Below are 71,171 nucleotides of genomic sequence, written 5' to 3'. Positions count from 1 at the left end.
TTTGTATTGTGTTGAATTAAGTGTGATCAGCTCGTTTGGGCTCCTTCTTTTCTGCATTTCTTTTCTGAATCAATGATATCTGTTGCTATTAGAAAAAAGAGAGTAAATATTGGATTTTCAAGCATGGACCTAACAAGGATGTGCCAGCCATTTTGGTGCAACTGGGTATCATAGTGTGGACATACACTTGGGATCGTAAGCTCTAAAATAACATTATAATTTGGTTTTGACAGATTAAATGTTACATGCAACAACTATTACGTGGACTTGATCACTGTCATAGTCACAATATTCTACATCGAGATATTAAGGGTTCAAATCTTTTAATTGACAATAGCGGGATCTTGAAGATAGCGGACTTTGGCTTGGCAAGTTTTTTTGATCCTGATCGAAGGCACCCACTGACTAGTCGTGTAGTTACGCTGTGGTATCGGCCACCGGAGCTTTTACTTGGAGCTACTGACTATGGCGTTGCGGTGGATTTATGGAGTACTGGTTGCATACTTGCAGAATTATACGCAGGCAAGCCTATCATGCCTGGAAGAACAGAGGTACCTTTCATGCATCTTTTATTTTTCTTACTTTCATGCATCTTTTATTTTTCTTCTAAATACCTTAAATAGGTGGTTTGTAGTTATTAATTTCTGATTCCAAACATGCTTCTGTACCATTACAAGGTTTGGTTTCAAAACTCCACCCGATAAATTGCAAGGATGGGTTTTTGCAATGGTTCAAATCCTTTCAACTGTTAACCTCGGGGGAAATGCTGAAATGTTTCTTACTGTATTATTCTGTTCCGGAGTAGGCTATAAGACTTGTGTTGCCTAATTACTAGACAATACTTATTTCCTTTGCTTTTTGTTTTTTTTTCCTCTGTGTCAGTTAATAATTTCTTTTTCCTTCTGTGATGACTGATAATTAGCATTGGCAGTTGTTTCTGTTGCTTACTTATATTGGATGGTGGATGAATGTGTATTTTCCAACCTACTAGGTGGAACAGTTGCATAAAATTTTCAAGCTTTGTGGCTCACCATCTGAGGATTATTGGAGAAAATCAAAATTGCCACATGCAACCATTTTCAAACCACAGCAACCTTACAGACGGTGTGTTGGAGAGACATTCAAAGACTTCCCTGCATCAGCTTTAGGGCTTATGGAAGCTCTTCTTTCCATTGATCCGGCAGATCGTGGTACTGCATCTTCTGCCCTAAAGAGTGAGGTATGTGGTTTTTGTAAATTGAAGGTCAAAAACTGTTTGCAGATAATCTTTCTGTTGAACATTATGAATGATATTGTTGCTGTTGAACATTGTGTAAATTGAGCCGTATAAGGTACCTTCAAATGTAATTAGAGATTTTATATAGTTGGGATGGTATTGCGATATACCACCTTTGCGAATGTGGTTGAGAAAATTGTAAAACACCAACACACAAACAGAAGTTTTTTTTAACCATAATTGTAGATCACTGTGTGCATTTGCATTTTGACCTTGCCCAAAGAGCATATGGCCTTAAGGCCTTGAAAATGTCATCCACACCCTTAGGAAGGCCTGAAGATGTCATCTTCTCACTACAGAGTACATGGTTGCACAATGGGGAACTTAAATGTCCACATAAACTAATGGAACTGTTAGCACATTGAATGGAAGTGGTCCTACTAAAATATATTGCCACACTGTTTAAAGTGTAAATCTATGAACATCTCATTTCATAAAACAGTTGGGATTTTATCATGATTTATGCAAGGCAGTAATTACAACTTTATGTACCTCGTGGAGTCATGGTCATGTTTTCATCTTCATGTCTTCATGATGGATAAGTTCATAAAAACATTATAGTTAGACTTCGAGAAAGGCTTTCCTTTTACTGACTACTTTGTTTCTTATTTTGTCTCTTTCTGTTTGCTTTGTATGGAAAAATAGAAGGGGTGGTGTGATGTAGGCAAATTGATAACTAGGTATGAATAAAACTTCATGGAATGATGTGTGCCACTTAATAAGAATTAAAACGATCCCCAAATGAATTAGAAGAGATACTATCTAGGTGAAGTGATAACTATCACTAACGTTTAAGGGGATGATGGAGGTCCCTTGATAAGAAATGAAACGAGCCCCAAGGGAATGTATTCTTGAAGGAACTCCATGAGGTAATAGTTGGCTACTCTGCTTTATGTTGGAAGTCTAGTGATGTAGTAATGTCAATTCCGTTTTTTGTTTTTATAGAAGTCCAGTGATGTTGTAATGTCAATTCTTAAACTTGATAAGAGACCAAAAGGAATGCAGTAAGTCTAGTCATGCTTCAGGGGATGATGGAGGACCCTTTATTTTGTTTTTTTTGAATGACGATGGAGGTCCCTTGATAAGAATTGAAACCACCCCCAAAGGAATGTATCTTGATGGAACTCCATGACGTAGTAGTTGGCTACTCTGCTATCATTGGAAGTCTAGTGATGTGGTAATGTCAATTCTTAAACCTTTTTGAGTCTAATGAATTTAAATGGATGGGCCATCTTGGAAGAACAAAAAAGTTGTTGCTTGGTAGTAATTTGAAGTTTCTGGGCAAAAGGATTTAGCACCATAGCAGATGGTATGGGTCTGTAAAAGAAAGAACTCTTAGTGGGTATCATCATGAATAGGTACGGAACATACATCAGACCAAAAACCTAGCACATAGTGAACAGATCACATGATAGATGTACTGGTTTAATGTTTAAAATCTAAAGGACAAATCACAGTATAGATGCACCGGTTCCATGCTTGAAATCTGAAGGTGAGGTCTTATGGAGTACACTAAAGTGGGGCCTTTGATGTAGCGGCATAGATCTGAAGTGCCACAAGTGGTAAGTTTTGAGGGATCGTGACAAATAAAATGGAATTGTCTCCCCTTTATATAGGACCACAGGGTTACAGATAGTACTAAAACGTTGGATGACTAACCGTAACATGCTCAAGTCAAGAAAGCAAAGAACATGGATTAAATGGGGCTGAGTTAAAACATATAACTGAACACAAATACGCAAGTTGTACTCGTACCTTTGATCTCTTATGCGTCTACCTGGTGTGCAACTTGCTTGCTGAAAAACAAATTTGCTTACCGTGTTTGCTTCTTCCATCTTTATTCTTTTTTGACATTTAACAAGTCTGAATCAGATGATTTTTTCCAGTTTACGATCCCAATCCAAATGTGGAAATGTTTTTCAATTTTTTGCCAGTTGGGACAAATGTCTTCATGTATTGAAGGGGATCTTTAAATTACTAGAGGGTCAACTCATTCATCCACCCCTCTGTGGCTTGGGTTTCATTGGGTGGAACTTTATGTGCACTGAACACACATTCTTTGTCACGTAGATTTGCAAATGATGATATGGAAGAGATGAAACACACCCCCCCACCCCCACTTTAAGGGATGCTTTTTTTTTTGGCAAGGCATAAGGGATGCTTTACCCTTAGGGGAATTTTGTATCCCTTTTCTTATACCTATTAAGTATCTTTATGAATCCCCACATGCTACTTTCTTGGAGTTATCAATGCCTTGAACATCTCAGTTAGTTTTATTTATGCATCATTTATGATTCTCTCATGGATATATTCTCATTGTGCTTTTTGGCCGTGGTTTATAATCTTCTGAACCAATTTTTTCCTTTTGTTTTTCTGTCACTGCTGCTGTTGTGATTCTTCTGTGGGAAAACAATTGAATAATTGTTTTATTCTTTCAGTTCTTTACTACAAAACCACTTGCTTGTGATCCTTCAATCTTGCCCAAGTATCCTCCAAGCAAAGAGTTCGATGCGAAAATAAGAGACGAGGAAGCTAGAAGGTACACCATAAATCAATTGCTTCTCCATTCATATTTTAAGATCAATTAAGAAATACATTCAGTTTATTCTGTAAAAACAAATTGTCTCACTTTCTAATACCATGATTATTTATACAGCACTTGCGGGCTATGTCTATTTATACAATTACATTCACATTTATTCTAGGGAGCTGATAAATCTGCCCCTTTTGATTCTGCGGACACCCCATGAGATACTTTTTACCGGCCACAAGCAGTTTTTTCTCCCCTTTGCCCCTCTCTTCACTTACATTTTATACATGTGGGCCACAGTGAATAATTCGCCCAATCAACTTGTCGCTTCTCTCTCTCTCTCTCTCTCTCTCTCTCAACCTTTTGAGTTTCTCTAGACCACCTCAGATCTCCTGGGTCAGGACGGAATCCTCCGCCAAGTTTGGCGGTTATTGAACTCCGTGGCGTCCCTGTTTTCAGCCATTTTTCAGGTCATCGGTTATTGACACCTTCACCCTGTTCTAAGCCATTTCTCAGGGCATCATGAATACGGACATTCAAAATGGAGAAAATCCTCGATCACATAATGATGCTGCTAATGAGTTAGCTCACAGTGGTGTTTATAAGGTTGGGTTGTGGATTATGGTGGTGGTGGGATTATGGTGATGGTTGTGGTGGTGGTGAAAGCTAGGGCTGGACAGAGGGTTTGGATGGAGTGGGCCCCATGGGCTAGGGTTTCGCCCTGGAGTTGCATTCGGACCTTTATCTGATCAAAAGGGTGGGTCGTGGATCCAGCAACAATGGAAGCGATGTGGGTTGTGGATCTGGTAACAATGGAAGCAATGCCTCCCTTGACGACTCCTTTAAGACCCATGTTGATTTTCTTCTGGGTTTTGGGAGGAAAGGGTTTTCGATTGAAGAAGGAATAGAATTTGGTGTTTTGCCTTTTCTTTTGTGGAGACTGAAAGGAAAAAATCTAAGAGAAAAAAGACGAGTTGGAATTTCTTCTAATCTATATGTGAATTGCAGAGGAGGAAATGGTGGGAGATTTCTTTGCTGCCTTTCATATGGCATGGAGAGAGAGAGAGAGAGAGAGAGAGAGAGAGAGAGAGAGAGAGAGAGAGAGAGAGAGAGAGAGAGAGAGGCACATGTATAAAACACAAATTGAGGAAAGAGAGTAAAGAGAGGAGGAAAAGAAGAGAGAGAGGAAAAAAACTGTTTGCTGCCTGTGACTTGTGACGTAGGGGTGTCGGCAGAATCAAAAGGGGCAGATATATTGGCTCCCTTATTTTTTGGCCTTAACTTCGCATTTATGTCTCATACCATTGTGATGTTATCATGACCCTACTGTATACAATGCCTGTGCTGTTATCACAGACTTTTGGTCATAACCGCTGCGTTCTACCAATATAATATTATAATGTGCTTCTCGTTTTTGCTACATAACTGCCCAAAGGTATCCCAGGACAAAAGTCACTGTCCACCGAAGCATCACTAGATGTTCATTTAGATCAGAAACAGTTGCTGAGGATATATAGGCATTCCCGTTCTCCGCACAGATATGGAGCGGTTCTTTCTAGAAATTCGAACTAATCTCTGCATATTGAAGTTTGGGATGTCATTATTATCTGTAACAGCCTCTCGACTCATTCCCTAGTTGCACTAAACTGGAGTGGACAATTTGCCCCAGTGGACAAATTCTCTTCACTCACATTTTATACATGTGGGCCCCAGTGGACAATTTGCCCAATCAACTTGTCGCTTCTCTCTCTCTCTCTCTCTCTCTGAGAGAGAGAGAGAGAGAGAGAGAGAGTACAGTGGGTCCCACATGCATAAAACATAAATTTAAGGAAGAGAGTAAAGAGAGAAGGAAAAAGAGAAAAAAAAACCATTTGCCGCCCATGGCGTGTGTCGTAGGTGTGTTGGCAGAATAAAAAAGGGCAGATATATTGGCTCCCTTATTTTTGGTCATAGCTTCACATTTATGTCTTATACCATTTTGATGTTATCATGACCCTGCTGTATACAATGCTTGTGCTGTATTATGGATTATGTTTAAGGCATAAGTGTGACCCATAAATTCACACAGACTATTGGTCATAACTGCTGCGTTTTACCATTGTAATATTATAATGTGCTGCTCTTTTTTGCTACATAATTGCCCAAAGGCATCCCAGGACAAAAGTCACAGTCCACCGAAGCATCACTAGAAGTTCATTTAGATCAGAAACAATTGCTGAGGATATACAGGCATTCCCGTTCTCCACACAAATATGGAACGGTTCTTTCTAGAAATTTGAAGAACTAATCTCTGCATGTTGAAGTTTGAGATGTCATTATTATCTGTTACAGCCTCTCGACTCATTCCCTAGTTGCACTAAGCTGGAGTGGGGAGGGATCCTTCTGAAATAACTCAGAACAAGGAGCGTCTCATAAATGTCTACGTAAAATGGTATTAAAAATTTAATATAATGTTTCTGTATTTTATAAGATTAAAAACTTGGGATGTGCTTATTTACAAGAGTTTTCCAAGAATGAAAACAACTACAAATGGTCGTACATACTGAAGCAAACTGATCTAAGGTTTTGGTCCTATCCCTGCTTTGGAGTGTCGATAATAATTATTGGGTCTTTGTTCACATGGAGTGAATCAATGGCTCATATTGGCAATGGATGGCGGGATGTGCACTTGACATGTATCACCTGATCTGTAGGCTGAAAGATAGGGTGTACTAATACAGTTTGTTCTCATTGATGATTTCTGTTGATTTTTCCTTACTAAATAAATCTGAAGTTTTGGCATATTTACTCAAATTCAAGAATTTTGTGTGGAATGAGCTGAGTATTAAATATTTTCAACGAGATGGTGGTGGTGATTTTATCTGCACCCAAGCAAGTCTCTGATAAGAATGTCACTGTTCATGGGACTTTTAACCCTACTATACCCTCATAAGATCATCTAACTGGAAGATAATTATCGTCATATTATTCTATTTTATTTTTTCATAGAGCATTCCTCAAAAGCCCATAATCCAATCCTTAAGCTGCATGCCACACTTTATGCTTACATATCGAGGGCCCCACCTGTGAAAAGGTCTTCTTGGGTCGTTTTTGTACGCCTCATGTTGAGGCTATCCGTCATGCACTTTTGCTACTTTTAAATACTCTTCTGATTACACAACGAGTGAACAATTTTGTGTTTTTAATTAGCAACAGCAACTCTTGCACATTAGCTTTTGTGGATTAAGCTTTTTTTTTTAAACATATGTGGATTAAACTCTTTTATGCAGTAATGGTTATTCACTATGGATATTTGTAGACATCCACTTGTGGATGGATTTATTTTTTGAATGTTTATCCTTGTCTTTGATTTCATACCTTAAACTGACAATATCCGTATGACATGATTCATGTTGGCGTTACTCACAGGCAAGGTGGCACAGGAGGCAAGGTGCAGAGATTTGATCAAGAAATGAAAGGACGAAGAGAATCTAGAGCACTTCCAGCACCTGATGCCAATGCCGAGTTACCCTTGTCATTGCAGGTAATATACTTGTCTATATAACCTCGACATACCTTTTATTTGCTTTACTTCCAGTGACTTCCTCATCACTTGTAATGGGTTCTTCATCAATGAATGGTATTTCATCATTGTAGTCATCAAGCCTGACATTGTCTTCCTGTACAAGTGTTGCAATCTTCCGTTGTGTCTAGTCAGATTATTTGTAACATGGTTCACCATACTTAAAGCACTTGAAAGAAGAGTTAGAAGAAGGGTTAGGTTGTGCAACCACTGGGGTTTAATGGTTTTATTAGAACAATTCTATAGATGCTCTATAAATTTGGTTGAAATATTATCGAGGTGCTTTTAATGTTCTTTTCCCCCTTTTTTTTTCTGTTATCGCTGTACATGTTTGACAAACCAGTTGAGGAGTGATGTTTTGGTGTACGCAGTACTCACTTGGTCATTAGGTTTCAGAGTCGTACTGTAGCTAGCCTGTTATAAAATAAATAACAATAGGTCAATATGAAAAGTGACTACTCCACGCTCAGTTTAATGAATTAATTTAACTACTTTGTGATCAGTTTAAAAGATTTGCAATGAACTTTCAATTTTTATTTTAATTTCTGTTTACGTTTTAATATCAATATAAAATTGTTGTTTTAGATCCATACTCCGTAAATGTTTGTAATTCCTTGTCCGTAATTTCCCATTCTAATTACAGAAAAGACAAGGTCAGCCCAATTCCAAGAGCCGTAGTGAGAAGTTCAATCCGCATCAGGAGGAAGTTGCTTCTGGATTTCCAATTGACCCTCCTAGGCAAGTCCAGCCCCTAGAAGAAGCAAATGAAGATACTCAAATGCATTTCCGAAACAGGGCTTCTCATTCGGGCCCACTAGTTCACCGGAGTGCATGGGCAAAGGTTCGGAAAAATGAGGATGATGCCCCAAAGGTTTCGGCTGGGCCTGATTTATCAGCCTTGTCCGGGTTAGTAGCCGCGAGGAGGAATGTATCATCTGATGATCGCAGAGAAAAATTTGGGCCTTCCCAAGCAGAAGTCACAAACCCAGTTGGTAGGTTGCAGGAATCTTCTGGTGAGGAGGCCTCAGGGCACACCAGGAAGCATGATCAATTGTCTCTTCAGAAGGAAGATGGAAGGATTGGCAACAAGGATCCAGTTTTGGTGAGTGATTTTCATTGTGAGTTTATATCAGCGTTTACTCATCTTTTCAAAATGCATGGAAATGGTAATCTTGGAAATAAAAATTGTTTTTTATAATTAATTGATGCTCATTAGGAGAGAATTATAGTCAATAATTCCTATTGAATCTATGCATACGTAATATATGGATGTATATCTCCTACTACAGTGCATCGAAATGCTTGTGTTGCATGTGAAAACCTAAACACTTCTATGTTTATATAAAAAAACTTGTTACTGTGGGAAGTTTAAAAAAAGTAAAGGCGGGTTCCAGTGGCTTGGCGATCCACATGTCAAAAATCTTTTGCATCGAACAATCCTAACGCTCAGACTTGTGGAGATTTTTGAACTGTATGCCGTCTTACTTTCTGAGCTATCATTAACAGACCACAAGTTCAAGGGTTACAATAGTCATAGTATAGCCTATCCATGGTGGGGACCAACAAGTAAACGGTTTATACCATTGAACTGTATAATTTCTCTATTAATATAAGCATCCATTTCAGCTGAGGACTGGTTTAATTGCCCTTGGGACGCCTCCCTTGTCTCCAACTGGCTGAAGCAGTTGGGACCCGTGAAAATCACAATGGGTCCCTTGGTATGAGCAACATGGAAGCAGTTGCCCTCTTTGTTTTCACCCATGAATGATGTGGTTTTCTGCTCAGTTTGGTGTGTATAAATAAGCATTCATTATAATTTATTTGTTTTTGTCTGCATGGTAAAAAACGCCTCTTTGTTATCAGATAATTTGTATTCTCCTTGTACCAAGAACAACCCTTTCTTGTGCTTTTAATTTTTATGAACGCATGAACTTGTTTTACAAGGTTTTATTGGATGACCGGTTTGTATTATATTTGTTTTCTTTAAATATCCTAACTAGATGAGTTTGTGTTATAATTTCACAGCAGGGTTATGGGTCTAGGGGCAACAAGATCCACTATTCAGGGCCGCTCATTCGTCCGTCGGGCAACATTGATCAGATGCTCAAGGATCATGATCGTCAAATCCAAGAAGTCGTTCGGCGAGCACGGCTAGACAAGGCAAAAATTAGGAAAATTCAGGCGGAAGGGTACCAAATTAAGCCCAAGCCTTATGATTCTGGCATTGTTCCGATATTGGCCTCCAGACGTGAAGCTGAATAGAGACAAGATAGAGGATGAAGGCTAGCATTTCATGAGAAGAAAATTGCACAGAAAATGTGGAGTGGTGGTGGTTCCTCTGTGAATTATGTAGAAGGCATGTAAAAATTGAGGGATCTGTAGTGCCTATTTGTTACATGGGTGGGGGTGAAATGATGAATTAAATGGGTGAAATGTGGCCATTTGAGTTGATTAACTAAACTTATTGAGGACTCTCTTTGCTTCTCATTTCATTCTTATTGAAATATCAGCTGACGCATCGAATATCAGAAAGGGTAGTATCTCTTGGCAAATTCATATTTTGTTTTAATTTTTTTGAGGGGAAGATACTCCCCAATATAAGGGCACCACATTGGGCTTAATATGTCAGTCTTTTCAGAAAAATCTTTGTCTGGAAGTACTCGAAAGAACAGCACCGAATATGAGAAATAGATGTACTTGAATGGGATCCCATGTTGAATCCCCTGAAGTTTTTAGAGTGGAAGGTTGTTTAGCTTTGGTGCTGCTTGTTATTGTATGGTTTCCTCTAGTTTCTGTTCTTTTACTGTGTTAGGTACCTAACCAATACGCTAAAAGATGGAAAACATTAGGTTAAGCCCTTAAAACACTTGGGATTATGCTCTAGGCATTGCCCTTTTTCACAGAGGGCCCCTTTCTTGACTCAAACTCAAGACGATGTTGGCTATGATACCAAATGTTGAGTAAACTCAAGGCCTGGTGTTGGGTATGATGCCAAAAGCCCCATAAATTATGGAACATTTTAGGTAGGTAGGGGAGTGAATGGACCATCCAAATCCAAACTTAAACAGACAAGAAGTTAGACACATTAAATCATGATCCATGGACACATTTCGGGACCCTATCATAAGATTTGAAATGATTTCTGATCAGATCCAGATAAACCAACAAAAGGCTGGAGTGTCCTAAATCCAAATTTCTCTGTGGATCGTTAATGGATCTAAACGATAAGAAATTTGAATGGATGGTGATTGGATCTCATCCGATGTGGAACCATTAACACCGCTAATTGACTAATTGTATGCCCTTAAGAGGCATTGGACTCAAAATACCCCCAATTTATTCTGGCTTGTGGCACGTCAAAATCGGATAAAACACCTACTAAACCCTTACTTTTAAGCCTTATTTCAAGGAAAGAGGTAAACGTGACATTCGTTTCAGAACTCTCCTAATTTTATATTAGTCATTAACCTATAAAGAGTGATCATCATTAACCTATAATACTAGTGTCTGCTCATGCAAATATTATATATGCATATTTTAATACATATCAATATTTTAGATCTGGTCGGAACTTTGAGATAAATCGGCGATTAAAAAAATGACTTCCAGTTCTAGGGTTTCTATTTACCCGAGAAAAATGGCGGTAGCTCATCTAGTTCGGAAGCGTATAGATTCAGTTTCAGTCTCGGAAACAAGAATAGATGTTGGAGATCAGCGAGATCTGATTTGCAAGCTGAAATCGAGTCCTCAGAAGCTGAAATTATCCATCTTTTCTCGTTTCTGAAAAGCAATTTCAGATCTGAAATCTAGGTTTTTTGTTATGAAAGAAGCTCAAAAGCTATCGATATCTACGAAGAAAAGCGATGAAGAGTTTGAAAAGCTCTGAATCTGAAAATCTAAAGTTTAGACATTTGATTGGAAGAAGATGATAGATGATAGATCAATATCTGAAGAATGGAAAACAATTAAAGCAGATTTAAGAAAATTTCTAATCGGTAATGCTCTTAAACTCTCTTTACTGGTATAGAAGAAACGGAAAAGGGCTAGTTTTTTTTTTTTTGCTGGTATAGGAATAGAATACTAGGGTTTACTGTCTGTAACCTATTTTTTTAATCTGAATTTTTTATTCCGTTTGGGAAACCTAGTCCACAAGTTCTTTGAATTACTCTTTTGCCTCGCAGAGAAACAAGAGGATCTGTTTCAGCCACGTACGTCAACGTCAACAGAATAAAGCGGGAAAGGGCAGGGCGAAGATAACGAAGAAGTGGACGAGAACTTGAAAAGAAAAGGAAAAAAAAGAAACCCTAGTAAAATGCTAAGAGAACAGTGAGAATTATGCTCTTTTCTAACAGTCAATAAATGGGCTCCTATTATGCAACGTCTTTTTGATCGGATCCGTTGGCCAGACCGGCGAGATAAGTCCGGTCAATTTCCATATTTAGAAAATTCTAATTGGATGATCCTAGGTCGTCGATTCCTCAATCTGGAAACAAAATCTGAACCGTTGATTTTCCAATATGCATGGGACCCTAGAATATACGGTTACGATTGATGCTGACTGTTAAGCCTTATATATATATATATAAACGGCTCGTTTTCTTCTTCAAAGAAGATTTTTCTTATTTGAAAAATAAAAGAGTTTATGCGGCGGAGGTGTTTTTGAAAGCTGAGGGAAAAAGCCGAAGGCAATTAAAGTTCGAATGTATGGTTGAGCTCTTCAGGTTTTTGAGCAGCAGATCATCGTCTTCCTTGTTGCTATTTTGGGTATCTCTCTCACCTTATAATTTCTCTTAAAAAAGCTTTACTGTACAAAGTTATTGGGTCTCTCGTACATTTTTCTTGAAATTTCTTCATTCTACTGCCAAAATTTGTTTCTTTGTAAATTGGGTTTTTTGGGGAGGGGCTGTTCTGGTGTGTTTATGTTAGTTGTGTTGAGAAAAGCAAGCTCAGTGTTCTTATATGAAGAGGAGGAAATCCTTTATGAATGTAGGAGTTCTACGCAGTGCTTTATTCTACCATTGCTGCAGGGTTTGTTCTAGTAATTGGGTGTTTGGTAAGTCCTTGGTTAAGGTCTCGCGGTGGGTTTTGTTAGAGGAGATGAGTATGTTGTGGTTGTTGTAGAGATGGAAGCATTTGGTTCCTTTATTTAGATTCTTGTTGTGTGTGCGCTATGATAAATAGTTAGGAATGGAGAGTTCGGAAGAATCAGGTTGGGAGAAGGGTGGTAGTTCGAGAGGACTTAATGCGTGTATCATCTCGAGTGGAAGCCTCGGCGTCTTAAGAGACGCATCAAATGACACTGGGTGCATACCCACAGGTAAGGAGAAAGATGGGGTGTTATCTTGTACTGATAATTTCGACAACCAAATAGGTTCTTCTGGGGTTTGTGACAATGAAGAGGCTGGCCCTGACCCTCCTGTCATGGAACCTGGTGATATTAGCTTCAGGCAATGGTTGGACAAACCGGAGCGATCCGTTGACCTCTTGGAGTGTTTGCACATATTTAGACAGATCGTAGAAACCATAAACCTAGCACATGGACAGGGAATTGTTGTCCATAATGTGCGCCCTTCCTGCTTCATCATGTCCTCTTTCAACCACATCTCCTTCATAGAGTCGGCTTCATGTTCTAGTTCGAGTTCTGATTCGTTCACGGATGGCCTGAACGACCAAACCTCCTCACCATTTCCACCCAACATACCTCAGCATACAAGCACGTCCCGAAGTGAAGACTCCCCGCTGGAGGTATCCCCAACCGGTCCTTCCAAGAGGGCATCGGAAGCTAGTTGCTTGCGGTCAAGTTCAGCTTCTGTAGCACACCTATCATCCATAGAAGGCATAGGAGAGAGAAAAATAGAGGATAGTAGCAATGTGGAAGAAGTCGATAGAAAGAATAAAACCTTCCCATTAAAAGAGATAATGGTTATGGAGGTTAATTGGTATACAAGTCCAGAAGAAGTTGATGGTTCTCCAAGTTCATTTTCTTCAGATATTTATCGTCTGGGGATTCTTCTTTTTGAGGTTTGTAACGAAATCAAACTTCTAGCTTTCGCAAGTCTTCTAAGTTGGATTGTAAGTTGTGTGAGCATTTGTTATTTCCCATTATTGTGTTTTCCTTGTGACCAGCTATTCTGCACATTTAGCTCTACGGAAGAAAAGCTCAGAACCATGTCCAACCTACGGCATCGGGTTTTACCTCCTCAGTTGTTATTGAAGTGGCCAAAGGAAGCTTCATTTTGCCTGTGGTTGTTGCACCCTCAGCCAACCACTCGACCAAAAATGAGGTGAGTTCGCTTTATGCTGAAACACAGCTGCATCTAAACATCATTGATCTACTTTAGGTATTTCCTGTGTTACTTTTATGCACGGTAATTTAGTGATTTCCCTGCCATTTCCCTCTTCAATTATTTAGAGATTGAAATTTGCAGAGGACATTTTGTACTTTGAGAGTTTGCCAATAGTCTCTATAGACACGAATGACATCGATTGTAGTTTCATTTTTGCGTAAAATTAAGAATATGTTTTTCCTAGTAAATTGGTACTGTGCTGGCTATCCACAGTTACTGGCTTGCAACTGAGCTGATAGCTGTGGTCTTAGTCATGAGTTGATAGGGATTAGGGAGAACTTGTGCTTTCGAGCAAAAAAAAAGTGCCTTGTAATTTACACTTAAGGTGACCAAATTTCTTGAGTAAGAATTGATTATTAGTACGCATTTTATGCTGATCACTGATGTTCTAGTCTCACTTTATGGTGATCACTTGATGTTTTAGTGTAAAAACTGCAACTAATCTGTCAGTGGCCTATGATACTGTCACGCCCCCGACCCGGTTCACGTGACAGGTGCCGTACGCTTGCAAGGCGGAGCCTCATAAGCGTGCAAGGCCTCTCAACTAATCATCTCAGACACCAATGATAGCATGCATAAAGATACATCCAAAAAATGACAGTAGCTCACTTATATCCTAATTCAGAAAGTCCCGCAAGTCCACGGTGGATCCCTCGCCACGACCAATCTCGGAGCCGAAGAGAGTGGTTGTTTGCGATAGAGAGATCGGAGGGAGAACTTCGGGTTTACTTTGCCTAAAATGTGTGAAAAGCGATTTATGGGCAAAAAGGTTGTAGCTTCCTCTCTTCAAAGCTTAGGGTTTGAGTTTCTGTTTTTTCTAAAATAGTAAAACACAACTCTCGGATGAATATATGTATACAAGATAGAGAAGGACTTTTTTATCATTTTTCTAAAAGCAAGAGAATCCCACCGACTAAACTCATGTTCCGCCACACTTGTTGTTTCCGGAAGTGTGTGGTGGTCATGTGAGTAAGGCCAGGTGGGGTTTGGGTATTACAGATACTGGGATACTTGTAGAGGCCCAACATATCGTGTCTGACACAACACGATGTTGATACTCTTACTAGATACTTTTGTTGGTCAACATAATTGTCATATTTCAAACATGTTGCTCCCTTCAATGGTTCTATTTCAAACATGTTGCTCCCTTCAAATTAACCATTGTGTTTTTTGCTTGTTAGTGTTACACATTTGCAATTATAATCTTGACTCTTGAGCAAGTGAGTCTTAACTATTTTAAAAATTTCACGTCATATCTCCGTTTCCCAGGTCTGTGATCGTATCGGTCTTTTGGCATAATACTCGGTGATATCGCCCTTTGCTTTGCTCTGTGTATGCATGCAGCGTGCCTGCCATTGAGCAATGGAACAAAAGTTTGAGGACTGACGTGATTTGTGTTATAGATGTGCACCATGTTGTATCTACAAATCAGTGTATTATTGTTGGAGGTTGCCGTGATTTTCATTTTCTATATTATCCCATAGAGGTTTAATTCAGAAAATGAAACATACAGTTTAAAAGAGTCCTATGATTCTAGATTGAGTAATCTATGCACATGTTGAATTTTTATTTCTATCGGACAGGATTTATATTAGCTTGCTTTTACAAATGTATCCATTTTCTTTAGTCATCTCCTATATTTAAAATTTCAAATGGGTCAGAATGCCAATTCAGAAGCCTGACGATGAATACAGTTTTTGTTTTTTTAAATTCTAATCCAGTTTTCAGTTGTCGTGATAAAAGAACTATAGGAACTGTCTTCACAACTTTACCCTTCTTTTATGTCTATTTTAAGATGTTTACTGAGGGCCTCTATTTTATGTTTGATGAATTGATCATTCATTAACATCAACTTACCCACGTCTTCAAATTCTTATTCTTGGAAATGTTAACCAGATTGACACCAATTTACATTTTGCATTTTGTTAGAATCTCGTATTTGATGCCTGGGAGAATTTTTGGACCCTGATTTTTTTTTCTTTGGGTATGATATTTTATAGTGAGATACTACAAAGTGAGTTCCTCAATGAGCCAAAGGATAATTTGGAGGAGCGTGAAGCAGCAATAAAGCTACGAGAGGAAATAGAAGAGCAGGAGTTGCTGCTGGAGTTCCTTTTGCAGATGAAACATAAAAAACAAGAAATCGCTGATAAATTGCATGATACAATATGTTGTTTGAATTCTGATATTGAAGAAGTTCTGAAACAACAATTGATTCTCAGAAAAAAAGGAAGCCCTTACTTAGAACTAACCAAGGATGAGTATTCTTCAATGGAAAAGGTAGATCAACTGTCAGTGTTTGCTGCACAACAAGATGATTCAACCAGCTTGGGTTCCCGAAAGCGTTTCCGACCAGAGCTTTGGGTGCACAGAGAAGAGGAATCTAATGAGCATTTAGCTGAGAGTCAAAGATCGGAGAGCCGATCAGAAAATCAGGAAAAAACTATTCTGACCAAAAGTTCTCGATTGATGAAAAACTTCAAGAAATTGGAGTTGGCTTATTTTTCGACAAGATGCCGGTTGATCAAGCCGACAGTTAAACTGTTCAATAGAAGTTCTGCAGTTGGTAGTGTTGGCAGAGGGTCAATTACAAAAACTGAAGGAAGTTCAGTTGATAATTGGGCTTCTAAGGAGAGCCAAAGCGAGGGGCGAAGAATTGGCTGGATAAATCCATTCCTTGAGGGTTTGTGTAAGTATCTGTCTTTCAGCAAGTTAAAAGTTCGTGCAGACCTAAAGCAAGGCGATCTACTAAATCCGTCGAACTTAGTATGCTCATTGAGTTTTGACCGCGACAAGGAATTTTTTGCTACTGCTGGTGTAAATAGGAAAATTAAAATTTTTGAATGTGACACGATTTTGAATGAAGAACGTGACATTCATTATCCTGTGACTGAGATGGCGAGTAGATCAAAATTTAGCAGTATTTGTTGGAATAGTTATATCAAAAGCCAGATTGCTTCAAGTGACTTTGAAGGTGTTGTACAGGTATGCTAGCTTTTTATTTCCATTCTTTTTTTTAGTGTCTCTCTGACATGTATGTTAATTGGGTGGCTCGTTTTTCAATGTTTAGGTGTGGGATGTTACAAGAGGCCAAGTTTTTTCTGAAATGAGGGAGCATGAGAGCCGTGTATGGTCCGTTGACTTTTCAATGGCGGATCCAACAAAGTTGGTGAGCGGAAGTGATGATGGTGCTGTTAAGCTATGGAATATCAATCAGGCAATTCTATTCTTACACTTGGTGGATGTCAGCTTTGAAAACTAAATGTACTGCAGTCATCTAATTGCCATTACATGTTGACTTCAAGTGGATGTATAATGAGTTATTTCTCTTACATGGGCTGTTACTGCAGGGAGGAAGTGTTGGTACTATCAGAACAAATGCCAATGTTTGTTGTGTTCAGTTCCCTCCTGATTCCTCTCGATCACTTGCAATTGGCTCGGCAGATCATAAGATCTATTGCTATGATCTCCGTAACACAAGAATACCTTGGTGTACATTAGTTGGTCACACTAAGACTGTCAGCTATGTCAAGTTTGTAGATTCAACAACTCTCGTCTCCGCATCCACCGACAGCTCACTTAGACTTTGGGATTTGACAATGAATACATCGAGGGTACTTGAGAGTCCTATTCAGACATTCACAGGGCACACAAATGTAAAGGTGAAACCTCTCACCATATTAAATTATGCTGCTTGGGGCTTATTAGTTTCATATTTCAGATCCAAAGTCTTTGTCAATTTACCATCATAACTCTGTTCTGTTTCTGTAATGATTTGGTTATAGCTCCAAGTTCATATGCTTCTATTATGGATATTTTAGTATATGACATTGTGGGGAGTGTGGGATTGATACATCTCCTACTGCATATCTTCTTTTTACTGCTCTGGTGATAGGTTACAAAGTTTGTTAACTCTTATGTAATTGTTTTTTGGGTTGCTTTTGGCCATTGGATCTCGGTTTGGGTGGTTGAAAATAAAAATCTGTCTTTTAGTTTCATTGTATCTGAACTGTTTGTAATGGTTCTCTATAAAATGAATGATTGAACAATTATAGTAGAATCCCAATAGTTTTGTTTGTTCTGTCATGTTTGAAATCAGAACAAACGCAAGTTAATATAATGGTAGTGAGTTTGAGTAGCTGGTCGAATGTACATGCAGGGAATGCAAAGACGATCAAGAGTGCAAATATGCCCATAAAAATAATAATATTGCAAATATGAGAACAAAAGAATAATGGTTCAATTTTTTGTGAGGGCATTCAGCTCCAGGCTAGGCATTCCTTCCTTTGTAGTGGAGGCTTATGTGCTTGCTTGGGTATCTCTTCTATTGGGCAAGTGGAGCTAATCATAGGAATGTGATGGACAAAATAGCCAGGACTTTTTCTTGTCTTTATGCACGCCAAAAGACACCTAGAATTCCATTCTCTAGCAGCAAACAGCTGTAGCTTGTGCTTTGCATTCCGCAAACATACTATCTCACCCCCATTCCACGAATCTATTAACAGCTTACCCTCCTATTTCTTTGAGCCTCCTCATCTCTATCTGGTATCACTAGCAGAAGCACTTGTGTGGGGCATGCGTTCATCAGCAGTTTTCCTTATGCTTTTTAAAATTTGTGTTTTGATGGAACCGACATTATTTCTTGCTTCAGAACATAGTTGGTCGTTCGCATTTCATTATCATTGGATAATACTAATACACATGTTAAAATAGCATAAAATAGTATAATATTTTCACCTGTACTACTGCAGCAAATACATATCAAAGGTGAAGAAGTAACTTGGAGAATGCATATAAACTATCTGAAACTGTTTGATATCTGGAAACCAATTCAGATTCTGAGAGGCTTCAATATTTCCTTATAAGTATTTTTTATTATCATCTAACTTAACAATTCTATGCCCCCAAATTGTCGTTTTCCTTTATTGTTGCTATTTCCTAGTGCTCTGGAGTCCTAGAAAGTCTCCATCTTAATTAGAAATTTTGAAAATATGAAACTAATTGTCTCTTTTTCTAAAATGGGGTGGTTTGCTAAATAATATTTGCATTTTGAGCCCCTTACTAGTCTTAAAAATGTTTGAGTAGTTTTCCAAAAATAAAGATTATTGAATCCTATAGTAGCACTATCGGCAACACTACAATCTTTGAATTTTATGTTAGTTGAATAAGAAATCTAGGCGCAACGGAAGAGGCCTTGGAAACGATGTAAAACAAAAAATTTCCTTTTTCTTTATCCTAGAATCCCAGAATTACTAGATTATCATTGATCAACAAATAAAAATTCAGGATGTCTACAATGTAATAATTGGTTGTCTGCTGACGTGGATTCCTTGCCCCCTCTTTATGACTTTTAAACCAAATTCTTCCCAAAACAAGGAATTTTGGTTGATTTTTCTAGGGAATGATGCTTTCTCTTTCTCTATATTAGTAATGGCACCCCTACTTATTATCCTACTCTCCGAGTATATCCTGTGCAACCAAACTGATGCAGTTGCAACACACCCGCATCACAAACAATAACACTATTTCCCAAGGTGATTCCAGACAAATCAAAATGCTTGTCTCCTCCCTTTTGACTTCTTATTCCACAACTCTTCGAGCCACCCCCGCGCAACCAAACATACCCTAAGTGATCTTGAACCGGGGACCGCTCTAAGAAAAACCAAAGCCATAGGTAGGCCCACAGACCAATATGACCCCTCAGGTCAAAGGACATATAAAGGGTCCTAATTGATAGAATAGCCATATCCATATCCTTGTCCACTGGCTATTTTGGAAATGATCCTGTTTAGTGCTTAGGGTCCACAACCCCAGTGTCCGAGATAAGCCACCCCAATGCATATATGAAAGCAGGTCTGATGCTGGTTGTATACAGGAAGAGATGTTCAGTCTCAACCCCAACCACAAACTTCTAGGTCTGCAAAGTAGCAGGAGGTCACATCTCCCCGCCCCTTAGGATCTGTGAATCCATGGGCATAACACTTCCTACAATGCTACCTAAGGATAAACGTGTGTTAATAAGCACATCGCACACTCATGTATAATACCCAATAGATGTCATGAAATATTTTATTAATGAAAGAAGGTTCGTTACATCAAACACGGGCTTTTAAGGCATACACTATTTTATTCTCACCAAGTTTTGATGCAGGGATGATAAGAATGTGTGGTACCATTTGGCATTGAAAAGGGTAAAACCAACTCGTGCGCAAAGCTATGCATGCTGTTCTAATTTTGATTGAGAAACGTACATGAATCACACCGATTTTGCCTGTTGCTATAGACACAATAATAAGGGAATATATATGGAAGCTTTTTTGCATCGGAGGCTATTCACATGCAAGCGTGTTCTGATAATTGGGGATTGGGCCTCTAGCTCAATGGTCAAGGCCTTGTTCTTCATCCTGGAGGTCGGAGGTGTTAGAGAAATAATTCTGTATCTGTTGGAAAGAAAAAAGCAGTAACCAGTTTGCTTCAAGGCGCGAAATCGCTTTCCTTAAGACAGATTTTGCCCCCACTAGAAGTGTGCAATGGGGATCCGCGAACTGCCTCCAAGATACAATGAAGCCAGTAGGAATGTCCTACTAATTTGACGACGCTATGCACAAGCGGAGTCAAATCCGAAATGCCCTTAGAATCTTACAAGCCTGAGAGAATCAGTCTAATTTCTGTTACTGCAGTATAACAGTAATTAGATAAACAATAAGAAAATAGTTTAGTAAAACGAATTTTGGTGGGAGCAAGAAAGAGAGTATAATGCACTGGAAGTATTAAGAATTTGTCCAGAAATGGGTAAATTCGATTATGTCTTGAAATGGCTGGGTTCTGCAACTTTTATAGAGCCTCTGGTGACTTTTCAGTGTGAAAAGCACCCCTGTATAGAGTCTTTCCAGATCGGTTTGAATTCTGGCCGTTAGATCGCGCCCATACGCGATTCAACGAACCAGATCAATCCTAGAGAGACTGTTGGGATATTTAAATTCCCGTCCTCCCATCTAACCGTTAGATGATCCATCTATGGTACAGATCGCACCCCTTAGATCTTTGACCGTTGGGGAAGGGACACAACCCAATGGATCGCACCCACTGACCGTTGGAGCACTGGGCCCGCTGGGCCGACTGTTGTGCTCGAATCAAAGCCCAACCCAATCGAACTATTCGACACTGGGTTTGGGCTTGATGGGCCTATGAACTATTCGGCCCACCCACTAGACCGATCCACAATCGTCTAGATCCAACGGTCCAGATCAAATCTGAAAAAATTAAAGGCTCCAATCGCTCCTCGCTACGATGCGGCGTGTGAAGTGCAAAGTGCGCCAATAAAGCGCCCTATAGCCCATTGCCCACGCCGCGCGTGCGCGTGCGCGGACGGTGCGTTGCACCGTCCCGCGGTTCGACCCACGGCTAAGACCCCATGTGCACATAAACAAATAAGAAGAAAGAGTGAAGCTTTATAAGCTCAACTCTTTCTTTCTTACGAGTCGGTACGGGACTATCTTTTCCCTCTACTTTACACTCTTCTCTTTCTCTTGCAAAAAGTAACTATTTCCAAAGAAAAGTTTTTCCTTTTCCAAAACACACTTAAAGAAAATATTTTTCAAAAATTGTTTTGACAAAAAAAAACACTTGATTTTGAAAAATCTTTAACAATCCCCCACCATTTTCAAAATCCAAAAAGGTTTTCTCATCAGGCTTGGAATTTTTATGCATAAGTAAAGGTATCTTTCGATTTGAACCTTTACTTAGTGAAAACACATCAAAGTTAACCAGAATTGCATAGTAGACATGTCTTTGAACTAGCGATTCTATTTGGTTAACCGGACACATCTCACACATAAGAATTTATTTCTTTAGGCAATTTCTAAAAAACCGACACATGAATTGGCCTTGTGTCTATATCTTGGTTTCATGAGTGCTCTAGAAAACTAGCCAGGTCTCATAGGAAGCGGCACCACTCCCACACTCACATAGGTAGACTTATCAAGAGTGCCCCTGTAACTATAACACTCCAACACTTTGTTATAAGTCTATTAAGAGCTCAAATGCTCATCCTTTCCCTTTTATACATTACAGGTACCAAGCACTTTACCTTGGGATGGAAATATAATATATATTATAGTGCTTGCAATCACTCCATATGATGTACTTTGACTCATTGAACTCAAGACTTGATATTTATTCAAGTGTTGAGTCGAGGTTCCATCATTGGTGACTATTTGGTAATGGCTTTAACCCCATCCCTAATGATGTTTTACACACCATATCTCTCGCAAGAGCTTTAGTAAATGGATTAGCCAAATTTTGGCTTGATCTCACAAAATCAATAGTTACTACTCCATTAGTAAGTAACTCTCTCACAGTACTGTGTCTAAGTCCTATATGCCTGGACTTACCATTATAAACATGATTATATGCCCTTGATAGTGTGGCCTGACTATCACAGTGGACATAAATCGATGGCATAGGATTAGGCCATAACGGAATTTCTAATAACAAATTCCGAAGCCATTCCGCCTCTTTACAACATGCTGCCAGAGCTATAAACTCTGCTTCCATAGTGGATGTTGAAATGCATGTTTGTTTCTTAGAGGCCCAGGAGACTGCTCCCCCACCAAGGGTGAAAATCCACCCACTGTTTGATGTATGATCTATACGCTCAGTTATCCAACTAGCGTCAGTGTATCCTTCTATTACAGTTGGTTACCCACCATAACATAAACCATAGTCTATAGTTTTCTTTAAATATTTTAATACTCTATAGACTGCATTCCAATGAGAGAAATTTGGATTACTGGTGAACCTACTAAGCTTACCCACAGCAAATGCTATGTCTGGCCTAGTACAGGTCATAGCATACATAAGGCTACCAATCACACTAGCATACCCTAGTTGAGAAATAGTCCTTCCAGAATTAAGATATAACTTCCCACTAGGATCAAAAGGAGTTGAAGCAGGTGAACAATCAAAATGATTAAACTTTTTAAGAACTTTTTCAATATAATGTGACTGGGTTAGAATCAAACTACTGTTATGTCTTATGATTCTTATACCCAAGATCACATCTGCTTCACCCATATCTTTCATATCAAAGTTTTGAGATAAAAATAATTTAGTACTTTGAATACATTTAAAATCTGTACTAAATATTAACATATCATCAACATATAAACATATAATAACACCACTACCACCTTTAAAGTTACTATATACACATTTATCTGACTCATGAATTCTATAACCATTAGAGACTAACACCTTATCAAATCTTTCATGCCATTGCTTAGGAGCTTGCTTTAGGCCATATAAAGATTTGACTAATTTACAGACTTTATGCTCTTGACCAGGTAAAATGAAACCTTCAGGTTGTTCCATATACACTTCTTCATCAAGTTCACCATTTAAGAATGCTGTTTTAACATCCATTTGGTGAATGTGAAGTTTGTATATGGAAGCAAGAGCAATCAAGACTCTAATGGTAGAAATCCTAGCAACGGGTGCATATGTATCAAAATAATCAATTCCGGGTTTTTGAGTAAACCCTTTGGCAACTAACCTAGCTTTAAACTTTTCTATAGTTCCATCTACTTTGATATTCTTTTTGAAGATCCACTTACACCCAATAGGTTTAGATCCAGGTGGTAGATCAACTAAATACCAAGTCTTATTACCCATAATAGAATCCATTTCGTCATTAATTGCTTCTTTCCAAAAAGCGACATCTTGTGACTTTATGGCTTCCGTATAGGTTTGAGGGTCACTTTCTACATTTAAATCTAACATTATAGAAGATTTGAGTTTTTCTCTTGTCCCTTCTACTAGGTAAGTAATAAAGTCAGGACCAAAACTCTTTTCACTTCTATCTCTTTTACTTCTTCTTATTTCACTAGGTTCACCATCTTTTGATTGTGGTTCTAAAGAAAGTTCCATAGAAGTACTAGGCTGAACTTCTTTTGGAATTGAAGTGAACCTATTCTCATAGAAGAAGGCATCTCTAGATTCAATTATTGTATTAATTTGTAGAAAATCATTAGGTTCTATAACTAGAAACCTATATGCCTTACTATGGCTAGCATATCCTAAAAAAATACACTCTATACCCTTCTCACCTAATTTTCTTAATTTAGGTTTAGGAACTTTAACAATGGCCCTACAACCCCAAACTTTAAGATAATTCAAGTTTGGTTTTCTTTTCTTCCATAGCTCATAAGGGGTTACATTATTCTTTTTACTTGGTACCATATTCAATATGTAACAAGCAGTAAGTAATGCTTCACCCCAAAAACTTTTATTCAAACCAGAATTAACAAGCATAGCATTAACCATTTCTGTTAAAGTTCTATTTTTTTTTTCTGCTACACCATTTTGCTGTGGTGTATAAGGGGCAGAAGTTTCATGAACAATGCCCACTGATTCACAGAAAAGAGAGAAATGGTATTCACCACCCCTATCAGATCTAAGGCATTTAATGCATGTTTCACATTGGTTTTCTACTTCTGTTTTATAAACCGTAAACTTTTCCAACACTTCATCTTTATGACTAAGTAAATATACATAGCAAAATTTAGTAAAATCATCTATAAAAGTAACAAAATACTTTTTACCTCCCTTGGTAGGAACACTATGTATATCGCATACATCGCTATGTACAAGGTCTAACAGATTAGAAGTTCTATCTACTGAGGGAAATGGTTTAGTTATTAATTTAGTTTGCATACATATTTTGCATTTATCTACTAAATCAATTTCACATTTTGGAATTAAATCTAACTTAATCATATCATGCATTTTCCTAGTATTAACATGTCCTAAACGATTATGCCATAAAGATAAAGAGTCAACAACATAAGCAAATACATTCACTTTATTGATATTGAGTTTAAACATCCCTTCATACATATATCCCTTTCCAACAAAGGTACCCCCCTTAGAAAGAATGAATTTGTCAGATTCAAATACAAGCTTGAAGCCATTCTTGTTAAGAATGCTTCCAGAAACTAAATTCTTTCGCACTTCAGGTACATGAAAGGCATCAGTAAGAGTGAGGCACTTGCCGGATGTAAATTCCAGTTCTACTTTGCCTCTTCCTTTGACTTCTGCCGTCGACGAATTGCCCATGTAAAGGACACTTCCATCTTCAACCGTTTCATAGGTCGAAAACAGATTCCTGTCTTTGCAGACATGCCTCGTCGCACCCGAGTCAATCCACCAATCATTGCCATCTTCAAGAATATTTGCTTCTGAAATCATGGCCATAAACTTGTTGTTGTATGTTGGTGTTCCCGACTTCTTATCTTTAAGAAGTCGACATTCACTCTTGTAGTGGCCTGGTTTGCCACAATTGAAACAAGCACCCTTCCTTTTCCTATTCTTATTATTCTTCTTGTCAGGGTGTTTGTTTCTCTTCCGATTGCCTTTCCCTTGTTGGTTTGGTTTATTGACATTTTCCACCAAGTGTATCTTAGAGGAAGAATTCTCATGATCTTCTTTATGATCTCTAATCCTTGACTCTTCCTCAATCCTGAGGCATAGAGCCAAGTCATCAAGAGAAATCTCCTCTTTCTTGTGTTTAAGACTTTTTCTAAATTCTTTCCAACTTGGCGGAAGTTTGTCAATAATCGACGGAATTATAAAGGAATCATCAAGTAAAATGCCTTGCAAATGAATTTGACTCACCATGTGTTGGATTTCATGCAGTTGATCAATAACAGGTCTATCATCTACCATGCGATAATTCAGGAAACGACTCACAGAGAATTTTTTGCTGCTAGCATCCTCCGCCATGTACTTCGCTTCGAGTGCGTTCCAAATTTCACTTGCCGATCCCATTCCCTGATATATGTCGAACAAAGTATCCGACATAGCATTGGGGATGTGTCCTTTGCAGATGTAATCATCTTGTTCCCATTTCATTCTTGCACGAGCCTGCGCTAATGTCTCATTTTCAACTGTTGTCGGCCTTGGGGATGTGAGAACTCGAACAACTTTGAGCGACGTAAGGATGAAGTGCAACTTCATCTGCCATCGCTTGAAATTCCCTTTGTCAAATCGCTCAAGTTTGACAAAGTCTTGGGACATTTGACGGATTGAGTACAACGCCATTGAAGCAAAGAATAAAATCTGTCTTAAGATTGTTAGAGAAATAATTCTGTATCTGTTGGAAAGAAAAAAGCAGTAACCAGTTTGCTTCAAGGCGCGAAATCGCTTTCCTTAAGACAGATTTCGCCCCCACTAGAAGTGTGCAAAGGGGATCCGCGAACTGCCTCCAAGATACAATGAAGCCAGTAGGAATGTCCTACTAATTTGACGACGCTATGCACAAGCGGAGTCAAATCCGAAATACCCTTAGAATCTTACAAGCCTGAGAGAATCAGTCTAATTTCTGTTACTGCAGTATAACAGTAATTAGATAAACAATAAGAAAATAGTTTAGTAAAACGAATTTTGGTGGGAGCAAGAAAGAGAGTATAATGCACTGGAAGTATTAAGAATTTGTCCAGAAATGGGTAAATTCGATTCTGTCTTGAAATGGCTGGGTTCTGCAACTTTTATAGAGCCCCTGGTGACTTTTCAGTGTGAAAAGCACCCCTGTATAGAGTCTTTCCAGATCGGTTTGAATTCTGGCCGTTAGATCGCGCCCATACGCGATTCAACGACCCAGATCAATCCTAGAGAGACTGTTGGGATATTTAAATTCCCATCCTCCCATCTAACCGTTAGATGATCCATCTATGGTACAGATCGCACCCCTTAGATCCTTGACCGTTGGGGAAGGGACACAACCCAATGGATCGCACCCACTGACCGTTGGAGGACTGGGCCCGCTGGGCCGACCGTTGTGCTCGAATCAAAGCCCAACCCAATCGAACTATTCGACACTGGGTTTGGGCTTGATGGGCCTATGAACTATTCGGCCCACCCACTAGACCGATCCACAATCGTCTAGATCCAACGGTCCAGATCAAATCTGGAAAAATTAAAGGCTCCAATCGCTCCTCGCTACGATGCGGCGTGCGAAGTGCAAAGTGCGCCTAAAAAAGCGCCAATAAAGCGCCCTATAACCCATTGCCCACGCCGCGCGTGCGCGTGCGGGTGCGCGGACGGTGCGTTGCACCGTCCCGCGGTTCGACCCACGGCTAAGACCCCATGTGCACATAAACAAATAAGAAGAAAGAGTGAAGCTTTATAAGCTCAACTCTTTCTTTCTTACGAGTCGGTACGGGACTATCTTTTCCCTCTACTTTACACTCTTCTCTTTCTCTTGCAAAAAGTAACTATTTCCAAAGAAAAGTTTTTCCTTTTCCAAAACACACTTAAAGAAAATATTTTCCAAAAATTGTTTTGACAAAAAAAAAAAACACTTGATTTTGAAAAATCTTTAACAGGAGGTTCAATCCCAGCTTACCTACCAAAAAATAAGGTGTTTTGATAATTGACTGACAAGGAGCCTAAGTGGGGCTCACGAAAAAATTTATGATTTTTTTTTCTTGTTTCTTTGATGAAATCCTCATTACACACACAACCGTTTAATACATAGGATTAAGAAGAAATTCTGCCATAATAACTGTGAAAAGGCTCTGCTGTTTATGTGGTTTCTATCTATCCTATTGATATCTGTTATATTTTTCCACTTTAGTTTTTACATAATTTGATGGTTTGTGGCAGTACACAGTCGATTTTTCTATCTTTCTGATCTGTCTACATGATTCCAGAATTTTGTAGGTCTATCTATATCTGATGGGTACATTTCTACAGGCTCAGAAACAAACGAGGTGTGTGTTCTTTTGTGCTCATTGATCGACTCCCTAATGATAAACTTATGCAGTAGCTTTTGCATGCCCACCATTTTAGAGATACTCAGATCACCCTTACACATATTTGAGAATGTGAACCTTGTAGTATTTTGTATGTTTCTTGACTGAGATTTGTGGGTGAGAAAAGCATATCAATCATGAGGCAAACACAAGTTTGGCTTACTTAAGTTAAAAGACATCAGGCTTACCATCAAATCAGAGTTTGCTCACTTCAAGATCAGGCTCCTAGGATGGTTAACAAAGTAGAGTTTTTATTTTTTTCTGTAATTTTCCATATGTAGAAAAATAATGTATTGAAATGACTTGCATTTTCATACTCTTCAATCTATTTACAATGTTACATATGCTTACCTTATAATACACTGGACTGTTTTCTTATGCTGAAGAACATGGTACCTTTTGCTTCTTCGTAATGAAAGACTTCCAAGGAAGACATCGAAATGAGCCATGATATGATATTCTAATTTCCCCTTGGTAGATACATAATTAATATAGCCAATCATAATACTTTGTAGATCATTTTTCAACGTAAGTTGGAGGTAAGCCTTATTATGTTGGATCATTGGTACCATTCTATCTGTCTAATAGGATGTTCGATTGCACCCACATAATTAACACATTATGCCTATATTTCGAGCAATTTTTTTTTATTTTTTATTTTTGAAAATTGACATATTTTATTAATATTAAGATAGCAATTGGGACCAGTAGTCCCGTCCTGCATTACAAATATTAAGGTGAACTAGACCGACATGCCGGCACTAGTCCAGACGAGATAAACTAAACAGTATCCAGATTTCAATACAGTATTCCATCACCATCCAAATCATCCCATCATTCTCTTCGTTTACCAGAAGCCAAAATTTCCAACGAATTCCATCCTACTCCTTTGCTATCTTCACGATTTCTCGATCCAGACCTAACCGAATTTTAACTCCCAAAAAATATCTATTAAGGCCTTTTTAAACAAACACCGAGGAACCTATGGCCGAAAGCTATCATGCACAGTCGCTCAATTCCACTGATAGGATTCCAATGTCTAGTTCCAGTTCCATATCTTCAGGCCAATATTCTGAGGTGAACTGCGGAAAGGGGACCTCTTCCACTGGGTTCTTCCGAATTGAAATCAGATCAGATATTTTTGGAATGCAAAGGTTTTTCTTTGCCTCCCATTCTAACCGCCTTAAGTTGTTTGCAAACTCCAAACAACCTTGAAAGAGAGGAAATTTGTAAACTGGTATACAAATATCCTTTATGTTGTAAGTACCAGTGTCAGGAAAATATTCTTCAGCAACCATCCTATAATCCGCCTGGAATTGCCTCCATTATCGTTTAATTATCCTTTTAACTTGTTCAGGGCTGGTGGGAGCTTCCATTGAGGCTTTAGTCCTATTATATTGCAAGCTGCGAACCCACCAGCGGTGCTGATACCACTCGGAAAGGTCCTGGAGCTCTCTCCTTAAAATTGAATTATAATGGGTTTTTTAAAATTTACACAAGAAAAAAAAGAGAAAATGGAAAAAAGAAAGGCTGCTATTTACTTTATATCTTCAGAATAATAATCTCTCTTTTAGGGTTAAAAACTTCATCTGAATCTGAAGAGTGGAGCTGAATGTATTCCATTTTGCTCGTACTATGCAACTAATTTATTCTTCAATTCTTTGTTTTCCCAAGAGAGATCTGATGTTGCCTTCGATTTTCCTTCACTTCTCACATAGTGATAATTGACCCTATTTGCGTGGCTCTTCATGAAATGTAGGAATTGAGGCTGCATATGTGACACTTATGTTGTCAAAGAACATAGCGTTGTCTTTGATCCATTACTTCTTTGCCAAGAAAATAAGTCACTAGTGGGCATTAATCAACAGCAGAAAATGCACTGTCAAAGGCCAAGGCAACCAATCAACCTCAGTGCATCCTGACTAATAAAAGAACCACCATTATAACTGGAAATAGGAACACTAAAATTGATTGGTTACATAAGGATGACCCATCCGCAGGCTGCTCTGCTATACTATAAGTAGCGCGCGGAGACTCTATCATGATCTAACGTCTTACGAATCTACAACTCTCTTTACTGAGCGAGAATATATCCAGATCCCCATTCATAGGTCCAAGATCCACATCTATATGACCAAAGCCATATCACGAGCAGAACTCGAACCTGCATTATTGGATCAATTACATCCTGTGTTTCCCATTAATCAGATCGTGATGGTAGCTATCTCCTTGTCCAATCATCGACAGACACCTGGCGATTTCTTCTCTCTCTGTCCGCACATACACCGATTCTGAGCTTCCCTGCCATATTTCTATTTGACTATAGAACAGGTTTTGCGAAAGGAGCTGCAAACCACCTTTTTTCTAGAGATCGGTAAGGATATTCATTCCAAGGACGTTCTCTTTCTACTGGACCCAAACCTTCCAGCGGAACTGGACGCATACGAGTATACGACTACTATCACCCCCTATTCAGATTAGTCACTCAGAAAGAAAGGCGTAGTAGGCCTTTGGTGAAGAGTTATATGGATGGGTGCAATGTGGATCTCTCTCATCTCCATCAATTGGCTGATGTTAAGGGAGTGTTCGACCTCACTGCTGCTGATGTCTTATTTGAACCTTCTTTTGGGATTGGGAATCCCACTGAGCTCTTTATGGAATTCTGTTATTGAGAGGATAGGGAGGAAACTTGTGGGTTGGAATAAATCCATTTTATCTTTGGGGGATTACATTCCTTATCCAAACTTCGTGTGTACTTCATGTCTTTATTCAGAATTTTGATTAGGCTGGGAAAAAATTTAGAGAAAATGGAGCATAATTTTTTTAGGAGAAGGTAAAGAAGGTGAGAAACAGAAATATTTGGTGAAATGGGAGATGGTTTGCCTTCCTAAGAGCAAAGGGGCATTGGAGACTTGGTAAGGAACAAGATACATTTGGGTAAATGGTTTTGGAGGTTTGGCGAGGAGGAGGCCCTTGTGGATGAAGGTTATTGAAGAAAATTATGGAGATATCAATGGCAGTGGAACATTGGTAGACTAGGTAAGATTAGGTAGAGGAAGCGGCTCGGGGGAGTGGAAATCTGTTTTTATATTTTTCAACTTTTTGCTCAAGGTGTTATATGGGGGGGGGGGGGGGGGTGGCGGTGTTTCAGTTTGGGGATGTGAAGAGTGTGGAGTTTTGGAGTGACTTTTGGTTTGGCAAGGGTCCTTTGTTCCCCACTTATCCGAGCCTCTATAGGAATGCTAAACATAAGGATGTTAGTGTGTTTTACTCTCACAAATTGATGGGGGGTAGAGTAATTTGGGAAGTGATTTCCTATAGAAATTATAAAAGGATCTTGAAATTGTTTCTCTTATTAAACTACTTTTTCTTTTGGAGAATTCTTTGTTTCTCAGGTTCAACTTGACCGCTGTAGGGTATAGGCCCATAATCCTAGGGGTTTTTTCACAGTTAGGCCCATAATTCTTTGGTCACTGTTATGCTGAAAAAAATCAACATGTTGGTTAGACTAAAAAGGTGCACCTTTCACTTGCCAAACAAATGCATTATGTTTTTGGAGAAGAGTCAATTGATCAACTTTTCCTTCATTGTTCGGTGGCTCCCTTCATTTGGCATCAGGTCTACAAGTGGGTTGACATTCGTTGGATCACTTAGAAATTATTTTTGGGTCTTCTGAGAAGCTGACGTTTTAGGGGGCTTGGGCTCCCTAGGCTTGTGATTCTATAGAACTTTTTTTTTGCTCTTCTTTGGAGGCTTTGAAAGGAAAAAAAAATTAGCGCACTTCTGATGATCTCCGCTCCACTACTCAGTTGGCGTGGAATATCAGGTTGCAAATTGGTTGATGATGCTCATAGAATACCATGGCTACCATGTGGACTGCATTCTTAGGAATTGGAAAACTGTCATGATGGTAGAATTCCTAAGATGGTTGTAAAGCTCAACATTGATGGTTGCTCTCTTGGAAAACCCGGGTTAGCAGGCATTGGAGAAGTGTTTAGAAATGAGGGTACCATTCTCCACTCTTTTTCATATCATATCGGTACTATGGATTCATTGGAGATTGAGATCCGTGCTTTTCAGTTGGACATAAATGGATGGAAGGGCTGTAACTGTGGAGTGTGACTCATCTAACATGGTGTCTTGGGCTAATGGAAAATGCAGTGGAATGTGGACATTAGTTAAGTTCATTGTCAACATTATAGATATGTGGAGGAGAAAGATATCACATTGTTCATGTACCTAGGAGTGCTAATGATTTGGCTGACCGTTTTTGCTAAATTGGGAGCCACTGGAGAGATCTTTTGTTTTTCCAGACTATCCTTGCCCATTGACGCGCACTTGTAACACTTTTTTTTCTTAGTAATTGTTATCTTCTCTAAAAAAATATGTCCCTAAAGTCTTCACCTCATGTTGCAACAAACAAGTTTGGTCTTACTTTACTGGCTGCGATTGGATAATCAAAGAAGGGTTGAGAGTTACGAAAGATAAAGAACTTGTCTGATTGAATGATGGAAGATGAATCAAGAATTCTGAAAGATGAAGAACTTGTATTTAGCCTTTGAAGACTTGACTATCAGTTGACACCATCTATTCAGTGCCATTAGATTCACCGATTTACAAGCCTATTCGTGCTATTTAAGATATTGGTATGTCGTAATTTGATAAATACTTTGGTTAGTTTATTCCTTGGGTAGGAATGATGATTAAGTCAATAAAATACGAAGCTTAATTAGTTTTGTAATTGTGGAAGATATTGATGTGATGCCAGAAAGTGATGAAATTTACCTTTTATTTTGGTGGTTCATGATTTCCGTGACGGATGCACTCAAGGAAGCCTCAATTGGCAGTCATGTATTGATTACTTAGTTAAATCGAACGGTTTCTAGCGAAGGGAGTGTTGCTAATCTCATCAGATGTTATATGCCAATGGTTAAACATCAAAGGTCTCTCTTTCAGGAGAACCTTTATGAAGATCCAATGGTGAAAACTTCATGGATCAATGATGATCTCTTACATGAGACACTCCTCATGCTCTAATTGTGAAAACATTGGCTGGATTATGGGGCATTGTGCAATTATTTATATATCTTAGGGCATACTTGTAATTTTTTAAGATATTATATAAATAAGAGAAAGAGGGTCAACAGACCTTAAAAGCTTCTTCCCCAACACATTTTTTTATTCTCTCATTTATCCTTATTTTGTTCCTACTTTTGATCCTATTTCTTACCTATATTTATCTACTTGGTATTTGAGCGGGATTTGGATCCCTTTTTATTGATTTTTTTTCATGTTCTTGCACCTCTGCTAGATCGTACCTTATGGAAATACGAAGCGATCGGACGTCAAAGGATTACTTTGTATGGAATTTTGAAAGATTGTGGTGATTTTGGCAAAAAAAATTTTGCCTAGGTTTTGAAGGCCTAGTGATGTTTTCTCTCTAAAATTTTAGAAAAATTTCTGGTTATATGAACTATCACCATAGTATAAAACTGCATACTTCATCGTTGAACCCCTTGTAACAGTGCTATAGTCATCAGAAGTGTTTATAGTTGTCATTTCTCACACCAAGGAAAAAAACTACTAAAGATTATGTTTTGATTGCTTAGCGATGTTCTCTCTAAATTTTTTTGTCTAGTTTCTTGAAGACCTACTGATGTTTTGTAGAGTTGGAATCTGATTTCAATCGAGGAAGAGAAGATTTTTGGAGTGGAATCTCTTTCCCAATATAACTGCCTCCACCTTGGTTGGTCTGTGTTCATCCCTGTTCCGGAAGAAGATACATGAGATTTAGTAGTGGTTTTTCCTTAGTGTGATAGATGCCAACTACCAGTAGGGGTGTAAACAGATCCACTTCGGATCGGATCCACCTATGTCACAGTCACTATCCATTCAAATTTCTTATTAGTCGGATCGGATTCGGATTGTTCTTCGGATCCTACTTTCCACGTCACGATCACGATCCATTTTAAATTGGACCGTCCATCGGAGTGTCCTAATATGTCCTACAAAGCTTAGTACACAATTAATTTTTTTTAAAAAGAGTTAGAATGTCCACTATTTTTTGGTCAAAGGAGATCCAACGCAAGGCCTTTCAAATGGACGGTTGGCATCATTCAAATGTTGGACCCACCACTGAAGCATCCTAAGCCCCACTACCAGGCAATTTCTTAGAAAGACATTTCGTGGCTCAGTTTTACGGGAGAGAACCTCCCTCAGATGAATTAAATGAATAGGACAAAATCTTCTGTCAGGTGGCTGTCTTCTCCCGAAAAAGAGCCGTGAAATGGCGTTTTGCAAAATTGCCAAGTCGATCCCCTACGCAACTCAGTAAGATTTAATGGCACATCCAAAGCCAACAAATCTTTCACCACAAACTAATTGCTGAGTCTATTTTCCATTCCCATGGACCTCCTTCTCCTCATCCACAAACTCAATGGTTACAACTTCATCTCTCCACTCTCCTAGGAAATTTCACCGAACAAGGGAACAATACAAAAACTAGGAAACCATAATGAAAAGCAGTGATCGACTTCAAAGAAGTGACTAAAAACGGGGGAAAAATACGTATGAACTATCCAGTATTCTAAGAAGATAATAGAAACCAAAAACATAGCAGGAGTTTTCTGTGCTTACTGCTCGGATGCTGGGAAGGCAAGGTTGCGGCGATGGCTAGGGTGAGAGCAATGACTAGGGAAAAACGTTAATGTCAATGGAGTAGATGGGTTAGGGTTACCGACAGAAAGATGAGATGTTCACAAATGGGGAAGGGTTACTTATACGGGAAAGAAGAGGAGATTTATTTCCAAAAGGAAAGAGGAGATTTCGTGCAATAAAGATGAAAACCGATAACTACTAAAAGAATATGGGCTATTTTGACGAGAATACCACCACTTAACATTGATGTTATAATGATTTTGAGGGCATTTCTGTAAGATGATTTCGGATCGTGACTGTCCCTAAGGACTTTTGCAGCATGCCTTGATCCAATCCTAAAATTTTCGGATCATATGATTGGGAGTCCGAAATATGCCCATGGACCCTCTTGGTATGCTTATATCCCGTTCATTAAAGTTCCGATTCGGATGGTCCATCGGGACTGTCTGGATCCATTGACACCCCTAACTACCAGCACTTTTGATGCATGCCTCTCGTGGTGTTATTAGGGGTTTCTTGATGAAATTTGTAGTTGCTGACCACGGTGATAGTCCAAAAAACCATATATAATTTTAAAATTGGATGGGACACATTTGTGGACGTGGGAAGGTTGGCTACATCAATGGCAAGGAGGAGGCACCCAAGGTGGATGATCCCTTGTCCCCAATGTGGGGGCAAGAGAATTTGATGGTTATGTCTTAGCTTGTGAGCTCGATGCAGCCTCATATTAGTTAAGAAAACATGTGGGATTTGCTAGCGTCCATCGCAGAAGGCATTTCGCGGATGGTCTGTTGCATCTGACAGCAGCCACCTTGTGTATGAAGACAAAATCTGCTGAAAAGTGAGCCTCTGTGGCTGCTGTCAGATGCAACAGACCATCCACGAAATGCCTTCTGCGATGGACACTAGCAAATCCCTTTTAGAAAAGACTGTACATCAGTACCCATGTAAGCTATGCACTTAAAAGTCGCATAATGGTTCCCTTGATTTTTTACACGCTCCACAATACACACCTGCTGTTTCTGTCTGTATTTACAAAAGCACATGCTTACACTGTTAGACCTGATGAAACCAGAGAAGCTTGCCTCTAACCACAAAATACATGGGGTGCTCAAGATCCGTACAACTATGAGATGTATACGGATGCAATGTTATGTATTTTATTCGTCATGGAGATAGTCTTTCCGTTTTACATTAGCGGAATTCCTTGTTTATTACCATAGATGTATGGTGTTAAATCTGTCAAATGGTATTATTGTATTTGTGTTTATCTCAAGAATTCGCTGGTTTATGTATCTCAGAATAGTTCTATTTCTTTACATACTAGACATTTTTGAGCAAGGATACACTGGATATATACAAGTCATTTTTTTCTCTTCATTTTCATTTTATTTATCCATCTTATTATCTTATGGATCATAAAATAATATTCATGAACACAAGTACCATTAAAAATAAAATAAAAAAAATCATGCACACAAGTCATATTTCCCTCTCCCTTTTTCTCAATGTATTTACTATCCTCATTTATCTCTTGGAATAGGTTTTTGTCTATCACAAAGCTTTCCCCATGCCAGCTTTGTCCTTCAAATTCAACAACACAGACCCATTATCCGGCCAGGACGTCAATGATGCTACCCAATTCATCTCTTCTGTGTGTTGGCGCGGCCAATCCTCTACCTTAGTCGCCGCCAATTCCACCGGAAACATTAAACTTCTCGAGATGGTTTGATTTTTGCCCCCCAACAAAATTCTTTTCAGTCCCAAATTAGGGTTTGCACAGCAAAAAATTCAGAACCAACAGAGCCCGCCGAATCCGCCGACTTGGCAGAGCTACCGGAATGGGCAGTTAAAGGGTCGGCGTCGGATTTTGGACGAGGTTTTTGAAGGTAGATAAGGGGAGGTGCTTATTGAGTACAGAGGTACTGTTAAAAAAGGGAAAAAAAAAGAGATCAGAAATAGTTGTCTATAAAATATCAATGTTGTAACAGGTATATTATATATAGTTGGGTTGTTCTAATTTATTTGAATTCTTCTGATTGTATTCCATTAGGTGGGCTGCATATCCTTGTAATCCTAAACCCTATCACTCAGTTTTTGAATTGACAGAGATGGGCTCAAATCCTCTCGAGATTCCCGGGCTTTCCCGGTTGAGTTTGTTGACATCATGGAACTGCTTGCGCATATCCTCACCAACCTATGGTGAGGTCGGGTATTGCAGAAACTGCTTGACTGCATCCTAAGATTCGCCCTCTTATTTTAGGAGATTTTATATGGCGTGTGGCCGTAGTATATTTCAAAAATACTACAGGGCCCACTATTTAGGATGGTGCAATTTGTTGGGCCACAACAGATTGTGCCTAAAAAAATATAGATCCGATCTATGGACCATAGATCAGAGGGTTAGGATCATCCTATGGAAATGATTTTTGGGGCACAACTTATTTGCACTTCGACCCAAGAAATGGACGGTTTGGATCATCGTATAGAATGGGCCGTACAATAAAGTACTTACCATAGGCCACACACCATATAAAAGTCCATTTTAACAAGAGTGTAAAAGAGAAGGGTGCCATAATTAAAACATGTTAGTTGTTATCATTTTTTACATATGTACACACACGAGTTGGGTATCTTTGAATGAAAAAATATCTAAGATATTCTAATGGATGTCGTTGGGAAAATGGACGTGGATTGCTAGAGATATAAATAAAAAATGGAACAATTACCGATGGGGGGACAAAAATTAGGCGGAATTATCAACAGGACCCATGCTTTTCAGAAATTATCAACGTAGGACAAAAGAGGTCTTGTCATTAAAAGTTAGACGAAAATGCCCTGTTCTTAAACAACACGTTTTCCTTTTTCACTTTTCCCTCCTCTCTTTTTTCTCTCTTTTTTTTTTTTTACTTTTTCATTTTCAACTTTGTTTTTTTTACCTTACCAGTCATCTTCTTCATCATTTAGCCACCATTGGAGGCGGGAAAGCTCGAAAACTTGAAACGTGAGTTCATTCTCAACTTTAGGGTTTTGCATTTCTCCTTCTCCCTTTCAATGGAGGATGAGGAAGATGAATCGTAGGGTAGAAAGAAAAAAAACAGTGAAAATGAACGAGTGAAAAAAAATAGGAAGTAAAAACGTGTTTATAAGGGACTTGATAAGCCCATTCGGAATTTGGTAACCCCATTTTGATACTGGATAACCCTAACTCCAGAGACTTACAAACCCCCTTCCGAAACTCAAATACCGTTGGGCAATTTTAAGGGACTTGATAAGCCCATTCGTAAATTGGTAACCCCATTTTGATACTAGATAACCCCAACCCCAAATTCTTGAAAACCCCCTTCCAAAACTCTAGTACCCTTGGCCAATTTGCAGAGACTTGATAAGCCCATTCGGAAATTGGTAACCCCATTTTAATACTTGATAACCCCAATCCTAGAGACTTGAAAACCCCCTTCCAAAACTCTAGTACCCTCGGCCAATTTTCAAGGACTTGATAAGCCCATTCGGAAATTAGTAACCCCATTTTTGATACTAGATAACCCCATTCTCAGAGACTTGAAAACCTCCTTCCAAAACTCTAGTACCCTTGGCCAATTTTTAGGGACTTGATCACCCCATTCAAAAATTAGTAACCCCATTTTTTATACTAGATAATCCCAATCCTAGAGACTTAAAAACCCCTTCCAAAACTCTAGTACCTTCGACCAATTTTCAAACACTTGATAAGCCCATTCGAAAATTGGTAATCCTACTTTTGAGAGTTACTAACCCCCTTCTAGAGAGTTGATAAACCCTTTCTACTACAAAACCCCTGCCTATATCAACTCTTCTAATGGCATTACAATTCTGCTAATGATAGAAATAACAAAAGAAATGGATGTTGTTTTCATTAAATGTGCTTCATATATTACATCCCAATTTGTGTATTACAAAAAAAAAATTAAGTAAATAAAAAAATGTGTGCCCATCCATTCATGTATTACATCAACTTTTTCTTATACAACCACTTCCCTTCTAAAAAAGTGTGTGAAGCCATCCATGCATTATCTCTAGGACACACCCTAAAATACAAACCACTTAAACTTTAAACAAGATAAATTAAAAACAGTGGAATGAAAAATAGTGCAAACCCTAAAAAAATAGAAAAACAAAAACTAGATATAGATGGTAAGAACTTAACATTCAAGTTTTCAAGATTTGCCAGCACAATGGTGGCTGAACAAGGAGGAAGATGACCAGTAGTAGGGTAAAAAATAAAAAAGGTGATAATGGAAAAGTAAAAGAGAGGAAAGAAGGAAAAAACAAGATCAAAACGTGTTGTAAATGCCAAAGGGCATTTTCGTCCAGCTTTTATTGACGAGACCTCTTTTGTCCTTCGTTGATAATTTTTGAAAAGTATGGGTCTGTTGATAATTTAGTCTAATGTTTGTCCCCAATTGGTAATTGTTCCATAAAAAATCAAAGAGAATAATGAGAGAGAGAGAGACGATGCTTTTGCCGCCGTAGGCGGTGAAAAGATGAGGTGGCTTAATAACACAACTGCATTTCAAAGGCTTTATAACTACACTGCAACGAAACCTACAACAATATTACACGTCACAATCTTCTTCTTCTTCTTCTTCTTCTTCTTGACGTGGGTGTCTCCCACATCAATCAAATCAGGTTCTTCTCTTTTATATATGCTTCACAATCTATGTTTTGTAGGGTTTCTTTTTTTAAATGATAGCAGGGTTTCTATTTTCTTGTTTCTCTCTCTTAGTGTATATTTCTTCTATTTTTTCGGATCTTTGATATGTCTCCTTTATCTTTGTTGACTGAATTTGTCTTTGTTTTTCTGTTTTTCAATTTGATTTGAATTCTACTGACCCCCTCATGATTTCACTACTTGTATTTCTTTTTTTGTAATTCTGTTTTTTCATGTCCTTTAATTTCTTTTGGGATTTTTTTTGATAGAGATACTATTAAATAAAAGAAGATTACAAGTGAACTTAAGGGGGTAGAGATTGCCCTGTGTACATGGAAGCTGAGATTTTTAAATTTTCGCTTTGGGTATGTGTTTTGGGATGGTGTTTCTATTCTAGGATTCTGCTTTGATCTAACATCACGATCTTAAGTTTGCTGAATAGAGAGCCCTCCAATTGATAGAGCACATACTTTGCTTTGTTTATGTTTGAAACTTAGGTGATTTTAGATTGAGGTTTCGTTGGTTTATGGATTTCTGTTACCATCTTTCGCATTCTATGTTGGCCATGGTAATTCTTTTTTGTAAGTTTTTATATATTTTGCTCTTTTTTTCATCCTTGAAATTTGGGTCTTATTTGTGTGATAATCAATGGTTATTTCATGTGTCTTTTAGTGATTATATGTAGCGTGTTATGAAGGCGATATCATTCTATCTATATCTCTGTACAGAGTTCTCTACAAAGTTCTCTGTATGCATAGTTTTAAATTTTGGCCGAAACGAAACGAAATGGCCGAATTATTTTGATTTTGGTTGCCACCAAAACAGAATTTAAAATCTTGCCTGTATGTGCCTTTGCCAGATTCTTCAAAAACTTGATATATTTCTATTTGGTTTTTTTGTTGGTCACAGATTGTTTTCTCTTAATTCGAATTCTTTATCAGTATCTAGATATTCTTTTCCCTTTTCTAATTAATATTTAATTTCTCTGTATTGGTATTTCTCTTGGTTGCTTTGACAGGTCTTTTGAAAACCTAGATTTCATGTTGTTTGGTATCAATTGTACACTCTTCTGGAAGTTCTTGCTTTCCTTTCTAGATGTGTTTTCGTTACATATCCACATGGGTTCAGATATTAGGCGAATTAGCTGCTTAAGTTACTGAAAGGTGAGAGGAATGTAATGGAGATTATGAAAGGTTTTGTTACAATACCCACCTTTAACATGGAAAAGAAATGGGCTTTCCCTCTTATTATAAGCTCCCTCATCTGTGTTTTCCTACTTGTTACATCCTTCAACGTGGGTCTCCTTTCTTCCTTACACACCATCCATTCAATTTTCTCAATCTTCCCACTACGCTCTGCAAACCAGACGAACCCGGTTTTTATAGAATCAAAATTTTCATCAGCTCCACCCCCACCTGCTGGCCACTCTATTCCTCGCCTGGCTTATCTGGTAACCGGATCTAAAGGCGATTTAGATCGGTTATGGAGGACTTTGCGTGCACTATATCACCCTCTGAATCAGTATGTTGTTCATTTGGATTTGGAATCACCGGCTGCCGAAAGATTGGAGCTTGCAAACCGTGTAGAAAATGATTCGATATTTGTAAAGCTTGGCAATGTGCACATTATTACTAAAGCTAATATGGTCACTTACAGAGGGCCAACTATGGTCGCTAATACCCTTCATGCCTGTGCTGTTCTTCTCAAGAAAAGCAAGGAATGGGACTGGTTTATAAATCTCAGCGCTTCTGATTATCCTCTCGTAACACAGGATGGTGAGTCCATTAACAATATATATATATATATATATATATATATATATATATATATATGCTGTTGTATGAGAAATTTTTTCTAATTGCCTATTCAGTGTAAAATCTTATATGATTGTTTGAATTTCATTTATGTGCAGATATTCTATACACGTTTTCATCCCTGCCCAAAAATCTGAATTTCATAGAGCACACCAGTCGCTTAGGGTGGAAGGAGTATGTCACTATTGGTTTGGTCTGATGAAATAGTGTCAATTTTGATTCAGATGGTTAAGCATTTGAGGATCCAATCTTGGTTTCATGCAGGGGTCAAAGGGCGAAGCCACTGATTATAGATCCTGGACTTTATATGTCAACAAAGACAGATGTTCTCTGGGTTACACAGAGGCGAGAAGTCCCAACTGCGTTTAAGTTATTCACAGGTAAGTCATTTTTAGGCCATTGGAATTTCAACACTGAACATTGATAACTGCATGTCTGTATGCTTACATGGATTAGTGATACATTTTGGTTTATCTTTTGTATTGTTGCTTGGATTAGTGATGTACTTATAATTTCTGAAGGATGGGCTATTTGATTGTGCTCACAAGAGCGATTCCTACAAAAGATAAAGTTAAAAACAGTTATGAACTTCTTTAGGGAACTTGATAATAGTTATTCATCGACTGTGTAGGATGTTATAACTTGAGACTTTATAATTTTTATTCTTCAAACTTGAACGCATACCACCATATTGCAATCCTAGGATGTCTGACGAGGAACTTGGACCCTGAATCCTCTTGTTTTAAATATAAAATGAATCTGACTCAGACCTAATTGTCCTCTTTATGATCAGATAAAATGCTCAAGCATCCCTCAGGTAGGCCATGTATTTGATTTGGGCTATTCTAACTAAGTCTAGGCTTGCATGGACATGCTGAGGTCAGTTTATCCATTAAGCCAATGGCATTATAAATAAACGAGTCTGGAAGCAATCTAGTTGTGATTTATAAATAAATAAGTCTGGAAGCAATCTAGTAGTGATTCCTCTCTTTATGATCATTTGAAATTCACCCAAAGATGGATTTTGTATGCAATGGACTATTCAATGTTTAACAAGGCTTGTTTGCACATGCTGGATTCAGTTAACTGTCAGATACAGAGTGAATCAATGCAACTAAAAATAACTATGTATGAACCTGTCCTCATTTTATGATCGATGCCATCGCATTTTTGAATACATCCTGTTTATGCAGCAATATTTTCCATGTAGAATTGTTTGATATTGCCTAGAATTTTCTTTATGAAATTTCATTTTAAGTGTAACTTCAAGATAGTCTATAACCATGTCGTTGCAGCAATATTTTCTATGTAGAACTGTTTGATATTGCCTAGAATTTTCTGTATGAAATTTCATTTTAAGTGCAACTTCAAGATAGTCTATAACCATGTCGTTGCATCAATATTAACCATATCACATGCATAGAGAATTAAAACACAAAAACTTCGCTAATCTTTAGGATTACCCTGCCCTGTAAGAGTCGAATAGAATTTCTCAGATGATACTTTTGGAAGTGTGCTACCATCAACTCAACTCAACTCAACTCAACTCAACTCAACTAGGCCTTTGTCCCAAAGTAGTTGGGGTCGGGCAACATGATTTTTCCCCTCTATCTATTGTTTAGGTTCTTGCTGCAGTATTTTTATGCAAAAGGAGAAAAGGTAAAATGGGTCAAGTTCACCATAGTCTTTCTGGGAGTTAGACCACACTTATCAGATCCTTCAGAGTTCAGCCATCCCTCTCCCTTGAAGTGTGACTCGTTACAAATTCACTGCTGATTGATTTTAGCATATTTCTCTTGAGTCCATATAGGAAATTGCAAACTGTAATGAGCAAGACAAACCATGATCAGGAATCTAGTTTCAGATGATAAGAGAGCATTTACGTAATTCTCGATGTCCTTAAAGGGGAACTTGTGGCCCGACATACTGTGATACATTTAGAGGGAAATTAATTCTATGTTCGATCAAAACATTTTTCTCTTCTAGCGAAGTCCAAATGACTTAAAGGCCATTAGTTTCCAGTATGATATATTATACAAAACATTTTCAGCATTCATTCTGTTGTATTCTGTCCTGAAAAGCTTAGGCAGCTTATGCTTCTTGTTCCAACATATTTCTTAGATAAGGCTAGACAACCCATTCTATTTACTGCTCAATCAATTTGCTTGTGGATTTGAGTTTCATAAATCAGGGATCTTGGAAGATCTTGCAACTTTCCCTGATGCTAATGTCAAGAGGCAAGTTTCTTTGCGTTAGAATGGGATATTTATGTCTTTGGTAAATTTCAACCCACACCATTGTAAATTACGCTGGACTTCTGCTATTTTGAAGACAATAGGGAACTGCCCGCATGAGAAAAGCATGGGGTGCATCATTTCTTATCAATTCATAATTCATTTATTATGCCCATCAACATGGCTCAGTGATTTTCCTGGAAGAATACTCAATTGGATCTATGAATCTTAATGTTGGAAGACTTCCAATGCCAATCCAGAGAAGGTTACAATGTGTGTATCAAGCTCTATAAAAAAAGCTAATGAAACTAATGGGATGCTGCCCTGCCCTTTGAACTTTTTACTTCTTTCTTGCTTGTGGGTGGTATTGCCACATTTCCTTTTAGGATTTTCGCCCTCATTTTAACTACCATAAATTAGAACTTAGAAGCACTAAATGCATCTTAAACATCACCATCTCATCAATTCTGAAAACAGTTAGTAATTCTCTTTAATATTTTATCGTAATTGCAGAACAAAAATCCTTTGACAAATGAGAAACGAGGTTAACATTATTGAAGCTAATTTTTTTTTTGAAAGACAACAGAAACTTTATTCCCAAAAAGAAGAAGGACACAAACGAGGGGGACGAGTCATCCTCCATAAGAGTACAATCCAAGCAGATTAAAAGCCAGAAATCAACACTGATACAAATTACATACACCCGCTCCCCACATTCTGAAAAATAACCCGTATATTTGGGATGTCTACCCCTTCCTTTGCCAACTGATCCGCCGAGACATTTGCCGATCTCCTTCTATGTGTAATCTTAGGGTGAATAATATGAACCAAGTCCCGAATGGCATCAATTGTTTGGTGCAACCTCCATGGCCCATTGCAGCGACCGGATGCCCAAGCAATGGTATTTGCCGAGTCGCCCTCGATAAAAAGAGGACCCAGATTGTTGCGTTCATACCAATTCAACCCATAAAGGAGTGCCTTCGCTTCCGCTTCATTAGCGTCACATACCCCCATTATTGAAGCTAATTTCACCATTAACAGAAGTTTTGAGAGATGATTTAGTTTAGTCAATTATGATTCAGGTTCTGCATGGATGGGTCTATCAAGAGCATTCGTGGAGTACTGCGTGTGGGGTTGGGATAACCTCCCAAGGACACTCCTTATGTACTACACAAACTTCATCTCCTCTCCCGAAGGCTACTTCCAGACAGTCATCTGTAATGTGCCTGAATTTGCCACTACTGCCGTCAACCATGACCTGCACTACATTGCATGGGATGTGCCCCCAAAGCAGCACCCCCACACTCTCACCATTAATGACATGGGAAAAATGACAGGCAGCAATGTACCCTTTGCCCGCAAATTCAAACGTGATGATGCTGTATTGGACAAGATTGATAATGAACTCCTAGGCCGGAAGAATGGGAGCTTCACTCCCGGAGGGTGGTGCTCCGGCAACCCATTATGTTCCGATGTTGGGGATTCAACTCGCCTCAAGCCCGGCCCTGGAGCTCGCAAACTTGCAAAGCTGATGGATAGAATCGTCAGGTCGAGTAAGTTCACTCAAAACCAATGTAAATAAGACATTTACATTCCTACCACTGAAAATTTCCATTTTTTGTAGGCGAGTTCATTGAAAATCTAACATCTGTAATTCATCAACGACCATCTTCTCCTTGCAATGTTAGTGTCTCATGGTCTCCTTGCAATGTTAGTGTTTCCTTGGTAATGTTACCGTTATTTGCATCGGCATAGATGGATTCATTCAAAACTTACAAGGCCTAAATCACCTTTCCAACCCTTAAAAGTCCTAGACACAAGAGTGAAAGTTTAGCTCTATGCATGCAATTTCATGAAAAATTGGCTGTAGTTTATGATTTGTGGGCTCAGATTCGAGTGTCAACATGGATACTGCCCAACACAGCAACTCCCATACACGTATGCTCATATAAAATTACTGATTGCTAAGGCTACTGATATTTGCACCGCCATGTTTTGATAATGACCTGAAGTTACTTGTCCTTTTTGTTTTAATTGGCTGTTGAGAGCATTTTCAGGATTTGTTATAGCTTTTGACAGCTAGTTAAATAATAAAAGACAAAGGTGATTTTTTTTATTTTTTTTTTAAATGGTAAAAGACAAAGGTGTCACCCTCATTATAAAATTAAGAAATATAATTTGTAACAAAATAAATAAAATATTCATTTGCCAAACAAATAAATCTTAAGATTAAGAAACTATAAATTTATAAATAACACGAGATAAGCAGGTAACAATGCACTTATGGCCCGTTTGGATACCCTCATATTTTGTATTTTGGATTTGGAATTGAGTTTTGAATACAAAAAGAATAGATCCGCCAGCTCATGCTGAGGGAGACACAGAGGGAAGGGGGAGAGGTTGAGGAGCAAAGAGGGTGAAGGAAACTTGCAGATCTGTGGATTTCCAGTTACTTATTTCCACAGCATATTCAGTAATCTGATTTTTTTTTTTCACTCTCAGTCTCTGATTTGGAAATCCAAGATTTGATCCGGATCCAATTCAAATCAAATCAAAATCTTCTCAGCATCCAAACGGACCCTTATTGAATTTAGATCATTGCCCATTTTTATTGTTGACAGTGTTTTAACAACAGAACCATTGATTGAACAGGAAAATGTCTCGTTCCGGCCCAAATTGGTCCGACCATAATTCAGATTTGGGTGAACTGTGACAGCATAAATAAACTAATCCAAATATACAAAACAAGATTAATGTAAATTGAAAAATAACATGTAAAAATAGAAAACATAAGAAATATAAGGATAAAAGAAATTGAAAACTATGGGCAAATAGAATTTCAATAGTCACGGCCAACTAGATTGCAATTTTTATGTGTTTTTTCAGTACTTATACTTTTGCTTATTCAAAATAGACCATCCTTATGGTCCAGGCCATCAAAGTTGTCTCGATGCATGAACTAAAATGCAAGAAATTAAGCTAGATGAAGGAGTTCATTTGTTTAGTTACATGGAACCTTAAAATCAAATGAATTTTCTATAGCTTAGACCTAGATTTTCTTGACCTAGAACTTGATTTCAAGGCTTAGATAAAGAATTTAAGAGTACGATCTATGAGAGGGAAAGAAATGTGAAGATTTAACTTGGGAAAAGTTAATTAAACCATTGGATCTATGCGAATTCTACTCTGTTGTTAGAAATGAAACAGAATTCTAGAAATTAAAATTTGATTGAAAAATTCCTTGAATTGAAGAATCAAGGTTTGTGTTGTAATGCTTGCCCCTCATACCTTCTTCACCAGCTTAAACAGGAAAGATTAAAATCCATTAAAATTTAGGTCTGGTTTTCCTCTATTATGAGAACTTCTTACACTTCTTGCTGAATTTTGCTGCTTCATTGCATTAATGCCGGCCTTTCACTTTTTGCGAAGAGCTTAGATTAATAAACAAAATTATTTATGGCCAATGTTGGGTTCTTATATGATGGAGGCTCATATTTTCCAAAGAAAAAATAGGAGGCAAAAATACAAGTAGAGCCTATTTGTTCAATGATCCAAACCATTTATACATTAGTCCTTGCTATGGATGGCCCATGTATCAAAATCAACCCCTATAGGACGATCCTGACCCTCCAATTTATGACTGTTAAATTGACATTGAAAAAGCTGAGCAACCGTCTATCTTCCCATAACTTGAAGGGGTTTAGATCGTCCTGTTAGGCATAAAATCGGTAACAGATACGGCAGCGACGTAAGAGCTGAACTGGAGGACCCGAGGAGCAAAGGTGAAGGAGATAATGAGCTATTTCCTGCGCAAGGAGCAAACGAGGTCAGAAGACCAACCCGGAGTCGTGCTCCGGACAGGCCCTTCGACACTCAAGTCAGTATGAGCAGGAGTGCAGAGCGAGTTTAAGAGTGGTGGGTGAGAAGTTATTACCCTCCGATTTGAGCTTTGAAAGCCCTTTTATAGAGGGAAACCTGGGGTGGTTGAATTACCTACCCCCAGGACAGGTGTCGGCCTGCTATAGGTTTGAAGTTACCTACCCTGAGGTAATTACCATATTGCCCCTGTGCAGTAGTTGGGCTTGTGGTGGGCCATCCTGGGGCCACATGTCGGCAGCTAATTGGCTGCTGTTTTTATACCCCATCATGTCCAAAGGTTTAGACTGTCTAATGGGCGTAGGTTTCAACACACGGCCATCTATAGCAAGTTCCATATAAATGGTTTGTACAATAGAAACAATATCAGCACAACCATGTTTTAATATTTCCACAAACCTAGCCTGCCTTTTATTTTTAAATTGGCTTGTGAGATCTTTTTGGGAGCTGTAACAACTGTTCATGGCTTTTTAAGCAAGAAAAGACAAGATGGGTTAGTGCAAATATCAAAACATGGTTGTGTTGATATCATTTCACTACTATTTTTCCTTGAAATATATGGGGCAGATCATCTCATGTGTAGCTCCTGTTGAAAAATTGACTGAATTCACCCTCGTCTTTAATACATACACCACCTTTTCCCACTCCCTTTCTCTGATACACATTTGATCATATTATGAGCCCACTGGAATCTCTCAGCATTGTATTCCATATAATTGAATTCCTTCATGGCTTGAACCTTTTCTCACCTCTGATGCATTTAGGCCCTCTTTTTTTTTTTTTTTTTTTTGGATTTTGAGAACCGATTGTGAGTCCAAAACTACTCGGGCCCCATTTGTTTTTCAGATTGTGAGGGCTCCAACCGATTATTGGCCCAAAATTAATCGGTTGGGGTCCTCACCATCGGTTGTCACAATCTGAAACTAAAAGAGCCATTGGATTTTGAGAACTGATTGTGAGTCCAAAACTGGGGCCATCACCATGGCAATCTGAAACGAAAAGGGCTAAAACAAACAGGACGTATAAAGAATAAAAAATTCCTAACCCTGCAACCAATGCAACAGAACTGGACACATCTCTGAGAGAGAATGAAAGCTTTGCTCAATGCTTGACGGGCCAAAGCACAATCACCAGCACATCAGAGGAAGCTCACATCTTGAACTGGTGATCACATGTTTAACCTGCTCTCAACACAATCAACAAAAGGTCAACACCAATCACATACACTCGACGTGTCATATCACCCAACTCATTTTCTCTCATGCTCTAAGAGAGCAAATTCCACACCTTGAACTTGTCAAATATTACTTACCTATTCCACCAAAGTCGCATCACCTGAGAATAAACTCTAGCCATTGGCATCCCCCTGCAGAATGGACAACCTTCCTAGACTTGATCCCTCAATTAGGCCATGTCTGGCAACTATGAAATTTTTTTCATGGAATATTAGCTCACTAATGGTAGAGACAAAGACGTGGAGAGAATTGAGAGGGCATGAGTGAATGGATCGTGCGAAGTGCCTGAAAAATAAGGAAAACAAAAACGTTATTTTGAGTGGAGTATTTTTCCCTTAATTTTTCATCCACTCCGAAACATCTCTTCATTCATGCCCTCTCAATTCTCCCCCTCTCCCACCCCCTTCAAAAGCTCCATCTTCAGTAGAGTTTTTATTTTCCGTGTTTTTAATCCACTTCTCACCATCTCCTCACTCATGCCCTCTCGATTCTCTCCCTTTCCCATCCCCTCCTTGCTCATCTCCCAGCTAGGGGTGCAACTTGGGCAGGCTCAACCCGACTGGTTCAACCCAGAAAAAAAGTCGGGTTGGGTTGAGCTCAGGTCGGGTTCGGGTTTTCTCAATCCGGGCTGAGTTCGGGTCGGGTTTGGGTTGAGGGCTTTGGCAACCCGACCCGAGTGAACCCGACATTTTTATAAAAAAAATTATTTTTTAAGGTTAAAATCTTGGGTTGGGCCGGGTTGAACTCGGGTCGGTTCGGGTCAGGTTGAACCTCGGGTTGGGTTCAGGTTGGCGTCAACCCAACCCGAGTTGCACCCCTATGACTCCCACCACTTGATAAACTAATATTCTATGGAAAAAACTTCCCCTGCTACCAAACAGGGCCTTATTGTCAGTAACACTACACCATTGATTTCAAGTGGTAAAAAACATTCCATTTCCTAGAGAAAATGACAACCTCAACCAACATTACACCACCGAGATTATCCTTCTAAGCCACCACAAGGAGCTCTATGCCCGCTGAAATCCTGTAGAGAGCAATAACTAAAACAATCGCTCTTCTTCACATCATGATCCCTTTTCCTCTGCCAGCCATCCTACCCCACGCCCTCTCTCTGTCTGTTTTAATAAAAGTATAATTGCAGAAGCTTGAAAATGAACATTTTAATTACATGATAGACAGGTGAAACTACGAATGCAACAAAAAAAGACAGAGTTGAGTTATATTAGTTTACGTGACGAAGTATCATGATTCATAAGGCTAAGCTTCTGAATCCAGTGAACTAGACGCTTCTTGTGATCGCGACAGGATGAGTTTGGAACCAGGTTCAGCGTGCCATCACGTGCAAAAGAAGATTCGAATTGTTCTAAAACCTTCACAATCTGCCAAAATTCAGGCCTCTTCTCCGGATGCAATGCCCAACATTGTTCTATCAAAGCTCGCAGGGCAGCTGGACAGTCTGCAGGTATAACTGGCCTCAAATTCTGAAAAGCCCAAATTTCTTCTTGTCAGAAAATAAGGTAACTACAGCTTCTACCTTTTTTTTAGCATACTTTGTTTGAGGCTCTTAACACACAAGGGATAAAAGTTTCTTTTGTAGCAAAAAGTAGACAATCATGGAACCTAGTTTCCAAAATGGTGTGGTGTTTTCTAATTAATAATTGGAAGAAGCAAGAGAATTGGAAAATTTCCAGACATTTTCTTAGCAGTCTATCTTGATGTAGTGAAGAATATCAATTTCCAAAGAAAGATTAGTACTTTTGGTTATTTTCATGAAAGTGCAGACGCCGGTAATGTATAGTAAATTACAGAGGCGTCCATAACTGGATAGTTTGATGATCACTTCCAACATAATCACAGAAAGATCAATACTTCACTGCCAAGTCTACGAAAAAGCATCAGCATGGTGATAATTTGACTATATTAACAAGAAAAAGAAATGCGCACCAGGGTTATTAGTTTAAATAGAGCTATATAATGCCACATCTCACCAAGGCACCTAGCTCATCATATAGTTCTACAATGCTTATAGTAGTTTTCTATTTACAAAACAGTTATGTCAGTTATGTGTAAAAGAGCGATGACCTCATAACGGTTGCTGTTAAGGAGAGGAAATCTGAAATCTAAAATCCAATATGTACGTAGATATCTGAAAGCTCAAGAAAGAGAAGGAAAAGAGTAAAAAAATATACCTTATTCACTACAGCAAACGCTGCCTGAATGGGTGTCATCTCCTCATAGGGAATTGTTCCCGTCACCATCTCCCATAAGACAAGTCCAAAGCTATACACGTCAACCTTTCGGCCATAGGGCTTATGCTTGATCATCTCAGGCGCCATCCAACGAAAGGTCCCTGGGTCCTCAGCCAGAGAATCACAATATGCTTCCTCACAGGCTATCCCAAAGTCGGCAACCTTCAAGCAGAAGCCTTCATCAAATAAGATATTCTCAGGTTTGAGGTCGCGATGAATAACCCCTTGTGAGTGAACATACTCTATTCCTCGAGCAATATCTAAAGAAATTTTGATCAGTTTCTCTAGGGGAAGAGATTTCCGCTCGAGTTTGTGTAGAAATGCCCTTAGGGAACCTCCCGAAAGATATTCGGTTATGATACAAAAGACTGGTGGTTTCCTACACGCCGCTACCAACTGCATCAGACCAGAGACATCCATGAAAAGAGAACGTGTTAAACATTATAGTTCTGTGAAGCAATTGAATGCCAGTAAGCTGTTATCATTCAAAAGAAAAGAAAAAAAGAAAGAATGCCAGCAAGCTGTTTCCAGTTGCTGTATGGTAAATTGGTAATTAACTTAAAAGGTCTCCTTCATTACAAATTAGCGATTCAGTAGGTACTAGAGATAAAATTACAAGTCCAAGTGTAGAAAAAAATCATATGAAGATCCATAAAAATTTGAACATATCAATCCCAAAGCACCACTTTAAAGTCCCATCCTTCTTGAAAGGTTAAAGGATTAGATATAAGAATTTATTCATAAGCTGAATATACGAGTGACTAAACAGACTATTCTATAACTCTTACGAATTCAGGTCCATGAAGTGATACAATAATAACTCGAAACCTTAATAACATCCAAATAAAGGAAATTGGGGGAGGATTCATTACCTTAATTACATTTCGATTGTGGAGATGAGAAAGAAGAGTGACTTCTCCTGTGAACTGCTTCTCCAATCGAGCCGCCATGGCCCCATTTTCGTCATCATCTGGTACTCTAATCATTTTGACCGCAACAGGGCGATCTTTGTAAATTCCATGGTAAAGCCTACTGTGTGCTCCTGAGGCAAACTTAAGCCCAAGGAACAACTTGGAAAGATCAACCATCCACTCCTCCGAAGTCTCTACGGCCGAAACCCTTCCCCCTCCATTGTCAAAGTATTTTGTCCACGCAGAGTCCTTCCTAGTCTTCGATCTCTCGGCAATTTTCATCGACGCAAAGCTCCGGAGAGGAGATGTTCTTGAATCAAATGTATGAGAATCATGGACATCTCTAGAAAACAATTTCCCAATGATTCCCTTTTCGGGTTCTCTCCTTGTGGGACATGGGGAGGAAAATCTTTTGCTATCAATCCTAGCTTCCTTGAAAGCCTCAGAGAGAACAGTCTCAGGGAGTGGGGATATTGATCTGTGTCTGGACGCAGGATATCGAGGGTTCAAATCAGGAAATGATACAGTTTTATCAGAGAACAAGTTAGTTTGAACTCTTCCAAAACGTTGCGCACTAGACCCATATCTCAAATTCTTATCCTTTAATTCAGGATTGCAATTAGATTGATGAGACCGCGAAAGAGATGGAGCACTATACGAATCCAATCGATGACAAACAGTATGTGAGAATTTCACCCTTCTTAACCAAGAGCTGTTCTCTTCCTCCATTATCCAAAACCCAGAACAACTAAAAGATAAAATTCAGGCCACAAATCTTCAAATCACCAAAAAGATATCCATAGGATAATCCTCAGAATACCCAAAAAAAATTAGGGTTTGTTAAAAAAAAAGGATAATCCTCAGAATACCCAACAAGAATAAACACTCATTTTCAAATCTACTCATAACCCATGAAAGAAGACCTTTGGAACTTTAATTCCATCTCCATCAAATCAATTAAACCCATATTCCATCTCTCTACCATAACACCAAAAATTAGGGTTTGAACCTCTGATAATAACCCTAGTTGAAAATCCACCATACCTTTTATCTCTCAAACCTTAATTTCTATCTTTTTTAGAGCCCTTCAAACCCAGATTTTGCCTCCACCAGGAAGCTCAGCCCTCAAATCATACCTTCACCGAGCCTTCCAAAACCTAGAAATCCATCATGAAAAGCAAAGTGAAAAACAAATACAAATGCCAAATTCATATTCAACGAATCAAACATTCAAAAGCAAAGAAAGATTATGATGACTACTCCATCAAATAAATGGAAAAAAAAAAAAAAACATACAAATCATTGCAAGAAGAACAATCAGTTTCTCCAAAAGAAGAATTTAAAAAATTAGTAAACGCAAGCCTCGAAAAAGAAAACCAGAAGCTAATCCCAGCAAAATCTCCACCAGTCAAAACAAAGGATTACAATACAAGCAACATGCATTTACCGTATTCAAGAAACGTAGATACGTATTCAACGACGTATACACAGAGAAAGAAGAATAAAATACGTATACAAAATCTTCTTCGGCTTTTACTCTCTGAAACGGTCCTTCATCTTCTATTTAGAAAACGATCTGGTACGGATCGGAGATTTTGTATAGAGACGTATTCGTATACGTATTTCTGTTGTTATACGGTATGATTGGTAAGTAGATTCCGTTGGGATTTCGAGTGGGATGTGGGGCCCGTACCTTCTAAAGTCAGAAGAACACAACGCAAGGGTGGGAAGAATTGGAGAATTAAATGGGGGTGTCGCTATCAAAGATGCGGTACGGATTTTCTCTCTCTAAGAATTAAATTGGGGCTCGCCTGCCAACTAAAATGTAAGGTTTTTATTTTCCCTACGTACTCTGGTAGTTAGGTCTTTGTCCGTGCTTGGAAAAGGAAATACGGAGTCACGGATCTGAGTTTCAAGTTTCCATGTAGTGTTAAATCGAGATTGGGATCAACGGTGTAGGATCATCCGATTAATGTGATCTGAATGAAATTGGGCTGGTTTTAGGGTTGTTGTTGGAATCAACGGATTTGATCACATAAAGAAAAACAAAAGCAGTGGGGCCCAGTGAATGTCTTTTAGGAAGGAGAATAAAAGTGACTTTCTTACGAGAGTTTTTCCCGTGTGTCACAGTCACAGACTCACATGTAGCATGCGAGGCAAATGAATTGTTTGATAATTTATTACGAGACATGACAATATATTTACAGGGAGACGATAAATTCACACCGCCTGTAGGATAATTCGCACCACTTGTAACTTGAATTGTGGTAGACTTTAAAGCTTTTTGACGTCAAATCACATCACCAGTGGTGCTAATTATCCTACAGTGGATGCGAATTTATCATGACCCATATTTACAGTGATCATATTGCAAGTTATGAATTTATGATCGCGTGCTGGAAATAAAGAAGGGGTACAAATTGGCTTTGTCCAGGTACATTGCTCTCTTTTTTGTTTTATGCGCAGGTGTCAAATAAGAGGACCCGTGCCTTTTTCCGGGTCCAGTTTGTTAGAGGACCGAGTTTATATATACGGTGGCCGACCGTCAAGTCAGGTTTTGCTAGCATACCCTTTCTGTTTTGGGGAAAAATGACACGGGGGACCGTTAAATTATGTAATTTTCAGCCGACCCATGCTTTTCTAAAATTATCAACGAGGGACAAAAGAGGTCTTGTCAATAAAAGCTAGACGAAAATGCCCTTTTCTTAAGCAACACGTTTTACTTTTTCACTTTTTCCTCTTCTCTCTTTTCTTTTCCTGTCATTTTTTTTTTACTTTTCCATTTTCAACTTTATTTTTTTAGCCTACCAGTCATCTTCCTCATCGTTCAGCCACCAATGTCGCTAGTAAGTCTCGAAAACTTGAAATGTGAGCTCATTCCCATCTATCTCTTTATATCTAGATTTTGTTTTTCATTTGTTTTAGGGTTTTGCATTTCTCCTTCTCCCTTTCAATAGCGAATGAGGAAGATGAATCATAGGATAGAAAGAAAAAACGGTGAAAATGAACGAGTGAAAAAAACAGGAAGTAAAAATGTGTTCATAAGGAACTTGATAAGCCCATTCAGAAATCGGTAACCTCATTTTGATACTAGGTAACCCCAATCCCAGAGCCTTGAAAACCCCCTTCCAATACTCCAGTACCCTCAGCCAATTTTTAGGGATTTGATAAGCCCATTCGGAAATTAGTAACCCTATTTTTAATACTAGATAATCCAAATCCCAGAGACTTAAAAAATCCCTTCCAAAACTCCAGTACCCTCGGCTAATTTTCAGGGACTTGATAAGCCCGTTTGGAAATTGGTAACCCCATTTTTTATACTAGATAACCCCATTCCCAGAGACTTGAAAACCCCCTTCCAAAACTCCAGTACCCTCGGCCAATTTTCAGGGACTTGATAAGCCCATTCGGAAATTAGTAACTCTATTTTTTATACTAGATAACCTCAATCCCAAAGGCTTGATACCCCTTCCAAAACTCGAGTACCCTCACCCAATTTTCAGGGACTTGATAAGCCCATTCGAAAATTGGTAACCCCATTTTTTCATACTAGATAACCCCAATCCCATACACTTGAAAAGCCCCTTATAAAACTCCAGTACTCTCGGCCAATTTTCAGGGAGTTGATAAGCCTATTCGAAAATTGGTAACCCTACTTTTGAGAGTTGCTAACCCCCTTCCAGGGAGTTGATAAAACTTCTTCTGCTACAAAACCCTCTCTGCCTATAGCAACTCTTCTAATGGCATTGAAGCAACAATGGTAGCTGAACGAGGAGGAAAATGACTAGTAGGGTAAAAAATCAGAAAGGTGAAAATGGAAAAGTAAAATAAGAAGGAAGAAGGAAAAAACAACGTGAAAACGTGTTGTAAATGGCAAAGGGCATTTTTGTCCAGTTTTTATTGACGAGACCTCTTTTGTCCCTCATTTATAATTTCAGAAAAGCATGGGTCCTCTTGCTAATTACATCAATTTTGTGTCCCCCATTGGTAATTGTTCCTTTTTTTATTGAAAGAAAAACCAACTTTTGGCAACTAACAAAGTTGCCATGCTTTCAAAGAAATTACCAACATAACAAGTTTTTATGGTTAAAAATAGGGCAGTAATAAATCGACTCCCTCCAGGACAATGCAGAGAGAGAGAGAGAGATGAGAGAGAGATGGCGTTCGATTTATGATATTAGGGGTCGATTTATCACTGCCCTAAAAATATTCAAATATGCTTTGTGAATGGTTATAAATATTGAAATATAATTTCTTCGTCTTATTATTCCTTTTGTTGTTGCCTGATTTATACGGAAGAAAATAGGAAGAAGAATGGAAAGAACCACAACAAAAGGAGAAGAAAAACAAATATTATATAAATTCGGGTGAGAAAAGGAAGAAGAAAACATAAAAACAAAAAAAAATATATAACAAATAAACCATAAAATTGGGCAAGAAGAAAAAAATAAAAAATAATGTTGTGAAAAACCCTTTCAGTAGCAACCGGCAATTTCAATGGCAAAGCAAAACAAAACATGCAAACACACGAAGACAAAAAGATTTACTTGGTTTGGCGTAAAGCCTATATAAGATTTACTTGGTTTGGCGTAAAGCCTATATCCATGGTAGAGATGGTGAGAAAATACACTAACAAGAGAAAATCAATATCTTTCACCAAACCCACCCGGAAACCCTTGTAGACCCTTATCACCCTTTTTGAGCTCTCAACCCTTTTCTCAAACTAGAATACGAAAATAAGTCGTAAAATCCCTTATACAAAGTGGGTCAAAACAAGCCGACTTGAACCGGGCCGAACTCACTTAAATTGCAAGCCGAGCGTGGTGGGCCCAAGTGGGTTGAATTCAGGACATCCAACTCAACAAATAATAACATAAAAAACCTAAAAACAAGTGAAGAAAACCAAAAGAAGAACTAAAAGAAGATGAAAATAAAAAACAACAAATATCCTTGAAATTGAAGTATAAGAAGAAGAAAAAGGAAAAAAGAGAGTAGAAAAGTCGTAAAAATCGAAGAAGAAGAATAAGGGAAAGGAAAGAAGGGGAAGAGATTGAGTGCACATAGAGGACAAATGACGACCGACTAATTGTATAGTATCGGATGCATTCTCCTATGGTAGTGCCAGTGTCCTTTTAGGGTATTAGATGAGTACTATGTTTTCACCGACCAAACGAATTACACAAAGCTTCCGGATAACGAACACTTGTGCTTTACTCACGAATGTAGTAAGCATCTCGTTCCAAGGTTTTATGTGTGTCATTTAAAGGCAGGAATTGTGGAATTTTTAGAAACTCTATCCAAAAGCTTTTTTTGTATGCCAAAATTATGAAATTTTATATAGTTTTTAGTGGCAAAAATATTTGGACGATGATAAATTCGCACCCCTGTAGAATAATTCACAACCCAGTACCGTGATTTGACGTCAAAAAGCATAAAAGTCTGCCACATACCCTCCTTAAAGGTGTGCAAATTATCCTACAGGGGTGCGAATTTATCATTGCCTATATTTTATCTGTCACCGAAACGGATCAGGGGTAAACACTATCAACTATTTGGTGGATTGGTCGGCGCTAGACTCCTGATCACAGTGAATCTAGTTAATCATGGTCCTGGCCGCGAGGAATCAATAGATCTGTGCCGGTGCTGACTTGGATCTCGGGTGACAGAATAAGGCTGCCAGAAGCGACGAGCAGTCGCGGTAGAAGCTTGGCTCTAGCCGATGGGCTAGCAGTAAGTTTGGCTGTATCCTCTCATTTATCAAGCCTCTCAGCTTGCTAAATGGGATTGAAAGACCTAGAACTCCAGAACTGTATCCTCCCATTTAGCAAGCCGATAGTCACCTTTAATACACATTTGCTATGGTTAAAACTTTTCTGTCTCGATAGGATACACCACTAGTGTCTAGTGAGGGTTTAATGTATCCTTAGCCAAAATGTTTAATTAGAGACTGTTTTTTAACAAACTGTCGCTAGAATCCCTTTTATATGGTCTCTAGAATCTTTTTTATAACCGAGATTCTCTCTCTCTCTCTCTCCAAATCCCACCATCCAAAGCTATTTTCATTTCGTGTACAATAATCACTATTCAAATACCTTCTATACTTAATTTTGTTGTGATGTATACAAATACCTAATGCTGTCTTATACCTGTGCCCCCTAGAATAGTAGTCAATTGATCTCTTGGCGAAATAGTAGTGAAGTTGTCTTCAAACGGACCTCCCAAAATGTTGTTTGGTTGTTATATAAAGGGCTAATAATAGAATACTGTAAAAGTATAAGATGGTGTTTTTACTAGTGGTTTGGTGAAACCCATGATTTTAATACAAAACTCCCCACTTTATTCATGTATTTTGCTAGAGGTTTGGTGGATATTATGATAGATATCAGCTGGGTTGATCAAGTAAAGCCCTGTTCGTTTAAGATTATGACAACCGATTGCAAGTCCAAAACTAATTATTGGACTCAAAAGTATTGTACTCACAATCGGTTGTCATAGTCTTAAGCGAACAGGGCCCGGTAGTTTTGGTGACTGCTAATAACTGACTGTGACACTCCCAAAACCGAGAATAATACCTCTAGTAAAGCTGAGTAGGCAACCAAATAGAGTCAAACGATGACAGAAGAAGTTCTAAAGCTGCTGACGTGGATCCAATGGGGTGTACTTGTGGTTGGGTTTATGTGAGGGCGCCCTTCAGTTTAGCATTACTCTTATTTGTAACTTGGGCAAATGTGAGATGGTACATTTCAAAACGGTCATAGCATTTGCGTAGGTGCCGTGCTTGGATTGGCCATAAAATGGTTCCCCATCTACAATGGGCACCATGATATCAACAGTTGATGGGTGATGGGTATGATAATTATGCATTCCCGTGTATTAAATTTAGGAAAATGATTTAAGCGTTGAGACATATACATATATGATTGGTGGGCATTATTAAAAGGGAAGTGATACATTCGCCCTTTTCCCCCCTTTGGACAGCCCCTCTAGTGTATTTATTATGACTACTCTTTTACTCTAGAGGGCTGTTCCAAATAGAGGTAAGGGGGCCAATATATCAATTCCCAATTAAAAATGAAAGCAAACCCTCTCCTCTCATATTTTAATGGCAGTCAACTCTTGGATAGCTTCTCATTTTTCTAGTGGAGCACATGACTCCTCCATTATTTAAAAGGTGCTTTTAAGTTTGACATATTAGCTTACTCAATCTTGTTTTTTTTAATGGGTTTTGCTAACTAGTGCCCAGGGCGCACTCGTTTTAGGTTTTGCTAACAGGTGCGCTAAGGGGCATTTAATTGCTCTTGAGAACATGAATTTACACTGTTGAGATTTTTACACATGTTTTGAGATTTTATTATCAAAACATGTGTAAATTCACGATCCCATAGGCAATTAAATGCCCCATGACGAGAGCCCTTTGGGGCTTAGGGCTCCCATTAGAAAAGCCCTTTTTTAATAGACTTTTGTGTGGGAACTAATAAGCCAAAATAGGAGAGATGTTATAACACGGGCGTGTCTTCCTAAGAGCTCTCTAGAGATTTCATAATAGATATGTCAACAACTCTTATTTTTTAGTATAAGAATAACTACTACAAAAATCACAGAATTGAACAGGCACATCTATTATGAAATGGTACATCTATTCAAATGAACAGACACATCTGTTCTGAAATAATGCATTGATTCTAATAGACATGTCTATTCATTGATGATCTTTCGAAAAAGACATATCTGTAGAAAGTGAACATACACATCTGTTCTGTAAAGATGCATTGATTCGAATAAAAAGACAATAGACATGTCTATTCAATGATGATGTTTAGAAAAGACATGTCTCTAGAAAATGACTATTGGTTGGTTATAAATATGTCGGCTAGCATTCAATTCAAATAACTTCTTAAGATTCGTTCTCTCTTCCCTATTACTTCTGTAGTTTTGCTTCAATTACAGAACTGCAATTTTGTAATTGAAACAGATTAATTTCTGGGCCTAAATTATCTTGGAAGGCAGATTTGCTGATTACCTTTTGCAGATTTGTAAGGGGCAAATTCTGTCTTAAGGAGAGAACGAATTACTTTCGATTTAGGCATTAATTTTCTTCATACAATGTTTACAACAATGGAGAGTTCTTATATAGTTCACCTAAAAAATTAAGTGGGACTTTAAAATCCAATATGAGAAAAAAAACAAAACAAAAGAGCAATATCGCATAAAAAATGACCAAAAGTATTCTTCACATATGGAATATAATCAAAATACCTATGGCAATGTGCACTTTGAGTCCATTCCAATTGTAAGAATGATTCTAGTATACTGTCTAGCTTATTAGATTCAAATTTTTATCAAATGCTAAATAGTTGTTTAGACATTCTTAGGTTTTAATCAAACTTGATGAAATTTAAAGAAATCTTGCTTGCGAGTCTAGGCCTAGCATTGTCATATACTCCAAATTTACAGGGAAATTAAACTCAAAATGCAATACGGTTGCACACCCACGTACAAATTGTAAAAATTTCCCTTTACGAGGGTCGAAATCCGACAAAGAGGCCGTTGTTGTTGACCTTTTCTGCATTCATTTTGATTCCTCCAAGTCCTCCACTATAGAAAAGAAGAATACCTTTTTATCATTTTGTTGTTTAGTTCCCTTTCTGCAGGTAGAATCGGGGAAAAAAATCTTCCATTTCCTCTTCTTAATGGCCACAGAGATAGGCTCACCGGATTTTGTTATTCTGTGGGTTAGGGATATAATTTTATATCTAAACTGACCAAAGTACCTTTCAAGTTTCAAGGGATGAGACCCCGAGAGATTAGGCACTGTTTGTTTTGGAATTTGAGAACCGTTTGTGTCCAAAACTGATTATTGGGCTCAAAATTAAAAGTACATTTGAGCCCAATAATCAGTTATGGAGTCACAACCGGTTGTCAAGATCCACTATAGTCATCCTAATAAACTTTAACCATTGCCAGTTATTTGAAGGCAACCAACTATACGGATCATCGATTCACCATTGGATTTTCAAGGGCTGTGCAATGCAAATGATGGCCCACCAGGTCAATGGATTGGTCTTTTTCTTTTCAAACAAGTTTGATCATCACCCACTAAAAAGCAATTAAATAAGCTAATCGCACAAATTAAGCTTAAACGATTGGTTTCCTAACTAAATCGTACAAATTTCGTTGTTTCCTATTCAACTTTTTGTTGCTGATTAAATACAAACAACCTAGAACTTCAGACATACTTTTTCTAATTAAATTTCCTCCCTCTCTTTCTCTCTCTCTCTCTCATTAACTTTCTAATTAAACTCTGTAATCACCAAAAATTTCTTGTTTGCGAAATGTTTCCATCTACTCGATATCTGACTTTCCTTTCCTTATATGGGCTCTTTTTATTAGTTTAGGACGGGTTTAAAAGGAAACACAGATTTTGCCACTAAAAAAAAGGGAACACAGAATTGAGGATGTGATTTGGGTTTACAAGATGAAATTTCTTTGATCTGTATGGCAAATTATGTGTTTCAGCATCGACAATGATAGAAGTACACATATCTCCTTCCCTTCTTCCATAATCTAAGTCCCTAATTAGATCGGATGGTTAGAATCATCCTATGGAAATGATTTTTGGGGCACAACCTATTTACGTTGTGGCCCATTAATTTGGCGGTTTGGATCATCCTATGGTATGGGCTGTATAGTCCATTTTAAAAAAAATGGGCTGAATTCATCCTAGAAGGGGGCTGTACAGTGGAGTTTTACAAAAGGCAATGAACTTTCAACACTTGGAGTGAGAAAGAAGAAGCTGAAAAAGGTGAAGAATAATGTTTGTGAAATGCATTGGGATCCGTTTCTCAAAAAGGTGGAGGGAAAAGCAACTCAAGGGCATTCTTGTCTTAAAACATGCTTTGGGATCTGTTTCACCCCTTATTTAGAATTTAGCCAACTCTTTAAGATTTTCAATTAAAAATCCCCTTTTTTGAGAATTTTCCCATAAATAAATAAAAGGAAGTATTTATTAGGGTATGGAAAGAAATCATTTCATTAAATAAAAGCCCTTAACCTTCGAAGCCACAAAAATACAGATAAAATCACATAAAAGATAAAGATCTCTCTCTCTCTTACATACTAAGGGGAACGACGACAGGAGGTAGTATTGGTGGGTGCATACGCCAAGGGTCCGACAGAGAAGAGCATAACGGGCTTGGGGCCCATCAGAACCTTTTCGGGCCTCAGGCGGGCCCCACTCACTCCTCCGTGAAGGTCCGTCGCGTTCTTGCACGTCTCTAACGGCGAGGACGCCAAGAACACCTTGCACTTGTGTACCCCGTATGTAGTCACATTCGCGGCTTGTATGTAGAAATACCCATTTTTGTCCGTTTTACCCTCCATGTTAATCTCTCGCTTGCTACTTTTGCACTGTAACCTTGCCACCGCACCTACATTCCAACCAATGGCGAAAACCGACATAAACATCTTTGAACATGGTCAATATTAATTTATTATAGAAAGAGAACAATTAAATGCTTCCCCATAGGCTCAAATGTAGGCTTAGGTAGGGGTGTTAGTGGACCCAGATGGCCCGATGGATAGTCCAAATCCAAACCTTAATAGACAGGATCTAGGCACATTAGAAGGATCCATGGACTAATTTTGGATCCTCTTCGTAAGATCTGAAAAAAATTTGGATTGTGATCAAGACATGGCAAAAAAATCCGATGGATAGTCACAATTCGAAGTCCTTTTACTAAAATACCCTCAAAATATTTCTTATATTATGTCGGAGTGGTATTTACATAAAAGTAAACTAAATATTTCTTAGCTTACGACTTTCCACTTCCCCCTTTTCTAGACATCTTTTTCTCTTCCTTTCCTCTATCAGTTTTTATTCATGTAAACTTGCCACTCATCCTCAGCAAGGATTAGTTAGTAGAAAGTTTTATTGTCACGCACCCTTGACATTGGAGTTCTTTTCAACAATAAAATCCTATTCTTCATCAAAATCATAGGTCGTTATTAGATATAGTGACATACTGAGGAAGTTTTGGAGTTCATTTCAAATGAGGAAAGCTGAGATTTTTTGTTGTTTTGTAAGTAGGACCTATTACGACACTCCGATGGACGGTCAGATTTGAAATGGATCGTGATAGGGACACAAGAAGTAAGATCCGAAGAACACTCCGAATCCGATCAGATCGATAAGGGATTTGAATGGATCATGATCGACTAAGACATATGTGGATCCGTTGACACCGCTGGGCTTAGGGTACATGCATTGGCTTTAATCTACACATAGCATAAAAGAGAAAACGGTAAAAACTATTGATATTGGCACTACCGTGTTTTGATAATTGCACTAACTCATCTTGTCTTTTATTATTTAAAAAGAGCTGTCAAAGGTTATTGCAAGCCCAATAAAAAAAAAGAAAAGAAAAGGCAAGCTGAGTTTGTGCAATTATCAAAACATTGTAGTGCCGAACCGCCAATATCATATCAAGAGCCAAGGGTAAAATGCAATAAATGGACGGTTTCAATGTTTTGTCACCGACCATTTGTGCCTAACGTGCATGCATTTAGGCTAAACGTGTCATCCAACTTAAATACAAACATGCATGTACATGCACACGTGGATGTGAACTGAACCAAACACAATAGCAGCATGCACCATTCAACCACTAGGATGTTGCATGTATTGCTAATGAGTCGCATGCATGTAATCTACGTTGTTCTAAACTTTTAACTCAGAATGGACTCGGCCAAGGTAACAATGAGTGGACTCGATGCAATCAATATTTCATAAACTCTGGGCGGTAAAATGAGTCGACTCGCTACGATTGACTAAAGGACCACTCACCAGAAAGTGGCGAGGCACCCAAAAGGGTGTCCACACCCACATACTTGCACGACTTGCAGTAGATAACACCTTGCACGGCCACAAGACTTCGAGGGGGTAAGGCTTTAAGACCCTCAGAAAATTCAAGACCTTCTACTTCAATAGCAGTATTAGAATCAAATGACCCAATCGTCAAAAACAAAAAGATTTGAAGCATCACGAGAGCCCTGACTAGAGACATAGGAAGAAAACCCATTTGTTTTTGCTACTTTTTTACACAACGGGAAGATTATGTTGAAATGGGTCGTCAATGGTTTGAATTTATAGTGGCACTGCAACGGGATTCTCGGCTGATTTGGTTGATTGAGGTGGTTTTAAAAACCTGGTTTTTGACAAGAAAGCCGGGTTTGGGTCTGTGAAATGGGTGCATTAGACGTGTCGAGATATGCGTTACGGTTGTCTTCTATTCATTGGAAAGACGAACCAAGTGGCGAATAGGTGCACATGCACATTGGAATTTTGTACATCTTGATAGAGCTTGTGGAAATTTCCCAAGAGCCTCGGTAAATGCTCCTGTAAAATATGTAGAGGAAACAACGGTCGAAATATAAGGAAAAAAAGGTATTTTATGGTGGTGGATTATAGAAAATCAATCTTTCTAGACTTCTAGTCCTTATCTGTACTGCAGAAATTCAATACAACAATCGAGTAAAAGCATAAAATAATGACCCAAGTCCATCTCAAAAAACCCAGTACTCTTATGATATTGCAAGTCTAAACTCATTTCTGCCATTTATTCTCAGATTTTAACAATTGCACAAACTCAGCATGTATTTTCCTTCTTAGTGCGAGTTTGGCGTACCATTTTGGGGCCAAACGGCAGTTTGGGAGTGTTTGGGTGCGCAGCCACCGTTTGAAACACCGTTTGAAACACGTTTTGAACCCTCAAAACGGTGTTTTGCAAAAGGAGGGGGAGAGGTCCGTTTGCAAAACGCCGTTTTGAATAGAGTTTTTGGGCTGTGGGTTTTTACATGTTTGCCCTCACAAAAACCCATTTTTACGTATATGCGCGCGATTTTATGCGCTATGTCAAATACCAAAAAAGTGGGGGTGTTAATATCATTCTTGAGGACACAAATTTGTTAAATTGTTAATATTTAATTCAAAACAAGGGGCTGCTAATATCAGTATATGATCTCTTAATTTTGATTTTCTAAAGACAAAAGAATTAAAAGAAACCCTAGTTTCTTATTTTCTTCATCTACTTTGCAAAATTGCAAACCCTCTCACGCCTCACTGCCTCAACGCCTCCACTCGTTCGTCAAATCCGTCTATTCCGGCTGTTGACAAGAAGAAGGAGAAGAACCCCAAAGGTATAGCCATTTTTTTTTTTTTGGCAATGATGTTTAATTTTAATAGTGTTTGAATGAGATCCTAATGACCTTTTAATATTGGGCTTAATGAGAGAGTAGTTGAGTTACATTGAGGCCAACCAAATAATGTCCTTTTTGGTCATTTTACCACTAAAACTCCGTTTTGGGGCATTTGCAACCAAACACACAATACCTCCGTTTGCCGTTTAAAACGTCGTTTTGATCTGGCCAACCAAACATGAAAACGCCGTTTTGAACTAAAACGCCATTTTGCGTTTTGCAAAACAGCGTTTTAAACGCTATTTCAAACGGTACACCAAACACACTCTTAATTGTGTTGTGACTTGTCTGAGCTTTTTGAGAACTGTAACAACGTTTGAATGCTGTTTAAGTAATAAAAGACAAAATGACTTAGTTCAATTATTAAATCATTGGTGGTGCCTAAATCAGTAGCCGTTGTAATTTATAGGTCTATTGTACATTGTTTTAGACATTTCTGGCCAGCTGTCAAAGGCTATTATGTTGGGACCCGCATATAACTCGCCCTTTAAAGCTAGCCATTAAAGGTAGGTTGCCCAAGCCACATAACTTTAGCTTTCCAATGTGGGATCTTTGCTTTTGCGTGGAAACCTCAACAAGCCCATCGCAGAAGTCAAAGTTAATCAACACATAACCTTAAATTTTAATCAGCACATGTGCTAAAGTCTTATTTTATTTGAAGTCCTATTATAGTTCCTATTCTTTATAGTCCTATTATTGGTTAGAGGTCTGTCTTATTCTATTTAGTGGGAGTCAAAGTTATTGTTTAAGGGGATTTGCTACCGTCCATCGCAGAAGGCATTTCGAGGATGGTCTGTTGCATCTAACAGCAGCCACAGAGGTTCACTTTTCAGTAGATTTTGTCTTCATTCATGAGGTGGCTGATGCAATAGGGGTTTTACAGACCCGCATCGATATGACCCGAAAAAAGCATGGGTCGGGTTTTAAATTGGAAAACCCGACTCAAATATTGGGAAGGGCTGGGTTTAATGAAAAAAAATTCACAACTAGAAACCCGACCTGATTCATGTGTGTGTTGTGACTTTCTTAAATATCTCTTGAATAACATAGAAAAATAATTTCCAATATATTGATACAATTACTTTCATTGAGGTGATCATGTCTGTTATGTGAAAATAGTGTCCTTAAATTTCTACACTTGATGATATAAATTTAGAGATTTTTGGTGTGACGATTTGTTTTTTTTTTTCCTACAATCTTTAAAATTAGTCACTATCCTACTCTAAAAATGAAAACCCGACCCGACCCAACCCGAGAAACTATCTTGGGTAGGGTCGGGTTTCGAATTTCGGCTTTTCCTGTAAAAAGTTAGACCTGACCCGCCCGATCCGAGTTGCACACGTACAGACCATCCGCAAAATACCTTTTGCAATGGACGCTAGCAAATCCCTTGTTTAAGAGCCCGTATTTTATTAGCGGTTGTGCTTTCTTTCTTCATAAAACAACAGTGTAACATAGTTTGAAAAATAGTAAGGGATATCTGTTTTTCATCTTCTCCTATAGGAGATTTGGAGGTTGGTTCCTTCTCAAAGTGGGCTATAATTACCCAACAAAAAAAAAGTGGGCTGTATTTATCATTTTTATTTATCGATTTTTTGGGCTCGTTATCAAGTTAAAGAGGATGCCCTACATCGTTAAATTTTCATAACATGGATCTTAAAGGTTGAGTGTAAATATGAGGCGTGGACCAGGGTCACGTAAGTTGAATTATATGAATCTCCAAGATCAACGGTCTTGATTGCACGTGTTCTACGTAGCATTGTATTTTCTTGTTAAAAAATTAAAAAGTCAACTGGCACTATTATGTTTTGATAATTGCACTTACTCATCTTGTCTTATTATTTAAACAGCGGCCAAAGATTATTAAAGTTCCAAAAATCTCACTAGCCATTTAACAAAGCAAAGACAAGCTGAGTTTGTGCAGTTATTAAAACATGGTAGTGCCAGTATCAGTAGCCTATATAAAATACATATATTTTTACCAATCTTCCGGTCATTTGCCGCTTGTTTTTGACATTTTTTGCCCTCGACTTCAAAAAAACAAATAAAGAAAGGGGAGAAAAAGAAGAAGAATAGAGCTGTGGAACGACGGAGTACACGAAGACTTTCAAAAGTATTGTTCTGATAGTAGCATTCTTCTCTGCCCCGACCCTTCACCCCAATGGTAAGTATACCTAGTGGGGTCCACCTTTGATTGATCCAAGCCGTCCATTTAATCAGGCTTTGATTTGAATCTCCCATGGCTCAAAACTAGGACCATGTTAAGATTTTATAAAAACAGTGGGAGATTCGAATTGCGTGGATTCTGGTCGGAATCTACTGGCAATCTCTGTATGATTGGAAAGGGTGATGGGTTTTCCAAAGAAGGTAATCTGCTTCATCTTTCTGTTATTTTGAAGCTTAATTATCCGAATATTTCCAACATTTCAACTAGTTTGGTCACCGGCACGTTTGAGAATGTGGACACGGCCGATAAATCGGGTTACTTTGATGCGATTCCGATTCCGATTTAGCATTTTCTCAGAAAACATATGATTATACTCTTGTATCCCAAGCTGAAAATATATGTGTCATGATATAAATAGTCAGGGGAAATCTCTTGGTATGATTAACATTTGTTCGATGGTTTCAAATGGAATGGGTGAGTTTTAGTGGAGTACAAGAGTAATTGTGGTGAAACAAATTGTAGTCCCTTTGATAAGAGTAGTGGGTTTTTGCCTAGATTCATGACTGTGAGTGGAATTCAGTGTTCTGATAAGGGAAAGTTGCGTCTGTATTCTGGGTTTTCTAATTCTAGTGCTTATAATGGTTTCGACACTCCTTTGGTTCCTCAGACAACATTGGTTGGTGAGGGAATTTGGGATGGGGATAAGAATCAGCTCTGTGTAATCGCGTGTTCGTTGAGAATACTAACCGATGATTTGGCGAACACTTCTGTTGGTGATTGTACAGTTGGGGGGTTGAGCTTGAGATTTCCTGCGACCTGGTCGATCAGAGAGAGGAATACTGCTACTGGACGTATATGGAGTAAGCGAAAAATGAATGAAAATAATTATTTTTGAAAAGATTGTGTTTCGGATTCCATATGAACTAGCCCTTCCAGGTATGAATTATGAGTACACTCAAATGGATTGGGTGAGGAAATTCTGTGGAAAGAAGGCTGTTGGAAAATCAGGGAGGAGATATCCTGATGGGTTTTCTTTTAGGGACATGATGTTCTACTTCTCTGTGAAAAATAGTGTTGGAAATTTTTCTACGGGTTATATGTCCCCACGATCTTTAGGTGAAAAGGTTTATGATAATAATGGTAACTCGATGGTGGCTTCAATGGCAGAGCCTTCTGTTCAAGTTTTAGATTCGAACCTTAGCCTGTTGAATGTTAGCTATTCAGTGAACTTTTGGCTATCGCCTGAGTTCAAATGGCGTGGGCTTCCTTCAAACATGCACATTTCAGCAGAAGGTGTCTATGATGCTGAAATTGGAATGCTGTGTATGGTAGGTTGTCGTCATTTGGACTCTAACAATAACAAATCAAATGAAAATCTGGATTCTATGGACTGTGAAATTCTCATCAGTGTTCAGTTCTCTCCCTTGAATCCTAAGGATGGACAGCATCTCACAGTCACCATTAATAGTACAAGGGATTTATCGGATCCTCTTTACTTCGTGCCTTTAGAGTTGTCTGCAAATGTTGTATACAGCTCAGAAATTAAGGAATCAATCTCGAGAATGGATTTGGAGATCACCATGGTTCTGATCTCTCTCACACTTGCATGTGTTTTCATTGGGGTACAGATCTTTTATGTGAAAAAAGAACCAGGATGTTCTTCCCTCTATATCACTTGTCATGCTTGTTGTTCTTACACTAGGCCAAATGATCCCTTTACTTCTAAATTTTGAAGCCTTCTTCATGAACCATAACAGGCAGAATATTCTACTATGGAATGGTGGGTGGCTCCAGGTGAATGAAGTTGTAGTGAGGATCATTACAATGGTAGCTTTTCTATGCAATTCCGTCTTCTCCAATTGACATGGTCTGCAAGAAGGGCTTGTGGGTTGCTGAGAAAAAGGCTCTCTATTTGTGTCTGCCATTGTATCTTTTCGGTGGGTTGATTGCTTGGTTTTTGCGGTGGAAGATGTTTGAGGTTCTGCTACGTAAGGCACACTTCTTCGTTGGTTCACGGCATTCCATTTGGGACTATGTTAAATCCTATGCTGGCTTGATTCTTGATGGTTTTCTGCTCCCCCAGATTCTACTGAACTTGTTTTGGAACTCCAAAGACGAGGCTCTTTCCCCTCCCTTTTATGTTGGAACCACTGTTGTTAGGTTACTACCACATGCATATGATGCTTTTAGAGCTCCCAACCATGTACCTCAATTCAATTCTTCTTACATTTATGCTAATCCAGAAGGGGATTTTTACTCCACTGCCTGGGATGTAATTATTCCTTGTGGAGGAGTGCTATTTGCTATCCCAATTTACTTGCAGCAGCAGTTTGGAGGTGCTTGCCTCCTTCCACCGAGATTTAGACAGCTTGCAGAGTATGAGAAAGTTTCTTCAGTAGAGAACTGAAGAAATGTGGTAATGTTTGAGCAGTTATGGATTGCTTTTGAATTTATGAACCATTGCTTTTGAATTTATGAACCATAGCTGTACATTTACTATAAGATCTTCTATATCCCTGTAAGAAGTAGCATCGAAGAAGATCGTAGTTGCTGGAATTGTTGTGAATTTCTGTGTTTATTGGAGATTAAAGTGAATCCTGAAATATATGATTTCTATGTCTCCTTTTTTTTTTTTGTAGCAATATTTTCCTGCTTTTGATGTTAGAATGCATGGACCAGTTAGGGTCATGAAAGTAGCTGTTCAAAATCTCAACCAGGAAGTTTTGTCAAACCCATTGCTTGGAGATCTAGACCCTTCGAACCATAGATTTCATCTCATTTATAAAAAAAATACTTAGCCATCTGACCTCTTGAATGTGAACACTCGCCCATTTGTCCTTACAATTTTTCTATTTGTAGGGTACCAATCAAACAGTTCTAGGGATTTTTGATAAGGCATTCCCAATCCATAGTTGGCCTACCATATTCTCTGTGTGGTTTGTATCTAACCATTTTATGTATACTTTTTCCTTGACTTGAGCTATTTGTCTCTTACACGAGAGAGAGAGAGAGAGAGAGTCCTGACTAGTGAAAAAACTTCCTTGATACCTTCATCCAGCTTAAATACAAGAAAGGAACAGTCGCATGCACTTTCAGTTCCATCATTGCGCTTGAAAAAAAGAAAGAAAGACACCAATTAAAATCTTAGATAAAAATGTGACTAATGCAAAATGATCATCCCTTTAGTTAGACACTAAAGCAAGAAAATGTCACAGTATTGTCACAAGGGTTCATCAATTGACCATGTACGGCATTGAACCACCACCATGTGTATGACGATTGGGCAAATGACCATTGTTGGCCATCACAGGTCTGGCCTATTTCCGTTTATCCCGCTATCAAGGGATTATGCTAGACCTAAACCCTGGAATTTCCATGGACTTTTTTTTTTCTCAATATTTTTTTTCCTAGATCCAAACGGCCCCTACGATTATTCTATGGAATATTGGGGGGGGCCCTATTGTGAAAGAGGAGTTGAGAAGAAGGGTAGGGAAAGAACTTTAGCATTCGATGTGAGCTTATTTTTGGGCTTCTTTTTTCTAGAGAAAGATCTCTTTACCTTGGTCAATACAAAAGTGTGTTAGCACACAATTTATCATTAAGCACTTTGATTTACAATTTCTCATTCATGTACATTGATCTATTTAAAAGTGCATTTCTGGCCCCTTTTAAAAAAAAATCTACCATCAACCCCCACTAGGGCTGCAACAGGGTCGGGGTTGGGTCGGGTTTTTCAAAACCCTAGCCCAACCCTGGATCCCATTATCTCGGTCCTGACCCTGAGTCAGGGCCGAAAAACCTCCTCCCATGGCCCGCCCTACAGGGCTCAGTGCTGGCCCTGCCCGCCCTGATTGGGCCGGGCCGGCCCTAATTGACCCTAGTGCAAATACCTGTTAAGAGTGCCAAAAATTAAAGCAACCACTTATCATATAGAACAAAATGATCAATAACAGGAGAAAGGGAACAAAATAAGACAATATGAATTCAACAACATGACGGGTAACAGAGACTATTAATAATAATAATCTAAAGAAACATCAATCCAAGATAATAGAAAACATTAGCGAAAGAAACATGCATAGATGGTTCGATTTTATAATAGAAAACCTAGGGTCGGGCCGGGTCAGGGTACCCGAGGCATTAACCCAGAACCCGACCCGACCTGAGTCAGGGTCTAAAAAAATGAACCCTAACCTGCCCTCAGGTTGGAAAATCCAGCCCTGACCCTGTTCGGAGGGCGGGTTAGGGCTGACAGGGCCAAACTTGCACCCTTACCCACGATGCTTGTGTGGGAAGAAAACCAGAAGGCTAAAAGAAGAACACAACCAATTTCGCAGGCCTTCAACCAGAAGCTTCACCTTGGGAAAAAAGATAAAAATGGGGATGTTCTAAAATGAGGAAAAGCCAATATTATTATTACTTGTTAGGATAGCGTAGGCAAAAGAAAATGGGGAGAGAACCCAACCCAGTTGCAAGAAACAAATGCGTATATGCATCAGAAAGGCCCTAGCTTGCAACATTTTTGCATCTATCAAAATTTGAATAGAATCCAACA

At 38.5% G+C, this 71,171-nt stretch overlaps 5 protein-coding genes across 8 annotated transcripts in view; 3 read left to right on the top strand and 2 right to left on the bottom strand.

The window, feature by feature from the left end:
- The window catches only part of LOC143860029 (Protein kinase superfamily protein), a 14,096-nt gene extending 4,196 nt beyond the window's left edge, over positions 1-9,900 (top strand). The window contains exons 3-8 of the mRNA XM_077370535.1: positions 234-551; positions 992-1,219; positions 3,715-3,815; positions 7,215-7,329; positions 8,012-8,470; positions 9,394-9,900. Coding sequence (XP_077226650.1) covers positions 234-551; positions 992-1,219; positions 3,715-3,815; positions 7,215-7,329; positions 8,012-8,470; positions 9,394-9,630 — 1,458 coding nt within the window. The 3' untranslated portion in view covers positions 9,631-9,900. The remainder of the gene's footprint in view (positions 1-233; positions 552-991; positions 1,220-3,714; positions 3,816-7,214; positions 7,330-8,011; positions 8,471-9,393) is intronic.
- Positions 9,901-10,941: 1,041 nt separating this feature from the next.
- SPA4 (SPA1-related 4) lies at positions 10,942-36,346 on the top strand. 3 transcript variants are annotated; one of them, XM_077371121.1, is made up of 8 exons: positions 10,947-11,363; positions 11,550-13,389; positions 13,495-13,652; positions 15,716-16,700; positions 16,786-16,932; positions 17,066-17,377; positions 27,425-27,484; positions 35,727-36,346. In XM_077371121.1, the coding sequence occupies exons 2-8, from the start codon at positions 12,556-12,558 to the stop codon at positions 35,913-35,915; spliced, it is 2,685 nt and encodes an 894-aa protein (XP_077227236.1). In that variant the 5' UTR covers positions 10,947-11,363; positions 11,550-12,555; the 3' UTR covers positions 35,916-36,346. The 3 variants fall into 3 exon arrangements, with proteins under 3 accessions (XP_077227237.1, XP_077227236.1, XP_077227238.1); XM_077371123.1 differs by having other exon boundaries at positions 10,949-11,363; positions 11,550-12,132; XM_077371122.1 differs by lacking the exons at positions 27,425-27,484; positions 35,727-36,346 and having other exon boundaries at positions 10,942-11,363; positions 16,786-16,979; positions 17,066-17,204.
- A 2,348-nt stretch (positions 36,347-38,694) lies between these two features.
- On the top strand, positions 38,695-44,650 carry LOC143862186 (Core-2/I-branching beta-1,6-N-acetylglucosaminyltransferase family protein). The gene is made up of 5 exons (XM_077373192.1): positions 38,695-38,851; positions 39,892-40,648; positions 40,786-40,861; positions 40,952-41,067; positions 44,004-44,650. Exons 2-5 carry the CDS (start codon positions 40,051-40,053, stop codon positions 44,501-44,503), a joined length of 1,290 nt encoding a protein of 429 aa, XP_077229307.1. The 5' UTR covers positions 38,695-38,851; positions 39,892-40,050; the 3' UTR covers positions 44,504-44,650.
- Positions 44,651-48,944: 4,294 nt separating this feature from the next.
- On the bottom strand, positions 48,945-52,793 carry LOC143862185 (serine/threonine/tyrosine-protein kinase HT1-like). Of its 2 annotated transcripts, none has more exons than XM_077373190.1 (4): positions 52,643-52,793; positions 51,157-52,352; positions 50,225-50,680; positions 48,945-49,516 (listed from the first exon to the last, which is right to left on the bottom strand). In XM_077373190.1, the coding sequence occupies exons 2-4, from the start codon at positions 51,922-51,924 to the stop codon at positions 49,253-49,255; spliced, it is 1,488 nt and encodes a 495-aa protein (XP_077229305.1). In that variant the 5' UTR covers positions 51,925-52,352; positions 52,643-52,793; the 3' UTR covers positions 48,945-49,252. The 2 variants fall into 2 exon arrangements, with proteins under 2 accessions (XP_077229305.1, XP_077229304.1); XM_077373189.1 differs by lacking the exon at positions 52,643-52,793 and adding an exon at positions 52,492-52,603.
- An 8,404-nt stretch (positions 52,794-61,197) lies between these two features.
- LOC143861690 (non-classical arabinogalactan protein 31-like) lies at positions 61,198-63,374 on the bottom strand. The gene is made up of 2 exons (XM_077372565.1): positions 63,038-63,374; positions 61,198-61,622 (listed from the first exon to the last, which is right to left on the bottom strand). Exons 1-2 carry the CDS (start codon positions 63,270-63,272, stop codon positions 61,312-61,314), a joined length of 546 nt encoding a protein of 181 aa, XP_077228680.1. The 5' UTR covers positions 63,273-63,374; the 3' UTR covers positions 61,198-61,311.
- Positions 63,375-71,171: the final 7,797 nt, after the last annotated feature.

Source organism: Tasmannia lanceolata, unplaced genomic scaffold, assembly GCF_043159265.1.
Source record: "Tasmannia lanceolata isolate RefF3 unplaced genomic scaffold, GAP_Taslan_0.1 ptg000037l, whole genome shotgun sequence".
In the NCBI taxonomy this organism is placed as follows: Eukaryota; Viridiplantae; Streptophyta; class Magnoliopsida; order Canellales; family Winteraceae; genus Tasmannia; species Tasmannia lanceolata.
Note: the sequence above shows the minus strand (reverse complement) of the source record. Positions and strands in the feature narration are given on the sequence as shown.

Excerpts from the sequence above, each read along its gene's own strand:
- SPA4 (XM_077371121.1), top strand. The coding sequence starts at position 12,556 with ATGGAGAGTTCGGAAGAATCAGGTTGGGAGAAGGGTGGTAGTTCGAGA. Across the intron at positions 16,701-16,785 it reads ACTTTGAAGGTGTTGTACAG|GTGTGGGATGTTACAAGAGG; the intron begins GTATGCTAGCTT and ends TTCAATGTTTAG. Across the intron at positions 27,485-35,726 it reads CAGGCTCAGAAACAAACGAG|GTTTTTGTCTATCACAAAGC; the intron begins GTGTGTGTTCTT and ends CTCTTGGAATAG.
- LOC143862186 (XM_077373192.1), top strand. The coding sequence starts at position 40,051 with ATGGAGATTATGAAAGGTTTTGTTACAATACCCACCTTTAACATGGAA. Across the intron at positions 40,649-40,785 it reads TCCTCTCGTAACACAGGATG|ATATTCTATACACGTTTTCA; the intron begins GTGAGTCCATTA and ends ATTTATGTGCAG. Across the intron at positions 40,862-40,951 it reads AGTCGCTTAGGGTGGAAGGA|GGGTCAAAGGGCGAAGCCAC; the intron begins GTATGTCACTAT and ends GGTTTCATGCAG.
- LOC143862185 (XM_077373190.1), bottom strand. The coding sequence starts at position 51,924 with ATGGAGGAAGAGAACAGCTCTTGGTTAAGAAGGGTGAAATTCTCACAT. Across the intron at positions 50,681-51,156 it reads ACAATCGAAATGTAATTAAG|TTGGTAGCGGCGTGTAGGAA; the intron begins GTAATGAATCCT and ends GGTCTGATGCAG. Across the intron at positions 49,517-50,224 it reads CGTTTGCTGTAGTGAATAAG|AATTTGAGGCCAGTTATACC; the intron begins GTATATTTTTTT and ends TGGGCTTTTCAG.
- LOC143861690 (XM_077372565.1), bottom strand. The coding sequence starts at position 63,272 with ATGGGTTTTCTTCCTATGTCTCTAGTCAGGGCTCTCGTGATGCTTCAA. Across the intron at positions 61,623-63,037 it reads GGGTGCCTCGCCACTTTCTG|GTGCGGTGGCAAGGTTACAG; the intron begins GTGAGTGGTCCT and ends GTTGGAATGTAG.